A 72,089-nucleotide genomic window follows, 5' to 3' on the forward strand; every position below is an offset into this window, starting at 1 on the left:
AAATGTGCTGCTGAAGCAAGTCCGTTTTTTTTTAATTTATTGTAAGGGTCCCGCCTTACGAAATTTTAGCAACATTTTTTTTTCGTAAGCGATGCATTTTCTTCTATTTTTAGGTTGTGTCGGGACACCTGATGACGTTTTGAGACATTTTTTACAACTACAGCAGCAGAAATGTGCTGCTGAAGCAAGTTCGTTTTTTTGAATTTTTTGTAAGGGTCCCGCCTTACGAAATTTTAGCAAAAATTTTTTTTCGTAAACGATGCATTTTCTTCTATTTTTAGGTTGTGTCGGGATACCTGATGACGTTTTCAGACATTTTATACAACTACAGCACCAGAAATGTGCTGCTGAAGCAAGTCCGTTTTTTTGAATTTTTTGGAAGGGTCCCGCCTTACGAAATTTTAGCAACATTTTTTTTTCGTAAGCGATGCATTTTCTTCTATTTTTAGGTTGTGTCGGGACACCTGATGACGTTTTGAGACATTTTATACAACTACATTAGCAGAAATGTGCTGCTGAAGCAAGTCCGTTTTTTTGAATTTTTTGTAAGGGTCCTGCCTTACGAAATTTTAGCAAACATTTTTTTCCGTAATTTATGCATTTTCTTCAATTTTTAGGTTGTGTCGGGACACCTGATTATGTTTTGAGACATTTTATACAACTACAGCAGCAGAAATGTGCTGCTGAAGCAAGTCCGTTTTTTTTAATTTATTGTAAGGGTCCCGCCTTACGAAATTTTAGCAAATTTTTTTTTTCGTAAGCGATGCATTTTCTTCTATTTTTAGGTTGTGTCGGGATACCTGATGACGTTTTCAGACATTTTATACAACTACAGCACCAGAAATGTGCTGCTGAAGCAAGTCCGTTTTTTTGAAATTTTTGTAAGGGTCCCGCCTTACGAAATTTTAGCAAACATTTTTTTCCGTAATTTATGCATTTTCTTCTATTTTTAGGTTGTGTCGGGACACCTGATTATGTTTTGAGACATTTTATACAACTACAGCACCAGAAATGTGCTGCTGAAGCAAGTCCGTTTTTTTGAATTTTTTGTAAGGGTCCCGCCTTACGAAATTTTAGCAACATTTTTTTTTCGTAAGCGATGCATTTTCTTCTATTTTTAGGTTGTGTCGGGACACCTGATGACGTTTTGAGACATTTTTTACAACTACAGCAGCAGAAATGTGCTGCTGAAGCAAGTCCGTTTTTTTGAATTTTTTGTAAGGGTCCCGCCTTACGAAATTTTAGCAAAAATTTTTTTCCGTAAACTATGCATTTTCTTCTATTTTTAGGTTGTGTCGGGACAGCTGATGACGTTTTGAGACATTTTATACAACAACAGCACCAGAAATGTGCTGCTGAAGCAAGTCCGTTTTTTTGAATTTTTTGTAAGGGTCCCGCCTTACGAAATTTTAGCAAAATTTTTTTTTCGTAAACGATGCATTTTCTTCTATTTTTAGGTTGTGTCGGGACACCTGATGACGTTTTGAGACATTTTATACAACTACATTAGCAGAAATGTGCTGCTGAAACAAGTCCGTTTTTTTGAATTTTTTGTAAGGGTCCCGCCTTACGAAATTTTAGCAAAAATTTTTTTTCGTAAACGATGCATTTTCTTCTATTTTTAGGTTGTGTCGGGACACCTGATGACGTTTTGAGAAATGTTATACAACTACATTAGCAGAAATGTGCTGCTGAAGCAAGTCCGTTTTTTTGAATTTTTTGTAAGGGTCCCGCCTTACGAAATTTTAGCAAACATTTTTTTCCATAATTTATGCATTTTCTTCTATTTTTAGGTTGTGTCGGGACACCTGATTATGTTTTGAGACATTTTATACAACTACAGCAGCAGAAATGTGCTGCTGAAGCAAGTCCGTTTTTTTGAATTTTTTGTAAGGGTCCCGCCTTACAAAATTTTAGCAAAATTTTTTTTTCGTAAACGATGAGATTTCTTCTATTTTTAGGTTGTGTCGGGACTCCTGATGACATTTTGAGACATTTTATACAACTACAACACCAGAAATGTGCTGCTGAAGCAAGTCCGTTTTTTTGAATTTTTTGTAAGGGTCCCGCCTTACGAAATTTTAGCAAAATTTTTTTTTCGTAAGCAATGCATTTTATTCTATTTTTAGGTTGTGTCGGGACACCTGATGACGTTTTGAGACATTTTTTACAACTACAGCAGCAGAAATGTGCTGCTGAAGCAAGTCCGTTTTTTTGAATTTTTTGTAAGGGTCCCCGCCTTACGAAATTTTAGCAAAAATTTTTTTTCGTAAACGATGCATTTTCTTCTATTTTTAGGTTGTGTCGGGACACCTGATGACGTTTTGAGAAATGTTATACAACTACATTAGCAGAAATGTGCTGCTGAAGCAAGTCCGTTTTTTTGAATTTTTTGTAAGGGTCCCGCCTTACGAAATTTTAGCAAACATTTTTTTCCGTAATTTATGCATTTTCTTCTATTTTTAGGTTGTGTCGGGACTCCTGATGACATTTTGAGACATTTTATACAACTACAGCACCAGAAATGTGCTGCTGAAGCAAGTCCGTTTTTTTGAATTTTTTGTAAGGGTCCCGCCTTACAAAATTTTAGCAAAATTTTTTTTTCGTAAACGATGAGATTTCTTCTATTTTTAGGTTGTGTCGGGACTCCTGATGACATTTTGAGACATTTTATACAACTACAGCACCAGAAATGTGCTGCTGAAGCAAGTCCGTTTTTTTGAATTTTTTGTAAGGGTCCCGCCTTACGAAATTTTAGCAAAAGTTTTTTTCGTAAACGAGGCATTTTATTCTATTTTTAGGTTGTGTCGGGATTCCTGATGACGTTTTGAAACATTTTATACAACTACAGCAGCAGAAATGTGCTGCTGAAGCAAGTCCGTTTTTTTGAATTTTTTGTAAGGGTCCCGCCTTACGAAATTTTAGCAAATTTTTTTTTTCGTAAGCGATGCATTTTCTTCTATTTTTAGGTTGTGTCGGGATACCTGATGACGTTTTCAGACATTTTATACAACTACAGCACCAGAAATGTGCTGCTGAAGCAAGTCCGTTTTTTTGAATTTTTTGTAAGGGTCCCGCCTTACGAAATTTTAGCAACATTTTTTTTTCGTAAGCGATGCATTTTCTTCTATTTTTAGGTTGTGTCGGGACACCTGATGACGTTTTGAGACATTTTTTACAACTACAGCAGCAGAAATGTGCTGCTGAAGCAAGTTCGTTTTTTTGAATTTTTTGTAAGGGTCCCGCCTTCGAAATTTTAGCAAAAATTTTTTTTCGTAAACGATGCATTTTCTTCTATTTTTAGGTTGTGTCGGGATACCTGATGACGTTTTCAGACATTTTATACAACTACAGCACCAGAAATGTGCTGCTGAAGCAAGTCCGTTTTTTTGAATTTTTTGTAAGGGTCCCGCCTTACGAAATTTTAGCAACATTTTTTTTTCGTAAGCGATGCATTTTCTTCTATTTTTAGGTTGTGTCGGGACACCTGATGACTTTTTGAGACATTTTTTACAACTACAGCAGCAGAAATGTGCTGCTGAAGCAAGTTCGTTTTTTTGAATTTTTTGTAAGGGTCCCGCCTTACGAAATTTTAGCAAAAATTTTTTTTCGTAAACGATGCATTTTCTTCTATTCTTAGGTTGTGTCGGGACACCTGATGACGTTTTGAGAAATTTTATACAACTACATTAGCAGAAATGTGCTGCTGAAGCAAGTCCGTTTTTTTGAATTTTTTGTAAGGGTCCTGCCTTACGAAATTTTAGCAAACATTTTTTTCCGTAATTTATGCATTTTCTTCTATTTTTAGGTTGTGTCGGGACACCTGATTATGTTTTGAGACATTTTATACAACTACAGCAGCAGAAATGTGCTGCTGAAGCAAGTCCGTTTTTTTTAATTTATTGTAAGGGTCCCGCCTTACGAAATTTTAGCAAATTTTTTTTTTCGTAAGCGATGCATTTTCTTCTATTTTTAGGTTGTGTCGGGATACCTGATGACGTTTTCAGACATTTTATACAACTACAGCACCAGAAATGTGCTGCTGAAGCAAGTCCGTTTTTTTGAATTTTTTGTAAGGGTCCCGCCTTACGAAATTTTAGCAAAATTTTTTTTTCGTAAGCGATGCATTTTCTTCTATTTTTAGGTTGTGTCGGGACACCTGATGACGTTTTGAGACATTTTTTACAACTACAGCAGCAGAAATGTGCTGCTGAAGCAAGTCCGTTTTTTTAAATTTTTTGTAAGGGTCCTGCCTTACGAAATTTTAGCAAAAATTTTTTTTCGTAAACGATGCATTTTCTTCTATTTTTAGGTTGTGTCGGGACACCTGATAACGTTTTGAGACATTTTATACAACTACATTAGCAGAAATGTGCTGCTGAAGCAAGTCCGTTTTTTTGAATTTTTTGTAAGGGTCCCGCCTTACGAAATTTTAGCAAAAATTTTTTTTCGTAAACGATGCATTTTCTTCTATTTTTAGGTTGTGTCGGGACACCTGATGACGTTTTGAGAAATTTTATACAACTACATTAGCAGAAATGTGCTGCTGAAGCAAGTCCGTTTTTTTTAATTTATTGTAAGGGTCCCGCCTTACGAAATTTTAGCAATTTTTTTTTTTCGTAAGCGATGCATTTTCTTCTATTTTTAGGTTGTGTCGGGATACCTGATGACGTTTTCAGACATTTTATACAACTACAGCACCAGAAATGTGCTGCTGAAGCAAGTCCGTTTTTTTGAAATTTTTGTAAGGGTCCCGCCTTACGAAATTTTAGCAAACATTTTTTTCCGTAATTTATGCATTTTCTTCTATTTTTAGGTTGTGTCGGGACACCTGATTATGTTTTGAGACATTTTATACAACTACAGCACCAGAAATGTGCTGCTGAAGCAAGTGCGTTTTTTTGAATTTTTTGTAAGGGTCCCGCCTTACGAAATTTTAGCAAATTTTTTTTTTCGTAAGCGATGCATTTTCTTCTATTTTTAGGTTGTGTCGGGATACCTGATGACATTTTCAGACATTTTATACAACTACAGCAGCAGAAATGTGCTGCTGAAGCAAGTCCGTTTTTTTGAATTTTTTGTAAGGGTCCCGCCTTACGAAATTTTAGCAACATTTTTTTTTCGTAAGCGATGCATTTTCTTCTATTTTTAGGTTGTGTCGGGACACCTGATGACGTTTTGAGACATTTTTTACAACTACAGCAGCAGAAATGTGCTGCTGAAGCAAGTCCTTTTTTTAAAATTTTTTGTAAGGGTCCCGCCTTACGAAATTTTAGCAAAATTTTTTTTTCGTAAGCGATGCATTTTCTTCTATTTTTAGGTTGTGTCGGGACACCTGATGACATTTTGAGACATTTTTTACAACTACAGCAGCAGAAATGTGCTGCTGAAGCAAGTCCGTTTTTTTAAATTTTTTGTAAGGGTCCCGCCTTACGAAATTTTAGCAAAATTTTTTTTTCGTAAACGATGCATTTTCTTCTATTTTTAGGTTGTGTCGGGACACCTGATGACGTTTTGAGACATTTTATACAACAACATTAGCAGAAATGTGCTGCTGAAGCAAGTCCGTTTTTTTGAATTTTTTGTAAGGGTCCCGCCTTACGAAATTTTAGCAAAATTTTTTTTTCGTAAACGATGCATTTTCTTCTATTTTTAGGTTGTGTCGGGACACCTGATGACGTTTTGAGAAATTTTATACAACTACATTAGCAGAAATGTGCTGCTGAAGCAAGTCCGTTTTTTTTAATTTATTGTAAGGGTCCCGCCTTACGAAATTTTAGCAAATTTTTTTTTTCGTAAGCGATGCATTTTCTTCTATTTTTAGGTTGTGTCGGGACACCTGATGACGTTTTCAGACATTTTATACAACTACAGCACCAGAAATGTGCTGCTGAAGCAAGTCCGTTTTTTTGAATTTTTTGTAAGGGTCCCGCCTTACGAAATTTTAGCAACATTTTTTTTTCGTAAGCGATGCATTTTCTTCTATTTTTAGGTTGTGTCGGGACACCTGATGACGTTTTGAGACATTTTTTACAACTACAGCAGCAGAAATGTGCTGCTGAAGCAAGTCCTTTTTTTTAAATTTTTTGTAAGGGTCCCGCCTTACGAAATTTTAGCAAATTTTTTTTTTCGTAAGCGATGCATTTTCTTCTATTTTTAGGTTGTGTCAGGACACCTGATGACGTTTTGAGACATTTTATACAACTACATTAGCAGAAATGTGCTGCTGAAGCAAGTCCGTTTTTTTGAATTTTTTGTAAGGGTCCCGCCTTACGAAATTTTAGCAAAAATTTTTTTTCGTAAACGATGCATTTTCTTCTATTTTTAGGTTGTGTCGGGACACCTGATGACGTTTTGAGAAATTTTATACAACTACATTAGCAGAAATGTGCTGCTGAAGCAAGTCCGTTTTTTTGAATTTTTTGTAAGGGTCCCGCCTTACGAAATTTTAGCAAAAATTTTTTTCCGTAAACTATGCATTTTCTTCTATTTTTAGGTTGTGTCGGGACACCTGATGACGTTTTGAGACATTTTATACAACTACAGCAGCAGAAATGTGCTGCTGAAGCAAGTCCGTTTTTTTGAGTTTTTTGTAAGGGTCCCGCCTTACGAAATTTTAGCAAAAATTTTTTTCCGTAAACTATGCATTTTCTTCTATTTTTAGGTTGTGTCGGGACAGCTGAGGACGTTTTGAGACATTTTATACAACAACAGCACCAGAAATGTGCTGCTGAAGCAAGTCCGTTTTTTTGAATTTTTTGTAAGGGTCCCGCCTTACGAAATTTTAGCAAAATTTTTTTTTCGTAAACGATGCATTTTCTTCTATTTTTAGGTTGTGTCGGGAACCTGATGACGTTTTGAGACATTTTATACAACTACATTAGCAGAAATGTGCTGCTAAAACAAGTCCGTTTTTTTGAATTTTTTGTAAGGGTCCCGCCTTACGAAATTTTAGCAAAAATTTTTTTTCGTAAACGATGCATTTTCTTCTATTTTTAGGTTGTGTCGGGAACCTGATGACGTTTTGAGACATTTTATACAACTACATTAGCAGAAATGTGCTGCTGAAGCAAGTCCGTTTTTTTGAATTTTTTGTAAGGGTCCCGCCTTACGAAATTTTAGCAAACATTTTTTTCCGTAATTTATGCATTTTCTTCTATTTTTAGGTTGTGTCGGGACACCTGATTATGTTTTGAGACATTTTATACAACTACAGCAGCAGAAATGTGCTGCTGAAGCAAGTCCGTTTTTTTTAATTTATTGTAAGGGTCCCGCCTTACGAAATTTTAGCAACATTTTTTTTTCGTAAGCGATGCATTTTCTTCTATTTTTAGGTTGTGTCGGAACACCTGATGACGTTTTGAGACATTTTTTACAACTACAGCAGCAGAAATGTGCTGCTGAAGCAAGTTCGTTTTTTTGAATTTTTTGTAAGGGTCCCGCCTTACGAAATTTTAGCAAAAATTTTTTTTCGTAAACGATGCATTTTCTTCTATTTTTAGGTTGTGTCGGGACTCCTGATGACGTTTTGAAACATTTTATACAACTACAGCACCAGAAATGTGCTGCTGAAGCAAGTCCGTTTTTTTGAATTTTTTGTAAGGGTCCCGCCTTACGAAATTTTAGCAAAATTTTTTTTCGTAAACGATGCATTTTATTCTATTTTTAGGTTGTGTCGGGACACCTGATGACGTTTTGAGACATTTTATACAACTACAGCAGCAGAAATGTGCTGCTGAAGCAAGTCCGTTTTTTTGAATTTTTTGTAAGGGTCCCGCCTTACGAAATTTTAGCAACATTTTTTTCGTAAACGATGCATTTTATTCTATTTTTAGGTTGTGTCGGGACACCTGATGACGTTTTGAGACATTTTATACAACTACAGCAGCAGAAATGTGCTGCTGAAGCAAGTCCGTTTTTTTGAATTTTTTGTAAGGGTCCGCCTTACGAAATTTTAGCAAAATTTTTTTTTCATAAACGTTGCATTTTCTTCTATTTTTAGGTTGTGTCGGGACTCCTAATGACATTTTGAGACATTTTATACAACTACAGCAGCAGCAATGTGCTGCTGAAGCAAGTCCGTTTTTTTGAATTTTTTGTAAGGGTCCCGCCTTACGAAATTTTAGCAAAAAATGTTTTCCGTAAACTATGAATTTTTTTCTATTTTTAGGTTGTGTCGGGACACCTGATGACGTTTTGAGACATTTTGTACAACTACAGCAGCAGAAATGTGCTGCTGAAGCAAGTCCGTTTTTTTGAATTTTTTGTAAGGGTCCCGCCTTTCGAAATTTTAGGAACATTTTTTTTTCGTAAACGATGCATTTAATTCTATTTTTAGGTTGTGTCGGGACTCCTGATGACGTTTTGAGACATTTTATACAACTACAGCAGCAGAAATGTGCTGCTGAAGCAAGTCCGTTTTTTTGAATTTTTTGTAAGGGTCCCGCCTTATGAAATTTTAGCAAATTTTTTTTTTCGTAAACGATGCATTTTCTTCTATTTTTAGGTTGTGTCAGGACTCCTGATGACATTTTGAGACATTTTATACAACTACAGCACCAGAAATGTGCTGGTGAAGCAAGTCCGTTTTTTTGAATTTTTTGTAAGGGTCCCGCCTTACGAAATTTTAGCAAAAAATGTTTTCCGTAAACTATGCATTTTTTTCTATTTTTAGGTTGTGTCGGGACACCTGATGACGTTTTGAGACATTTTATACAACTACAGCACCAGAAATGTGCTGCTGAAGCAAGTCCGTTTTTTTGAATTTTTTGTAAGGGTCCCGCCTCACGAAATTTTAGCAAAATTTTTTTTTCGTAAACGATGCATTTTCTTCTATTTTTAGGTTGTCGGGACACCTGATGACGTTTTGAGACATTTTATACAACTACAGCAGCAGAAATGTGCTGCTGAAGCAAGTCCGTTTTTTTGAATTTTTTGTAAGGGTCCCGCCTTACGAAATTTTAGCAAATTTTTTTTTTCGTAAACGATGCATTTTCTTCTATTTTTAGGTTGTGTCGGGACTCCTGATGACATTTTGAGACATTTTATACAACTACAGCACCTGAAATGTGCTGCTGAAGCAAGTCCGTTTTTTTGAATTTTTTGTAAGGGTCCCGCCTTACGAAATTTTAGCAAAAAATGTTTTCCGTAAACTATGCATTTTTTCTATTTTTAGGTTGTGTCGGGACACCTGATGACGTTTTGAGACATTTTATACAACTACAGCAGCAGAAATGTGCTGCTGAAGCAAGTCCGTTTTTTTGAATTTTTTGTAAGGGTCCCGCCTTACGAAATTTTAGCAAAATTTTTTTGTCGTAAACGATGCATTTTTTTTCTATTTTTAGGTTGTGTCGGGACACCTGATGACGTTTTGAGACATTTTATACAACTACAGCAGCAGAAATGTGCTGCTGAAGCAAGTCCGTTTTTTTGAATTTTTTGTAAGGGTCCCGCCTTACGAAATTTTAGCAAAATTTTTTTTCGTAAACGATGCATTTTATTCTATTTTTAGGTTGTGTCGGGACTCCTGATGACGTTTTGAAACATTTTATACAACTACAGCATCAGAAATGATCTGCTGAAGCAAGTCCGTTTTTTTGAATTTTTTGTAAGGGTCCCGCCTTACGAAATTTTAGCAAAAATTTTTTTTCGTAAACGATGCATTTTCTTCTATTTTTAGGTTGTGTCGGGACACCTGATGACGTTTTGAGACATTTTATACAACTACAGCAGCAGAAATGTGCTGCTGAAGCAAGTCCGTTTTTTTGAATTTTTTGTAAGGGTCCCGCCTTTCGAAATTTTAGCAACATTTTTTTTTCGTAAACGATGCATTTTATTCTATTTTTAGGTTGTGTCGGGACTCCTGATGACATTTTGAGACATTTTATACAACTACAGCAGCAGAAATGTGCTGCTGAAGCAAGTCCGTTTTTTTGAATTTTTTGTAAGGGTCCCGCCTTACGAAATTTTAGCAACATTTTTTTTTCGTAAACGATGCATTTAATTCTATTTTTAGGTTGTGTCGGGACTCCTGATGACGTTTTGAGACATTTTATACAACTACAGCAGCAGAAATGTGCTGCTGAAGCAAGTCCGTTTTTTTGAATTTTTTGTAAGGGTCCCGCCTTACGAAATTTTAGCAAATTTTTTTTTCGTAAACGATGCATTTTCTTCTATTTTTAGGTTGTGTCGGGACTCCTGATGACATTTTGAGACATTTTATACAACTACAGCACCAGAAATGTGCTGCTGAAGCAAGTCCGTTTTTTTGAATTTTTTGTAAGGGTCCCGCCTTCGAAATTTTAGCAAAAAATGTTTTCCGTAAACTATGCATTTTTTCTATTTTTAGGTTGTGTCGGGACACCTGATGACGTTTTGAGACATTTTATACAACTACAGCACCAGAAATGTGCTGCTGAAGCAAGTCCGTTTTTTTGAATTTTTTGTAAGGGTCCCGCCTTACGAAATTTTAGCAAATTTTTTTTTCGTAAACGATGCATTTTATTCTATTTTTAGGTTGTGTCGGGACTCCTGATGACGTTTTGAAACATTTTATACAACTACAGCATCAGAAATGTGCTGCTGAAGCAAGTCCGTTTTTTTGAATTTTTTGTAAGGGTCCCGCCTTACGAAATTTTAGCAAAATTTTTTTTCGTAAACGATGCATTTTCTTCTATTTTTAGGTTGTGTCGGGACTCCTGATGACATTTTGAGACATTTTATACAACTACAGCACCAGAAATGTGCTGCTGAAGCAAGTCCGTTTTTTTGAATTTTTTGTAAGGGTCCCGCCTTACGAAATTTTAGCAAATTTTTTTTTTCGTAAACGATGCATTTTCTTCTATTTTTAGGTTGTGTCGGGACTCCTGATGACATTTTGAGACATTTTATACAACTACAGCACCTGAAATGTGCTGCTGAAGCAAGTCCGTTTTTTTGAATTTTTTGTAAGGGTCCCGCCTTACGAAATTTTAGCAAAAAATGTTTTCCGTAAACTATGCATTTTTTCTATTTTTAGGTTGTGTCGGGACACCTGATGACGTTTTGAGACATTTTATACAACTACAGCAGCAGAAATGTGCTGCTGAAGCAAGTCCGTTTTTTTGAATTTTTTGTAAGGGTCCCGCCTTACGAAATTTTAGCAAAATTTTTTTGTCGTAAACGATGCATTTTTTTTCTATTTTTAGGTTGTGTCGGGACTCCTGATGACGTTTTGAGACATTTTATACAACTACAGCAGCAGAAATGTGCTGCTGAAGCAAGTCCGTTTTTTTGAATTTTTTGTAAGGGTCCCGCCTTACAAAATTTTAGCAAAATTTTTTTTTCGTAAACGATGCATTTTTTTCTATTTTTAGGTTGTGTCGGGACACCTGATGACGTTTTGAGACATTTTATACAACTACAGCAGCAGAAATGTGCTGCTGAAGCAAGTCCGTTTTTTTGAATTTTTTGTAAGGGTCCCGCCTTACGAAATTTTAGCAAAATTTTTTTTCGTAAACGATGCATTTTATTCTATTTTTAGGTTGTGTCGGGACTCCTGATGACGTTTTGAAACATTTTATACAACTACAGCATCAGAAATGTGCTGCTGAAGCAAGTCCGTTTTTTTGAATTTTTTGTAAGGGTCCCGCCTTACGAAATTTTAGCAAAATTTTTTTTTCGTAAACGATGCATTTAATTCTATTTTTAGGTTGTGTCGGGACTCCTGATGACGTTTTGAGACATTTTATACAACTACAGCAGCAGAAATGTGCTGCTGAAGCAAGTCCGTTTTTTTGAATTTTTTGTAAGGGTCCCGCCTTACGAAATTTTAGCAAAATTTTTTTTCGTAAACGATGCATTTTATTCTATTTTTAGGTTGTGTCGGGACTCCTGATGACGTTTTGAAACATTTTATACAACTACAGCAGCAGAAATGTGCTGCTGAAGCAAGTCCGTTTTTTTGAATTTTTTGTAAGGGTCCCGCCTTACGAAATTTTAGCAAAAAATGTTTTCCGTAAACTATGCATTTTTTTTCTATTTTTAGGTTGTGTCGGGACACCTGATGACGTTTTGAGACATTTTATACAACTACAGCAGCAGAAATGTGCTGCTGAAGCAAGTCCGTTTTTTTGAATTTTTTGTAAGGGTCCCGCCTTACGAAATTTTAGCAAAATTTTTTTTCGTAAACGATGCATTTTATTCTATTTTTAGGTTGTGTCGGGACTCCTGATGACGTTTTGAAACATTTTATACAACTACAGCATCAGAAATGTGCTGCTGAAGCAAGTCCGTTTTTTTGAATTTTTTGTAAGGGTCCCGCCTTACGAAATTTTAGCAAAAATTTTTTTCGTAAACGATGCATTTTATTCTATTTTTAGGTTGTGTCGGGACACCTGATGACGTTTTGAGACATTTTATACAACTACAGCACCAGAAATGTGCTGCTGAAGCAAGTCCGTTTTTTTGAATTTTTTGTAAGGGTCCCGCCTTACGCAATTTTAGCAAAAATTTTTTTCGTAAACGATGCATTTTATTCTATTTTTAGGTTGTGTCGGGACACCTGATGACGTTTTGAGACATTTTATACAACTACAGCAGCAGAAATGTGCTGCTGAAGCAAGTCCGTTTTTTTGAATTTTTTGTAAGGGTCCCGCCTTACGAAATTTTAGCAAAATTTTTTTTTCGTAAACGATGCATTTTCTTCTATTTTTAGGTTGTGTCGGGACTCCTGGTGACATTTTGAGACATTTTATACAACTACAGCAGCAGAAATGTGCTGCTGAAGCAAGTCCGTTTTTTTGAATTTTTTGTAAGGGTCCCGCCTTACGAAATCTTAGCAAAATTTTTTTTTCGTAAACGATGCATTTTCTTCTATTTTTAGGTTGTGTCGGGACACCTGATGACGTTTTGAGACATTTTATACAACTACAGCAGCAGAAATGTGCTGCTGAAGCAAGTCCGTTTTTTTGAATTTTTTGTGAGGGTCCCGCCTTACGAAATTTTAGCAACATTTTTTTTTCATAAACGATGCATTTTATTCTATTTTTAGGTTGTGCCGGGACTCCTGATGACATTTTGAGACATTTTATACAACTACAGCACCAGAAATGTGCTGCTGAAGCAAGTCCGTTTTTTTGAATTTTTTGTAAGGGTCCCGCCTTACAAATTTTTAGCAAAATATTTTTTCCGTAAACTATGCATTTTCTTCTGTTTTTAGGTTGTGTCGGGACACCTGATGACGTTTTGAGACATTTTATACAACTACAGCACCAGAAATGTGCTGCTGAAGCAAGTCCTTTTTTTTGAATTTTTTGTAAGGGTCCCGCCTTACGAAATTTTAGCAAAATTTTTTTTCGTAAACGATGCATTTTATTCTATTTTTAGGTTGTGTCGGGACACCTGATGACGTTTTGAAACATTTTATACAACTACAGCAGCAGAAATGTGCTGCTGAAGCAAGTCCGTTTTTTTGAATTTTTTGTGAGGGTCCCGCCTTACGAAATTTTAGCAACATTTTTTTTTCATAAACGATGCATTTTATTCTATTTTTAGGTTGTGCCGGGACTCCTGATGACATTTTGAGACATTTTATACAACTACAGCACCAGAAATGTGCTGCTGAAGCAAGTCCGTTTTTTTGAATTTTTTGTAAGGGTCCCGCCTTACAAATTTTTAGCAAAATATTTTTTCCGTAAACTATGCATTTTCTTCTGTTTTTAGGTTGTGTCGGGACACCTGATGACGTTTTGAGACATTTTATACAACTACAGCACCAGAAATGTGCTGCTGAAGCAAGTCCTTTTTTTTGAATTTTTTGTAAGGGTCCCGCCTTACGAAATTTTAGCAAAATTTTTTTTCGTAAACGATGCATTTTATTCTATTTTTAGGTTGTGTCGGGACACCTGATGACGTTTTGAAACATTTTATACAACTACAGCATCAGAAATGTGCTGCTGAAGCAAGTCCGTTTTTTTGAATTTTTTGTAAGGGTCCCGCCTTACGAAATTTTAGCAAAATTTTTTTTTCGTAAACGATGCATTTTCTTCTATTTTTAGGTTGTGTCGGGACTCCTGATGACATTTTGAGACATTTTATACAACTACAGCACCAGAAATGTGCTGCTGAAGCAAGTCCGTTTTTTTGAATTTTTTGTAAGGGTCCCGCCTTACGAAATTTTAGCAAAAAATGTTTTCCGTAAACTATGCATTTTTTTCTATTTTTAGGTTGTGTCGGGACACCTGATGACGTTTTGAGACATTTTATACAACTACAGCACCAGAAATGTGCTGCTGAAGCAAGTCCGCTTTTTTGAATTTTTTGTAAGGGTCCCGCCTTACGAAATTTTAGCAAAAAATGTTTTCCGTAAACTATGCATTTTTTTCTATTTTTAGGTTGTGTCGGGACACCTGATGACGTTTTGAGACATTTTATACAACTACAGCACCAGAAATGTGCTGCTGAAGCAAGTCCGTTTTTTTGAATTTTTTGTAAGGGTCCCGCCTTACGAAATTTTAGCAAAAATTTTTTTTCGTAAACGATGCATTTTTTTCTATTTTTAGGTTGTGTCGGGACACCTGATGACGTTTTGAGACATTTTATACAACTACAGCAGCAGAAATGTGCTGCTGAAGCAAGTCCGTTTTTTTGAATTTTTTGTAAGGGTCCCGCCTTAAGAAATTTTAGCAAAAAATGTTTTCCGTAAACTATGCATTTTTTTCTATTTTTAGGTTGTGTCGGGACACCTGATGACGTTTTGAGACATTTTATACAACTACAGCACCAGAAATGTGCTGCTGAAGCAAGTCCGTTTTTTTGAATTTTTTGTAAGGGTCCCGCCTTACGAAATTTTTGCAAAATTTTTTTTTTGTAAACGATGCATTTTCTTCTATTTTTAGGTTGTGTCGGGACACCTGATGACGTTTTGAGACATTTTATACAACTACAGCAGCAGAAATGTGCTGCTGAAGCAAGTCCGTTTTTTTGAATTTTTTGTAAGGGTCCCGCCTTACGAAATTTTAGCAAAAAATGTTTTCCGTAAACTATGCATTTTTTTCTATTTTTAGGTTGTGTCGGGACACCTGATGACGTTTTGAGACATTTTATACAACTACAGCAGCAGAAATGTGCTGCTGAAGCAAGTCCGTTTTTTTGAATTTTTTGTAAGGGTCCCGCCTTACGAAATTTTAGCAAAAAATGTTTTCCGTAAACTATGCATTTTTTCTATTTTTAGGTTGTGTCGGGACACCTGATGACGTTTTGAGACATTTTATACAACTACAGCAGCAGAAATGTGCTGCTGAAGCAAGTCCGTTTTTTTGAATTTTTTGTAAGGGTCCCCGCCTTACGAAATTTTAGCAAAAAATGTTTTCCGTAAACTATGCATTTTTTTCTATTTTTAGGTTGTGTCGGGACACCTGATGACGTTTTGAGACATTTTATACAACTACAGCAGCAGAAATGTGCTGCTGAAGCAAGTCCGTTTTTTTGAATTTTTTGTAAGGGTCCCGCCTTACGAAATTTTAGCAAAAAATGTTTTCCGTAAACTATGCATTTTTTTCTATTTTTAGGTTGTGTCGGGACACCTGATGACGTTTTGAGACATTTTATACAACTACAGCAGCAGAAATGTGCTGCTGAAGCAAGTCCGTTTTTTTGAATTTTTTGTAAGGGTCCCGCCTTACGAAATTTTAGCAAAAAATGTTTTCCGTAAACTATGCATTTTTTTCTATTTTTAGGTTGTGTCGGGACACCTGATGACGTTTTGAGACATTTTATACAACTACAGCAGCAGAAATGTGCTGCTGAAGCAAGTCCGTTTTTTTGAATTTTTTGTAAGGGTCCCGCCTTACGAAATTTTAGCAAAAAATGTTTTCCGTAAACTATGCATTTTTTCTATTTTTAGGTTGTGTCGGGACACCTGATGACGTTTTGAGACATTTTATACAACTACAGCAGCAGAAATGTGCTGCTGAAGCAAGTCCGTTTTTTTGAATTTTTTGTACGGGTCCCACAGTCGGCCAAACAAACAAACCAAGGCCTCCCAGCCAGCCGAACAAACCAAGGCCTCCCAGCCGGCCAAATAAACAATACTTGAATTTCAGTGCAAATTCAAGTATTTCTCTCTATCTATGCACTGAAATTCAAGAATATATATATATATATATATATATATATATATATATATATATATATATGTGTGTGTGTGTGTGTATATATATATACATATATATATATACATACACATAATATATATACATACACATAATATATATACATACACATAATATATATATATATATATATATATATATATATATATATATTATATACATACATACATACATACATACATACATCTGAATTTGCACTGATATTCAAGAATTTCTATATATAAGAAATGTATACACAGAAATACCTGAATTTGCACTGAAATTCAAGAATTTCTATACATAAGAAATGTATATATAGAAATACCTGAATTTGCACTGAAATTCAATATATATATATATATATATATATATATATAGAAATCATTGAATTTGCACCGATATTCAAGAATTTCTATATATAAGAAATGTATACATAAATATAAATAATGATAAATGGGTTGTACTTGTATAGCGCTTTTCTACCTTCAAGGTACTCAAAGCGCTTTGACACTACTTCCACATTTACCCATTCACACACACATTCACACACTGATGGACGGAGCTGCCATGCAAGGCGCTAACCAGCACCCATCAAGAGCAAGGGTGAAGTGTCTTGCTCAGGACACAACGGACATGACGAGGTTGGTACTAGGTGGGGATTGAACCAGGGACCCTCGGGTTGCGCACGGCCATTCTTCCACTGCGCCACGCCGTCCCTAAATATACTTGAATTTGCACTGATATTCAAGAATTTCTAGATATAAGAAATGTATACATAGAAATACTTGAATTTGCACTGAAATTCAAGAATTTCTAGATATATATAAGAAATATCTGAATTTGCACTGAAATTCAAGAATTCTATATATAAGAAATGTATACATAGAAATACCTGAATTTGCACTGAAATTCAAGAATTTCTATATATAAGAAATTTATACATAGAAATACTTGAATTTGCACTGAAATTCATGAATTTCTAGATATATATAAGAAATATCTGAATTTGCACTGAAATTCAAGAATTCTATATATAAGAAATGTATACATAGAAATACCTGAATTTGCACTGAAATTCAAGAATTTCTATATATAAGAAATTTATACATAGAAATACTTGAATTTGCACTGAAATTCAAGAATTTCTAGATATATATAAGAAATGTCTGAATTTGCACTGAAATTCAAGAATTCTACATATAAGAAATGTATACATAGAAATACCTGAATTTGCACTGAAATTCAAGAATTTCTACATATAAGAAATGTATATATAGAAATACCTGAATTTGCACTGAAATTCAAGAATTTCTATACATAAGAAATGTATATATAGAAATACCTGAATTTGCACTGAAATTCAAGAATATATATATATATATATATATATATATATATATATAAGAAATGTATATATAGAAATACTTGAATTTGCACCGATATTCAATAATTTCTATATATAAGAAATGTATACATAAATATACTTGAATTTGCACTGAAATTCAAGAATTTCTAGATATACAAGAAATGTATATATAGAAATACTTGAATTTGCACTGATATTCAAGAATTTCTATAAATAAGAAATTTATACATAGAAATACTTGAATTTGCACTGAAATTCAAGAATTTCTAGATATATATAAGAAATGTCTGAATTTGCACTGAAATTCAAGAATTCTATATATAAGAAATGTATACATAGAAATACCTGAATTTGCACTGAAATTCAAGAATTTCTACATATAAGAAATGTATATATAGAAATACCTGAATTTGCACTGAAATTCAAGAATTTCTATACATAAGAAATGTATATATAGAAATACCTGAATTTGCACTGAAATTCAAGAATATATATATATATATATATATATAAGAAATGTATATATAGAAATACTTGAATTTGCACCGATATTCAAGAATTTCTATATATAAGAAATGTATACATAAATATACTTGAATTTGCACTGAAATTCAAGAATTTCTAGATATACAAGAAATGTATATATAGAAATACTTGAATTTGCACTGATATTCAAGAATTTCTATAAATAAGAAATTTATACATAGAAATACTTGAATTTGCACTGAAATTTATGAATTTCTAGATATATATAAGAAATGTCTGAATTTGCACTGAAATTCAAGAATTCTATATATAAGAAATGTATACATAGAAATACCTGAATTTGCACTGAAATTTAAGAATTTCTACATATAAGAAATGTATATATAGAAATACCTGAATTTGCACTGAAATTCAAGAATTTATATATATATATATATATATATATATATATATATATATATATATATATATAAAATAAATTTATATATAGAAATACTTGAATTTGCACTGATATTCAAGAATTTCTAGATATAAGAAATGTTTACATAGAAATACTTGAATTTGCACTTAAATTCAAGAATTTCTATATATATATATATATATATATATATATATATATATATATATATATATATATATATATATATATATAAGAAATGTATATATAGAAATACCTGAATTTGCACTGAAATTCAAGAATTTCTATATATAAGAAATTTATGCGGATAAGCGGAAGAAGATGGATGGAAGAAATGTATTTATAGAAATACTTGAATTTGCACTGAAATTCAAGTATTTCTTATGTGTACATCTACATACACATATACACATAAGAAATACTTTAATTTCAGTGCTTCTCCCGGAACAACCATTCTCACAAATTTCCAGCCGGACCTGAGTGAGGACAGCCTGTCATGTCCGCTTTTCGTGCCGGCCTCGTCACGTTATAACATCTACGGCTTTTGGAGCTCAGTGCACCAACTGCACACACAAGAAGGAGACTATTATATATGTCTCTGTTATCCATAGGTTTATCTATAACCCATAAAGTAGGAAGGCACGGAGCTATTTCCCAGCGTGTGTTTATTCCAGCCGGCACGTTAACACACTGACACAACATCCAGATTCCCATCATGCATTGCTTCAAAAGTACGGCAAGTAGTGATGTCCAAACAAAGACTGACAGAATAGAATGAGGATGGACAATTCAACCCTGAACTCACTCCTTTCCCGCAAATTAAATGTCACCTATGTTCCTTCAAAGGCTGTGCTACTGGCTGCAAAGCATTGCACTTTCAAATACAACAATGAGTAGAGGAGTGTTGTGTATGTATATATGTATATTATATTAAAAATATTATTATTATTATTATTATTATTATATGTATAAGGAATACTTGAATTTGCATTGAAATTCAAGCATATCTTTTGTGTGTGTATATATATATATATATATATATATATATATATATATATAAATAAAAGAAATACTTGAATTTCAGTGCAAATTCAAGTATTTCTTATATATACATACATATACACACACACAAACACTACTCATTGTTGTATTTGAAAGTGCAATGCTTTGCAGCCAGTAGCACAGCCTTCAAAGGAGCATAGGTGAAATTTAATTTGCGGGAAAGGAGTGAGTTCAGGGTTGAATTGTCCATCCTCATTCTATTCTCTGTCAGTCTTCGTTTGGACATCACTACTTGCCGTACTTTTGAAGCAATGCATGATGGGAATCTGGATGTTGTGTCAGTGTGTTAACGTGCCGGCTGGAATAAACACACGCTGAGAAATAGCTCCGTGCCTTCCTACTTTATGGGTTATAGATAAACCTATGGATAACAGAGACATATATAATAGTCTCCTTCTTGTGTGTGCAGTTAGTGCACTGAGCTCCAAAAGCCGTAGATGTTATAACGTGACTGGGCCGGCACAAAAAGCGGACGTGACGACAGGCTGTCCTCACTCAAGCCCGGCTGGAAATCGAGAGAAATTCGGGAGAATGGTTGTTGCACTGAAATTCGTGATTCTCCTGTAAAATTCGGGAGGGTTGGCAAGTATGGTTCACCTGTATCAAACACTCAGACCCAGGCTCTGCTTTTTATCCATAGATTCATCAGATTTATTGTTTAATTATCTATAGCAGGGGTGTCAAAAGTCTGCCCCGGATGCCATTTGCAGCCCACAGCTAATTCTAAAAATACTATTAAATCAAACCAACTTAACAAAAGTGAAATAAAAGCTTAAAGGTGAAATGTAATTTAGAAAAAGTTGCAATGTTGACTAAAACAAAGCTGGGTTTTTTTTCTTCCTTTCAAACTGTCATTGCTGAAAACATAATATTGAATCAAAATCAATGTTATTATTGACCTATCCAAAGTTCCGATTACTTCACATCAAATATTCCACTTTGAAAATTATTTTTGGTGGAAGATTTTGCATATTTTGTGTGTTTGCAATTAAACAGTTTGGTTTGACAAAAAAGGGCAGAAAACAAACAAAAACACACACACACAAAAAAAAAAAAAACATTTTGAAATGAGGGATAGATCTGAAGTTGATGTAGACTCCAGAGGTTTAAGCGTTAAATATAAAAGCATATGCCCTGGCACACCATTATAATCATTTCATGACCGATGCAAAACACTTTTATACTGAAATAAATACACCTACAACATATTAAATAAAAACATAAAAAAAACTAGCAGCAGCGGTAAAGTTTAGATCCATGAAGGAAAGAAGTGAATGAATGTTTATAACTGAATACATTCACATATGCATACACATTTGTTTTCTTTTTTTCTTAATGAAGTAACGTTTATGACAACCTTTATCCAAAACACAATATAGAAGAGATATACCATAATTCATAAGTTTTTTTTTTGTTTGTTTTTTTAAAAGGCTTACAAAAAAGTCGGACCCCAAAAATGTACTGTGGGACCCCATTTTGAAAATTCCTAGCGCAAACACTGCTGTCAGAGGAGAAAACTGCTGTATTTAAATAAATATTTATAAAGCAAGTTCGAGTATTGGCAAATTTCCACCTAGTCCCGGCCTTGGCACGCATATACGTGTCCTCTTTTTGGGATTTCACAATATGGTCAGCCTAATTAAAGCAGCTAAGCACAAGATAGAAGCAACCCTTGACTAACACCCTCCCCCTTACACCTCCACGGATCCTAAATAACCAAATGTTAATCAAACGGATTTCTAATGTATATAATTGTTGTTCTTATGCTATCTGAACTCACTATGTTCTCCTCATCCCACCCCACGGATTGTAAATCATTCAATGTATATACTCTGATTAACTTGTGCGATGACTGTATTATGATGATAGTACATATATATTTGTGCCATGAATTGATTACGTGGACCCCGACTTAAACAAGTTGAAAAACGTATTGGGGTGTTACCATTTAGTAATGATGGGTTGATGAGGCGTCATGAAGCGTTTCGACACATTGCAAAACTGTATTGATACTGTGTCGATACTGTGTCACTAAATACTGACATCTGCTGGACATTAAAAATCCCTACAGGCAACCTATGGACCGACTCAACTGACACTGATTTGATGCCCTAGTATATACAATAATATAAACCAAGTCATTGTATTTCATTTAAGATTATTTCATATCTTCATTTAAATAAAAATATATTTTTATCTTTTTTAGATACAGTCAATAAAAAATATGAACATGTATAATAACATGGAAATCTAAGAGAATGTGTTGTGGATGAGGATGTTTGTGGACTGGGATTTTTTTTAAATTAATTTTTTACACATTTTTATTTTAAAAAAACAGTTTTTCCAACGTATTCAATTTTAGACGATTTCTTTCATTGATTGATTGAGACTTTTATTAGTAGATTGCACAGTGAAGTACATATTCCCTACAATTGACCACTAAATGGTAACACCCCAATAAGTTTTTACACTTGTTTAAGTCGAGGTCCACTTAAATTGATTCATGATACAGATATATAACATCATAATACAGTCATCACACAAGATAATCATCACAGTATATACATTCAATTATTTACATTATTTACAATCCGGGGTGTGGGATATGGGGGGGGGGGTTAAGTTTGGTTGTTATCAACACTTCAGTCGTCTCTTCTTAGTTATTATTTCTCCGGCTGTAGAAAAGAGCCGCTCACAGGGCACAGAGGAGGCGACACAGTTGGCGTATCGGTCACGTGACCAAAACAGCTCATGATGGGTCACGTGACTTTCTAAAACCGACACAGGGTTTTGCTCTATGAGCTCGACGCATGCGCCGATGCATCGGTGTTGCCGGACCCATCACTACCATTTAGTGGTCAATTGTACGGAATATGTACTTCACTGTACAATCTACTAATAAAAGTTTCAATCAATCAATCAATAGAAAGCATCAACACATACAGTAGAAAGCAAGCGAAAAAGACCAAAGTATGAGTCACTGTGAATAAAAAACCGTCTTTTCAATCAATCATCAATAGAAAGCACATGATAGAAAGCATCAACACAAACAGTAGAACTAGAAAGTAGTGATGGGTCCGGCAACACCGATGCATCGGCGCATGCGTCGAGCTCATAGAGCAAAACCCTGTGTCGGTTTTAGAAAGTCACGTGACCCATCATGAGCTGTTTTGGTCACGTGACCGATACGCCAACTGTGTCGCCTCCTCTGTGCCCTGTGAGCGGCTCTTTTCTACAGCCCGAGAAATAATAACTAAGAGAAATCGTCTAAAATGTAATACGTCGGAAAAACTTTTATTTATTTATTTTTTAATAAAAATGTGTAAAAAAATAAAATTAAAACAATTCCCAGTCCACAATCATCCACAACACGTTCTCTTAGATTTCCATGTTATGATACATGTTCACATTATTTATTGACTGTATCTAAAAAAGATACAAATATATTTTTATTTAAATGAAGATATGAAATAATCCTAAATGAAATACAATAACTTGGTTTATATTATTGTATATACTAGGGCAGGGGTCACCAACGCGGTGCCCGCGGTCACCAGGTAGCCCGTAAGGACCAGATCAGTCGCCCGCTGGCCTGTTCTAAAAATAGCTCAAAGAGCAGCACTTACCAGTGAGCTGCCTCTATTTTTTAAATTGTATTTATTTACTAGCAAGCTGGTCTCGCTTTGCTCGACATTTTTAATTCTAAAAGAGACAAAACTCAAATAGAATTTGAAAATCCAAGAAAATATTTTAAAGACTTGGTCTTCACTTGGAATAAGCGGTAGAAAATGGATGGATGGATGGGTCTTCACTTGTTTAAATAAATTCATTTATTTTTTACTTTGCTTCTTATTACTTTTAGAAATACAATTTTAGAGAAAAAATACAACCTTAAATATGATTTTAGGATTTTTAAACAAATATACCTTTTTACCTTTTAAATTTCTTCCTCTTCTTTCCTGACAATTTAAATCAATGTTCAAGTAATTTTTTAATTTTTTATTGTAAAGAATAATAAATATTTTAGCTTCTGTTTTTTCGACGAAGAATATTTGTGAAATAATTCTTCAAACTTACTATGATTAAAATAAAAAACAAAATGTTCTGGCAAATCTAGAAAATCTGTAGAATCAAATTTAAATCTTATTTCAAAGTATTTTGAATTTCTTTTGAAATTTTTGTTCTGGAAAATCTAGAAGAAATACTGATTTGTCTTTGTTAGAAATATAGCTTGGTCCAATTTGTTATATATTGTAACAAAGTGCAGATTGGATTTTAACCAATTTAAAACATGTCATCAAAATTCTAAAATGTATCTTAATCAGGAAAAATGACTAATGATGTTCCATACATTTTTTTTTTTTAATTTTCAAAAAGCTAGTTTTTCTCTTCTTTTTGTCGGTTGAATTTTGAATTTTAAAGAGTCGAAATTGAAGATAAACTATGTTTCAAAATGTTATTTTAATTTTTTTCGTGTTTTCTCCTCTTTTAAACCGTTCAATTAAGTGTTTTTTTCATCATTTATTCTCTACAAAAAACCTTCCGTAAAAGGAAAAAAAAAATGTATGACGGAATGACAGACAGAAATACCCATTTTTTTATATATATAAATGTATTTATTTAGGTATTCTTGTTTAAATCACACTTACGTGTAACTTACAAAGGACAATATATTTATTTATTGAAGTGTGTATCAAACTGGTAGCCCTTGGCATTAATCAGTACCCAAGAAGTAGTTTTTGGTTTGAAAAAGGTTGGTGACCCCTGTACTAGGGCATCAAATCAGTGTCAGTTGAGTCGGTCCATAGGTTGCCTGTAGGGATTTTTAATGTCCAGCAGATGTCAGTATTTAGTGACACAGTATCGACACAGTATCAATACAGTCTTGCAATGTGTCGAAACGCTTCATGACGCCTCATCAACCCATCACTACTAGAAAGCATCAACACAAACAGTAGAAAGCAAGTGAAAAAGAGCAAAGTATAACTCACTGTGAACAAAACCCGTCCGATCCACATCCGTCACAAAAGAATAATGATGAAGCGCCGAAGGAGGAACTCGGGTGGAACTAAATAGAACTAATTAAACGAGCAACAGGTGTGCTCACAGCTGTAGACACGGAGCAGATAGTAAAAGTGCCGTAAAAGACAGAGAGCAAACAGGAAACAGTAACAAAACAAGAGCACCAGGACAGGAAGTGATTTCAAACACAGGAAAAGCAAATATAACCAAAGTGTCAGTAGCACTTCAGACACATCTATATATATATATATATATATATATATATATATATATATATATATATATATATATATATATATATATATATATATATATATATATATATATATATATATACATATATTAGACCAGGGGTCTCAGACACGCGAGACGTTATTTTGCGGCCCCACCTTAATATGAAAGTTTAATGTTAGTGCGAGTTTTATATGAATGGCGCTTGACAGTGTTGTGTGCGGAGATGAAGGAATCTACCAATCACAGCTACGTGCATTGTATCATGTCACATTGATATTAAATATAATCATTCATGTGCATTGTATCATGTCACATTGATATTAAATATAATCATTCATGTGCATTGTATCATGTCACATTGATATTAAATATAATCATTCATGTGCATTGTATCATGTCACATTGATATTAAATATAATCATTCATGTGCATTGTATCATGTCACATTGATATTAAATATAATCATTCATGTGCATTGTATCATGTCACATTGATATTAAATATAATCATTCATGTGCATTGTATCATGTCACATTGATATTAAATATAATCATTCATGTGCATTGTATCATGTCACATTGATATTAAATATGTTCATTCATGTGCATTGTATCATGTCACATTGATATTAAATATAATCATTCATGTACATTGTATCATGTCACATTGATATTAAATATAATCATGTGCATTGTATCATGTCACATTGATATTAAATATATTCATGTGCATTGTATCATGTCACATTGATATTAAATATAATCATTCATGTGCATTGTATCATGTCACATTGATATTAAATATAATCATTCATGTACATTGTATCATGTCACATTGATATTAAATATAATCATTCATGTACATTGTATCATGTCACATTGATATTAAATATATTCATTCATGTGCATTGTATCATGTCACATTGATATTAAATATAATCATTCATGTGCATTGTATCATGTCACATTGATATTAAATATAATCATTCATGTACATTGTATCATGTCACATTGATATTAAATATAATCATTCATGTGCATTGTATCATGTCACATTGATATTAAATATGTTCATTCATGTGCATTGTATCATGTCACATTGATATTAAATATAATCATTCATGTGCATTGTATCATGTCACATTGATATTAAATATAATCATTCATGTACATTGTATCATGTCACATTGATATTAAATATATTCATTCATGTGCATTGTATCATGTCACATTGATATTAAATATAATCATTCATGTGCATTGTATCATGTCACATTGATATTAAATATAATCATTCATGTGCATTGTATCATGTCACATTGATATTAAATATAATCATTCATGTGCATTGTATCATGTCACATTGATATTAAATATAATCATTCATGTACATTGTATCATGTCACTTGACATACACTCCATCATCTTCCTCTGTGACCAGTACATTAGTACATTAGTACATTAGTACATTAGTACATTAGTACATTAGTACATTAGTACATTAGTACATTAGTACATTAGTACATTAGTACATAGCTAGCATGTATCTGTTACCACTTTGCCTAAGAAGTATAATGTTGCCCTCAGTCCAGTGTGTCCTAACCTACGTGGAGTATATACTCTCTCCTACACTTTCCTCTATAGTCTTAGAGTATATACTCTCTCCTACACTTTCCTCTATAGTCTTAGAGTATATACTCTCTCCTACACTTTCCTCTATAGTCTTAGAGTATATACTCTCTCCTACACTTTCCTCTATAGTCTTAGAGTATATACTCTCTCCTACACTTTCCTCTATAGTCTTAGAGTATATACTCTCTCCTACACTTTCCTCTATAGTCTTAGAGTATATACTCTCTCCTACACTTTCCTCTATAGTCTTAGAGTATATGCTCTCTCCTACACTTTCCTCTATAGTCTTAGAGTATATGCTCTCTCCTACACTTTCCTCTATAGTCTTAGAGTATATGCTCTCTCCTACACTTTCCTCTATAGTCTTAGAGTATATACTCTCTCCTACACTTTCCTCTATAGTCTTAGAGTATATGCTCTCTCCTACACTTTCCTCTATAGTCTTAGAGTATATGCTCTCTCCTACACTTTCCTCTATAGTCTTAGAGTATATGCTCTCTCCTACACTTTCCTCTATAGTCTTAGAGTATATACTCTCTCCTACACTTTCCTCTATAGTCTTAGAGTATATACTCTCTCCTACACTTTCCTCTATAGTCTTAGAGTATATACTCTCTCCTACACTTTCCTCTATAGTCTTAGAGTATATGCTCTCTCCTACACTTTCCTCTATAGTCTTAGAGTATATACTCTCTCCTACACTTTCCTCTATAGTCTTAGAGTATATACTCTCTCCTACACTTTCCTCTATAGTCTTAGAGTATATACTCTCTCCTACACTTTCCTCTATAGTCTTAGAGTATATACTCTCTCCTACACTTTCCTCTATAGTCTACCCCTTTAATAGATTGTTAGATGTTGTCTGTCTTTCCTCCCAGACTCCCCCAGTTTTTGCCAGGATTCCCAAATTGCTGCATTAATCAGTGATTTAATTGCTGCATTAATCAGTGATTTAATTGCTGCATTAATCAGTGATTTAATTGCTGCATTAATCAGTGATTTAATTGCTGCATTAATCAGTGATTTAATTGCTGCATTAATCAGTGATTTGGCCTCTTCTTTTCCAACTGGATTTTAATGAACTCATTGACCGCCATTTTGAGTGCTCTTTTGGCTTGCGTCTTCTTCGCTGGGCAGTAGGTAGTTATCACGTGCAGACTTATAGCGCCCCCTGTAGACAACGGCAGTACAGTACATTAGTTACATTTTAGCTGTATTTTATTCAACGCTGATGACCAAATAACGTCAAGTACTTAACTAACACAAATACATCTAATTGTTTTTTTTTATGTGTTTTGAAAACATTACTATTATCAGCAGTTTGATATATATATATATATATATATATATATATATATATATATATATATATATATATATATATATATATATATATATATATATATATATATATATGTCTTAATAAGGTTATCCAAAAAATAGTGCTCGATACCGTAGTAGAGTGCAATATATGTATGTGTGGGAAAGAAAAAAAAAATCACAAGACTATTTCATCTCTACAGGCCTGTTTCATGAGGGGTTCCCTCAATCATCAGGAGATTTTAATGGGAGCATTCACATACCATGGTTTATATAGGGCACAGAGTGGGTGGGTACAGGCTGGCGTGGGGGCGTGGTGATTGGCTCATGTGTTACCTAGGAGGTGTTTCCGTCTGTGGCGGCATGCTGATACAATTTCGCTGCGCTTGTTGAGGGATGACAGGTCTGGACGGTAAATAATAAACAGTTTCTCCTTCAAGCATAGGTTGCATCTTTTATTACCACTATTGTAAGGTGTGCTGGATGCAAGAATTTGCCATGTTATTGAATATTCAACATTATTGTCTTTGAGGTCCCAAATGTGTTTGCTGAGTTCTGTGGTATTCCGCAGGTTTTGGTTCCTGAAAGAAGCCTTGTGATTGTTCCATCTGGTTTTAAACTCTCCCTCGGTTAATCCTACATATGTGTCGGATGTGTTAATGTCCTTGCGTGTTACCTTAGATTGGTAAACAACTGATGTTTGTAAGCAGCCCCCGTTGAGAGGGCAATCAGGTTTCTTGCGGCAGTTGCAGCCTTTGTTGGTTTTGGAGTCGCTCTGTCGGGGGGCCGACGGCTCATTTGCAATTGTTTTGTTGTGGTTTGAGATAATTTGTCGTATATTGTTCATACAGCTGTAGCTCAATTTAATGTTGTTCTTGTTGAATACTTTTCTTAGGGTGTTGCCTTTGGGGAAGTGTTTGTCAATCAGAGTGAGGAACTTGTGGCCAATGTTAGTCTTTTAAGACTATGATACCCATGATGTAATATTGTATAATCATGAACATCTTTCACCAATCTCCTTTACTTTACGCCCTAATGCAAGTAGGACATGTTTGATGTCCTTCATGCTAATATGACATCACATGACATGCATAAGCTATAAGGAAGGGAGTTGTCCTTCACTCCATGGAACAGAACTACAGGAATGAAAGTGTAAAGCGAGAAGGACACAGGTATGTCATTTCTAGATCTGGGAAACTTCTATGTAAATATGATATGTATATTTGTTGTTGTTGTTTCCTACGCATTCATGTCTAGTGCAAGTACAATAAGCCATTCTTTGGTTCAATGTTATTAGCAAGCTATCCTGCAAAGATCCTGTAATAGATGTGCTGTGAAATAACACCAGGACAAGCTACTGGACTTCATTTGATAGTGTCCTCTACCGTCTTCTCAGACATTTCAAGTGCAGGCGGACAAAAGTCCAGAAAGTAGTGGACAGTAAAAGAAAAGTCCCAAATAAGCGGACTGTAAGACAAGGCCTTCTGCAGTGTACAGGACACATGGCATAAGAAGATTGATTGACAATGGTCTACAGTCCCTTTGCCAATCAGGATGCAGAACACAATGCGCAATCATGTGCTGTAAAAACAAAGGAAAAAAGCCTACAAAAATACACACACAAAAAAGATGGGTGTAACAGCGAGGCCGTGTAAAGTGAAGCGTGTTGTAGCGAGAGAACACTATTAGTTTCACCTTGTAAATATCATTGCTGGAATAAAAACCACTTCACTATGTCCAGGTATATTCTTCCAAATTCAGAACATTACAAAATGGTCAAAGTCTGCACATGTGACAATAAATGTGGAGATGTAAAGTGCAAGTCATTGAATGGACTGGAAAACAACTAAAGAGCAAGTCAGGAATGCTCTCACTATTTGCCTACTAAGCAAATTCTCCGGAGATAGCTTCCCCCGTAGCTTAGCTACATTTCATGGAGACTAACTTGCAGCTTACATGTTCCAGGTATCTTGCCCATCACTTGGAGCCCACACAATTTTGCTGAGCGTCTGAGGACAGCAGAGGAGGACAAGCAAAAATGAAGGTGGAGATGTGGAAGGTGCACGCCACGCTACAGTCGGCGCTGGATGGCAACGTGGCCATTTCCACACCTCCAAATGTGGTAATGAAATGTACAATGCACATGTACAATGACAAGTGAGTACATCCTATCTACAACACATGACAAGTGAGTACATCCTATCTACAAACCTCCTTTCCATATGAGTTGGGAAATTGTGTTAGATGTAAAAATGTGTGGCGCATTATGAAGCCTAAAATAGCACAACGGAGACCCCCGGACTGTTGAACAACTTAAGCTGTACATCAAGCAAGAATGGGAAAGAATTCCACCTGAGAAGCTTCAAAAATGTGTCTCCTCAGTTCCCAAACATTTGTGCCCCCCCTCCTTGTGGGGGGGGGGGCACAGGTCCGGTGGCCATGGATGAAGTGCTGGCTGTCCAGAGTCGGGACCCGGGGTGGACCGCTCGCCTGTGCATCGGCTGGGAACATCTCTGCGCTGCTGACCCGTCTCCGCTCGGGATGGTGTCCTGCTGGCCCCACTATGGACTGGACTCTTACTATTATGTTGGATCCACTATGGACTGGACTCTCACAATATTATGTCAGACCCACTCGACATCCATTGCTTTCGGTCTCCCCTAGAGGGGGGGGGTTACCCACATATGCGGTCCTCTCCAAGGTTTCTCATAGTCATTCACATCGACGTCCCACTGGGGTGAGTTTTTCCTTGCCCTTATGTGGGCTTTGTACCGAGGATGTCGTTGTGGCTTGTGCAGCCCTTTGAGACACTTGTGATTTAGGGCTATATAAATAAACATTGATTGATTGATTGAGTGTTGTTCAAAGGAAAGGCCATGTAACACAGTGGTAAACATGCCCTTTCCCAACTACTTTGGCACGTGTTGCAGCCATGAAATTCTAAGTTAATTATTAGTTGCAAAAAGTTATGAGTTTGAACATCAAATATGTTGTCTTTGTAGTGCATTCAACTGACTATGGGTTGAAAAGGATTTGCATATATTTACATCTAACATCATTTCCCAACTCATATGGAAACGGGGTTTGTATATATGTCTCCGTCATCCATAGTTTTATCTATAAGCCATAAAGTAGGCAGGCACGGAGCTATTTCTCAGCGTGTGTTTATTCCAGCCGGCACATTAATACACTGACACACAACATCCCGATTCCAATCATGCATTGCTTCAAAACTACGGCAAGTAGTAATGTCCAAAAAAAGATAGTGACAGAGAATTCAAGCCTAAAATCACTTCTTTCCTGCAAATGAAATGTCACAGATGCTGCCCATACCTATGCTCCTTCAAAGACTGCTACTGGCTGCAAAGCATTGCACTTCAAATACAACAATGAGTAGAGACGAGTGTTATGTGTGTGCATATATACGTATGTGGAAATAAATGAACACAGAAATTCAAGTATTTCTTTATATATATATATATATATGAAAGATATATAAAAGAAATACTTGAATTTCAGTGTATTGTAGCTATAAATATTCCCCCCACCAATCTCCCGAATTCGGAGGTGTCCAGGGTGGCAAGTGTGTTTCAAATCCTAAAGTTGTTGTGGTTGTTTTACACTTACATGCTGTGGTTAATAGTATTCTATCTTTATTTGTCGTTATTTACACTTTCTGAATAAATGGTGTGATAAAGATCATCAGTCAACTCATTGGTGTTCATTGAGAAGCTCTGCCATCCGGGAGGAGCTCAAAGTGAAGCCGCTGCTCCTCCACATGGAGAGGAGCCAGATGAGGTGGTTCGGGCATCTGGTCAGGATGCCACCCGAACGTCTCCTGAGGTAGGTGTTTACGGCACGTCCGACCGGTAGGAGGCCACGAGGAAGACCCAGGACACGTTGGGAAGACTATGTCTCCCGGCTGGCCTGGGAACGCCTCGGGATCCCCCGGGAGGAGCTGGACCAAGTGGCTGGGGAGAGGGAAGTCTGGGCTTCCCTGCTTAGGCTGCTGCCCCCGCGACCCGACCTCGGATAAGTGGAAGAAGATGGATGGATGGATGGATGGAAATAATAAAAATGTTAAAAAAAAATCGATTTAAAAAAAAAAAAGAAAATCAAATCTGAATCGCACAACGGGAGAATCGTGATTCGAATTCAAATTTATTTTTTTCCCACACCCCTACTATATATATATACATATATATAGATAAATGAATAAATGATAAATGGGTTATACTTGTATAGTGCTTTTCTACCTTCAAGGTACTCAAAGGGCTTTGACAGTATTTCCACATTCCCCCATTCACACACACATTCACACACTGATGGCGGGAGCTGCCATGCAAGGCGCTAACCAGCAGCCATCAGGAGCAATATATATATATATATATATATATATATATATATAAAGAAAAACCCAGAAACCATCTTTGTAGTCATTTTTCTCCTGCGTGGACTTCCGTCTTCCTTTACAATGAGTGAAGCTGCACGAAACCCTGTGTCTGCAAGTGTAAATAAATTAGGTTTTAAGTTTTGTTTCTTGTAGAATCTATATAAAGTAATATACATTAGCCTATTGATAAAATAATGAAAAAAACTCATTTATATATTTGTTTTATTGTATTGTTACATTAATAGCTGTTGTATTATAGGATGGCTTGTTAAACATTTCATAGGATTTTCAGAGTTTTTCAGATCAGCTAAGTCGTTCTTATTTACAGTACATATACAGTCAAGAAAATAAGTATTGAACACCCTGCTATTTTGCAAGTTGTCCCACTTAGAAATCATGGAAGGGTCTGAAATGTCCATGGTATAGGTGCATGTCCACTATATGAGAGATGACCTAAAAAGAAAAATCCATAAAACACAATCTATGATTTTTTTAACAATTTATTTGTGTGATAAAGCTGAAAATAAGTGTTTGAACACCAACATTAATATTTGGTAGAGTAGCCTTTGTTTGCAATTGCAGAGGTCAAACGTTTCCTGTAGTTCTTCAGCAGGTTTGCACAGACTGCAGGAGGGATTTTGGCCCACTCCTCCACACAGATCTTCTCTAGATCCGTCAGGTTTCTGGGCTGTCGCTGAGTAACACAGACTTTCAGCTCCCTCCAAAGATTTTCAATTGGATGTAGGTCTGGAGACTGGCTAGGCCACTCCAGAACCTTGATATGGTTCTTACAAAGCCACTTCTTGGTTTTCCTGGCTGTGTGCTTTGGGTCATTGTCATGTTGGAAGATCCATCTTCAATGATCCGACTGAGGGAAGGAGGTTTTTGGCCAAAATCTCACAATACATGGCTGTAACTGATAACGTAAAAACGTTTTAAGTTATCATAATAAATGTTTTGAGTTACAGTATACTTAAAAATGTGTGTTCAGTTGACTTAATTTATATTCAAAGTTCAATATAACATTTTGAATGATCATTAACTTAGTATTTATGTCTTCTTCATACTTAAATGATCTGATTGAATACAAACTAAATGACATGGACTTGAAAAAAATAACTGAATACAATGTATTAATATCAATAGTATCTACTCAAAATATTACACCTTTTTGAACTCAAAATATTTACTTCTTGCCGACTTAATGTGCAAGATGCCCTGTTTTTAGAGAGCTGTGTTTTCTGAGAGGTTCTGTCCCCCAAAGACATGCCAAAAAAAACTAAGTGTGCAAATTCAGTTGTGCATATTGTTGTGTACATGTAACTGTAGAACTATAGTCATGTGCAAGAGAAACCTCATCCTTGCAATAAAAGGTTCTTGACTAAAGTGTTACTGTCAAAATTTATTAGGGTATAAAACAGCACCTTAAAACGTACCTTTTAAAAAGGCAATAACAACTGTTACATTTTAAGTTTTTTATTTTCCCAGAACAGACTTAGTAAAACTGTGAAATGTCGAATAACATTAAAGTGCAACACCTGGAGTCAAACTTTTTTTTTTTACAAATATATTTTAGCAGCCTATTTTGAATGATTGGGGATGAACAAACTTCCCTTTCTCTGCACTGTATTTTCTCAAGGAAGAGAAAAAAACTTATGAAAGCAGCAGCGCAGACATCTAAATTTGTGCAAATGAGGAAAATAAAAAAACATTCCAAATAAAACAGAAGAAAAGAAAAGAAAAGCTAATATAAATAAATAACTGAATCATCATTACAACTGAGGGCTGACTCAGCTCAGTGAGGTCAAGGAGGCAGTACAATAAAATGAACTAAATATTTACCTCTCATTCTAAAGTTATAAAAAGCCCACTGGGCATACGCAAAAGTGCTTTCAACATTTGAACAGACATGTCTATGGAAATCAGACAGGTTAACAGTAGAACAACATGGCTGCAATAATGATGCTGATCTGAAGCACATTTATGCATGGTTAATGAGTGCAGGCATGCACTTCTCAGCTGCTTCGTTACTCAAACTTGAACAAGTCATTTTTCAGGCAGAGTAGGCATGGCTTCAGTGCTTTGTTATCATCCAGACACAGCAGGACTTTCTGGATGAATGTGAATGTGTGAGTGACTTTCTTTGGATAATCCAAGTCAGTGGTTCTTAACCTTGTTGGAGGTACCGAGCCCCGCCAGTTTCACTTTAGTGAAAAATAAAATGGTTTTTTTTTCAAATTCAAGAAAAAGTGCTGTCATTTTACTGGTGCACAAAATGAAGCGTGCATGAACATCACCTTGTTCAAAGAACAAAACCAACACAGTGCATAAACTCACAACAAATAACACACCTCACACACATTACCATGAATTGATTAACGTGGACCCCGACTTAAACAAGTTGAAAAACTTATTGGGGTGTTACCATTTAGTGGTCAATTGTACGGAATATGTACTGTACTGTTTCATATCATGTATTCTCCTCCTTTGCAATCTGCTAGTAAACGTTTCAATCGATCAATCAAACAACCGGCAAATCAGATGGAAAATTAGAGGGAACATTGTTTGGGAGTATCCATAATACGCCGACAGGGAGAAGTTTTTATTTACACGATAAGTCGGATGTGTCTTTACCTCCGTGGCGGAGGCTCCGCCGAACCCCTGAGGCCGACCCCTAGGGTTGGATGGAACCCGGGTTAAGAAGCACTGATCTAAGTGTGATGCATAGATTGAACCACAAATGCATCAGCCAACCTGGGAAGCTCGCTCATAACAACTTCATCCTCTATCACGATGGATATGTTCTCCGGGCTGAAGCTGCTGGAACCAGTGGAGTCAGGGGCCACAGAGAGAAACGCCAGTGGTCTCCATCTCATCTTCACCCTGCAAAACACAAGAAAATCAACTATAACCAATCCAGAAGGATGTCACACAATTCTTGTTTGTAGAGCCAAAACATACAGTATGCATAGTCCCCCTCTCCTCCTCCTCCTCCTCCTCATCTCCTCTGCTCCTTCTTCCTCCCCGTCATTGTTTCCTCTCCTCTCCTTTCCTGTCATTGTTTTCCCTCCCCTCCCCTCCCCTCCTCTCCTCAAATCTCCAAGCATAACTTTGGCTGCAGAGACATACTTACATTACAGGTTTTGTAGAATTCAGTGTCATCCTCCCGGAGATACACTGGAAGTCCACGAAGAACCAGAGTGCGTCGCATGTTGATGTCATATTCTTCCTAGATGGAGAAACAAGAGAAAATGCCAGCATACCCAGTCCGTGTCACTGATATAACAGTGTGCATGCTTCAGTTCTGTTAAAAACAGTCATCTATGACTGACTACTATCAAGGCGTCTATAATCTGCAATGACAACACATATGATCAACATTGTCCCCATGAAAAAGGCAAACATAAACTTACCTCCAAGTCATCAATTCTCAGCATCTCTTGCAGTGCCTCTGCTCCCTTTCCAGTCCTTGAGGACTTCTGTCGATACAGTGCAACCAGTTTTGGTGTGTAGCGCTCAAGTTCACAGTAGAACTGGTTGCGTCGATTCACATTTGTAATACGATGAAACTCTGCAAACAGATATAAATATTTCGGTGTAAAAACAATCAGACATGGCAATGATTTTGATGAACTATTACTAATCAAAACATACTACATATTTACCTGTGAGGCCGGCCAGTTCTCCAGGAATTCCCGCACCCCTGGACTTCCTTGAACAATGTGTCGCCGGCGAAGGCCAAAGGTTGTGTGCATGAGTTTCTCTATCAGTATCTGCTCTCTCTCAGTCTCTTGTGTGATTTGTACTCTCTTGTGTGGCGCAGAGACGTCACACAAGATCTGCAGGGAGACAATAAACAAATGTCATTTCTTTCCAAATCATGGTGAATGGCATAACCAAATGGTGTTTTAAAATGAACAAATACTCACAAATGTTGCTCAAAATGACAAACTTTATTTCCAAGCACTCTATGGTACTAGAACATAACAGAGAATGTGACTTAAGATGCAAAATGCATATGATGATGTATAGTGTACTGCATTACGTGGTCAATCCCTTATTGGCGAGGGCGACTCCGTTAGACAGCCCTTCTGAACATATTAGGATTTTGCTTTTTTCTCCAAAGTCTGATCATTTCAAAAAAACTTTCACATATGCAGTAACTGCTTAATTCAAACATTTCACCAATATTTGAAACACGTCGTCCTCTGCATATTTATCAAGGCAAAGAACGTCTGTTTCCACTACGTTACCCTCAACGTTAACGTTACGTTGTTGACAGTAACAAAGTAACGTTAGCGACCTGGGCCTACAAACAACACTGACAATAAAGTCATAGGCTTTGGTTTCAACCACTTGGAAATATGTGGAATATCGTAGCATGTAACCTGCACACATTCACTGCGTCGAACAAAAGATAGCCTAAGTTAACCTTATTGAACTTTTGAAACGTTCATTTTCTACGTTACTCACCGGCTTCACGCGCGGAACTTTCAAATTCTGGAGCCGGAACACAAAACACAGATAAAAGACCATTTTACAATAGCACGGCGAAAAAATGACCGTCGTCGTGTGGGTTTTTTGACGAATAACACTCTTTTTCCACTTTTCTTCGCTCCCGCCTCACCTCCAGCTAGCGTCCAGACATCCCGAATGTTCTGGATACGTGCCCTAAACCGCTAGGGGTAGTGACGTCAGACGTCACGTCCCCTCACGCACGCACGCCCGTTCTTCTTCTTCTTCTTTTGATTTTTTATGGCGGTTGGCAAGCAACCTTGTGGTGTGCATTACCGCCACCTACTGTAATGGAGTGTGAACCGAGATGGATCCCTATTCTATTCATTTGGTGTGAGAGGAGTAGTTTTAGACTGGCTACGAAGTTATTTAGATAATAGACAAGAGGTTGTGGATGTTGTGGGTAATCCATCTGAACACATGAGGATTGAATGTGGACTTCCACAAGGTTTGGTTTTGGGACCAAAATGGTTTATTTTATATATGTGAGGTATCAAAGTTATTGACATTTGTATTCATTGCGAACGACACCAACTTTTCTAGTTCGGGACATGACTTAAAAGCATTATCAAACATTATTGAACAGGAAATGATTCAACTTAAGAGACGGTTTGATGTCAATAAAGTATCATTAAATGTAAAAAAAACCAAAGTTCATGATGTCTTGTAAGAGGAAAAGGGAGGAAAGGATCACACTGTCAATAGATGGAATTGATATTGAAAGGGTTTCTGAACTTAAGATTTTTAGGAGTGATACTGGATGACGGTCTGACATGGAAATCTCATATTGCACATGTACGGAAACAAATGTCTAAGAGTATTTTTATATTAAATAAGGTCAAATATGTGGGCAATGCGTATATTGTATTGTGCACACTTACATTGCCATACATCAGCTACTGTGTGGAAGTGTGGGGGAACACATAAGAGTAACATAAAGGCAGAAAAGAGCTATAAGGATTATTCATAAAGTAGATCACTTAGAACACACTAACATATTAATTATTAATTATGGTTTATTGAAACTACAGGGGCAGCACGGTGGCAGAGGGGTTAGTGCGTCTGCCTCACAATACGAAGGTCCTGAGTAGTCTTGGGTTCAATCCCGGGCTCGGGATCTTTCTGTGTGGAGTTTGCGTGTTCTCCCCGTGACTGCGTGGGTTCCCTCCGGGTACTCCGGCTTCCTCCCACCTCCAAAGACATGCACCTGGGGATAGGTTGATTGGCAACACTAAATGGGCCCTAGTGTGTGAATGTTGTCTGTCTATCTGTGTTGGCCCTGCGATGAGGTGGCGACTTGTCCAGGGTGTACCCCGCCTTCCGCCCATGTGCAGCTGAGATAGGCTCCAGCGCCCCCGCGACCCCAAAGGGAATAAGCGGTAGAAAATGGATGGATGGATGAAACTACAGGAGCTAGTAAAGTTACAGACATCATGTGTCACGTTTAAGGCTACAAGTAAAACATTACCAGCAAATTGACAACAAATGTTTGTCATCACTTGTGAGAATGAAGAGCATAGAAGAAAAGGTCATTTCCAACATGGGTATTCAGGGACAACTTGAAAACAAATGTGCATATCAGTGGTGGGGGTTCAACTATGGAATTCTCTTTACAATGAGATTTAGGCTGAAACGACGCGTCGACGTCATCGATTACGTAAATACGTCGACGCCGTTTTTGTGCGTCGACGCGTCACATACCGTATTTCCTTGAATAGCCGTCGGGGCGCTAATTGATTTAAAACCTCTTCTCACTCCTGCGCTTACCAAAAGGCGTGGGGTAAATTTAGGCCTGCGCTTATAAATTTGAGTGATGTAAGGATACCATCATGAAAAGCACATTTAATTAAAAAAAAAACGTTATTATGGTCTTACCTTTACTTATGAGTCCATGCGCAGCTGCTTCTGATCAAAAGCATGGATAACCTGTTTATAGAAGCCTTCTTTATCTTTCTTCAGTTTTAAAAGTCTCTCTGTCTCGATGGAGATCTTCCTTTAAGTATTACCTCCTGCTTCCATTGAAAGTCCAGTTTAGAAAACGGTTTTATTTGAGATATGTAATCCTCCATGTTAAAAGTGCAAGCAAACGATCGCTGCTCACTCTTGTGGCTTGTTGTCTTCTTCTGCAGCACCGATCCAGGTTTTTGCACTTCCGATCCGATATCGATATTGTTTTTGCACTTCCGATACTGACCTATCCGAGCATGTATTCAAGTTGAAAGTTATTTAGCCTACTTAGTTGTCAGAATCATGTTGAAAAGGGTTTCGGTACTCTTGATAACAACTAGCCAGCTGAATTAGGGGACTTTGAATAATACACAATGGTTGGTAACAAGAAACTGACCTGTTTCTTCAAGGATAAACACAAAATAGACCAAATTATACATGACAAACAGAAATGGCATCATTGAACTAGGGCTGGGCGATATGGCCTTTTTTTAATATTGCCATATTGCGATACACGATATATATCGCGATATTTTGCCTTAGCCTTGAATGAACACTTGATGCATATAATCACAGCAGTATGATGATTCTATGTGTTTGGATTGATTGATTGAGACTTGGGACGGCGTGGCGCAGTGGGAGAGTGGCCGTGCGCAACCTGAGGGTCCCTGGTTCAATCCCCACCTAGTACCAACCTCGTCATGTCCGTTGTGTCCTGAGCAAGACACTTCACCCTTGCTCCTGATGGCTGCTGGTTAGCGCCTTGCATGGCAGCTCCCTCCATCAGTGTGTGAATGTGTGTGTGAATGGGTAAATGTGGAAGTAGTGTCAAAGCGCTTTGAGTACCTTGAAGGTAGAAAAGCGCTATACAAGTACAACCCATTTATCATTTATCATTTACTTGTATTAGTAGATTGCACAGTGAAGTACATATTCCGTATAATTGACCACTAAATGGTAACACCCCAATACGTTTTTACACTTGTTTAAGTCGGGGTCCACTTAAATTGATTCATGATACAGACATATACTATCAGATATATACTATCATCATAATACAGTCATCACATTGAATTATTGACATTATTTATAATCCAGGGTGTGGATGTAAGTGTCAAAAAGACAGCCAAAAGAGTTTGATATGAGAATAAATCTAAAGTTAAAATATAGGCTAGAAATGCACCCATTTGCAAGAAATGTAGTCTTGGTTTTCAACATTTTCTTTCAAGGCTTGCATGTCTACATTAAAACATTCTTCTTCATACTGCATTCATATATGCTGCTTTCATGCAGAGAAGGAAATCACAACTAAAAAAATCACACATTTTTTCATACGGTGTTGATGTGGAAATGTTTGCCTCGGCATTTTGATGGTGTGGACGTGTGGCACCGAACGGAGATAAGCGTCTCGACAGACGTCACAATATTTGAACAATGATGACGAAAACTGTTTTCTCTGTCGTGTCCGTGTGTCGAACATTGTTATGCGCTTATTTTTTTATTTGATTTTGTGCGTGGCATAGATTTGCCGTGCGCAGAGGACGCTTGAGCAGTGCGTAATTGCGCAGGCGCGCACCTTAGATGGAGCGTTGCTCGCACGGCTGCGCTAGCATCACAGCTAACGTTAGCCATGCTGCTACCTCTCTGCTGGTAGAGGGCGTATACGTATGTGACGTATGACGTGACAGTATGTGACGTGTGTCGTGACAGCATGTGACGTATGACGTGACAGTATGTGACGTGTGTAAGAAGGTGCGCTTGCTGTCTGTGAGAGGGAGACACAGGAAAGAGTGAGAAGAGCCTGTCGTGTTATGCCAGCAGCTAAAAGCAACTGCGTGAGAATCCACAGACCTGTGGATGTGTTGAAGGTGTGCTGGAAAATGCGGAACGGAAATTAGGGAGCAGCAGAAAAGTGGAATGTATTATTTAAATCGGTGCGTTGGAAAACACGGACCAGAGGTTTTTTTTAAACTGGATCTGGATCGGCATTTTCCCATGCTTTGCCGATGCGCATTTTTTGGCAAATATCGGCGGCCGATCCGATCCAAATATCGGATCGGGACATCCCTAGTACCGGTAGTCGCAAGAAGGATCACTAGCGCCCTCTACCACCAGGAGGCGGGAGTCATTTAATGACTCATATTTGACACACGCAGCTACGGTATATTAATAAAACATAGCTGCTTACTGTTCTTTTTAGCAGATTCAATAGCTTGGACCTTAAATCCTACTGAATAGCTCTTAATCTTCTTCCCTTTATGTGATTTCAAATGATTGAAATCGGCCTCCTCCATTTTGAAAATGATGACAGGTGAAGTGTCACTCATGACGTGACGAGTTTGACCCGGCGGAAGTCCGAGACATATGCTAATTATTTTGCAAAACGAGTTTGACCCGGCAAAAATTCCAGACATGCACTAATAAAATGAATATTTTGCGAACTGAGTTTGATCCGGCGTTAATCCTGAGCCGGCGGCAAGGCCAAGCATGCGCTAATTATTTTGCGAAACGAGTTTGACCCGGCAGTAATTGGAGGCATGCGAATACTATACACCCGGCGCCAATTCAAGGAAATACGCACTTTTTTGTATTGGATGTTTATCTTTATTTTTGCACATTTTAAAGCAAAATAAGCAATACTTTTACCTTTGGAATGCTTATACTATTGCAGAATATTAAGATTTGCACTGTATGTTTATTTTATATTTGCACATTAAAAAGCAAATAAGCTACTTTTAGTTTTGTTAAATGTTAAAAGTTTTAAATGTTTACATTGTTACAGAATATGTTGTCATGTTGTTGTCAATGTTGACTGAGTGGCCACACTTTTTTTTTTGTAAATAAAAGCCATGCCTTCTGAAAAAACTGGCCTAAATTTATTTTTTCGTCTTCATTTTAAATTAAAAAAAAATAAAAAAATCGGTAAAAGGAAAAATAATCTATAGATTCATCGAAAAAAATAATCTATAGATTAACCGATTCATCGAAAAAATAATAGAAAAATAATCGTTAGCTGCAGCCTTAAATGAGATGAAAGACTGTAAAATATATTCCAATTGAAAAAATGTATAAAGACAGAACAATAATATCATACGGACAGCCATAAGTGTTTGCATGTTGCTTTATATTTATGATTTTACTTATTTGAATTTTTTGCCTGGTTTTGTATCATCCCGTGAGGTGTATATTACTTTTTTTGTACTTCATGAAGTTTTGCACTTGTTGTGGTTTTTTTGTGTTTGTTTTCATTATATTTGGATGTAATTGTTGGTTGATATGATATCTATTAGGTAAGACTGCGTGCTATGTTGAAAGGGGCAATAAGATTAGTCTTCATCCTACTCCTTCTCAGGCATTGCTGTGTAGATGTGTAGTTGAATGGTTGAGGTGTGATTGTCTGTTGATCGAGGATGCACATCAATGAAGGAGATCAATAAAAATGAAATATTCTTTTATTGAACCCAGTGTTTTTAAAATATGTGTATATTGCTCTATATCCTATATGTTCTGAATTCAATCCTAATATATCTTCCACTGCTAACCTTATATTTTCTTTCGCTAACTTACTTTCTCTATTATATTTCCTACAATGTATTAAAACATGTACGCACGCCCGTTAACTTCGACTTTTCAAGTTGAGGGACAGTGTTCAATGAATGAATGAATGAAATAAGTTGATTTCGGTCATGTAATCAACCATCAACCTTTAATCATTTTGTGTGAGCAGTTTAAAAGAGTACAGATAATACATATATACAATCATACAGATTTACACACAAAAGAAAAGAAAAAAGAGAAAGCATGACCGAAAAAGGAGTAGGCTGAAGCCAAGGCTTATATTTGCCTGTCCTATACCTTTACTGAAAATAAGATTGCCTGGAACATCAACGTTAGAAAAAAAAAATCAAAGTAATTGTTACTATATTTGATCATTTTCAATTATTTCGCCTTTCAATGTTTTCTTAAACCTTAACAAAGAAGTACATGTCTTCAGCTCATCACCACCATTTAACTCCTAAAACTGAAATACATTTGTACTTTATATTTGTTCTTGCTTTACCTATTTCAAAAATCAATATCCCACGTACATTATAGTTTTCTCCTCCTAATTGAAATAACATAAGAATACAAGCTGGAAGGCTGTTGTTCTTTACTCCAAACATCATTTCCATTGTTTTTAAAAACACAATATCCGAACATTTTAACACATTAGAACTTATAAATAATGGATTGCTATGTTCATAGTATTATTCTAATGACCCTTTTTTGAAGTTGAATTATTGGGTCTACGTTTGTTCTATAAACATTCCCCCAAACTTCAACACAATATGTTAAATGTGGAAAAATAAAAGAATAATATAACATATGCAGACATTTCTTATTCAGCATGTGTTTTACTTTCTAAAGAATAGCAATGGATTTGGATATTTTTCCCTTTATATATTCAATATGCGGTTTCCAACATAATTCATGATCAATTATTATTCCCAAGAATTTAGTTTCATGTACTCCATCGATTTGCACTAGATTTAATTTGAATTGTGCTTCACAATTTGCCCTTGCACCACTAAACACCATACATTTACTTTTCTTATCATTTAATGATAACTTATTAATATCAAACCATTTTTTTAGCTGAATCAACTCAACCTCAACACTTCCTTCAAGTCTTCTCCTGAACATTATCCATTTGTATCATCTGCAAACATAATACATTTCCATTTATTAGACACTGAACAAATATCATTTAAATATAGTAGAAATAACTTAGGTCCCAATACCCAGCCTTGTGGAACCCCACAAGTTACTCTTCTTGGCTGTGATTTAGTCTTAGTCATTTCCACATATTGAGATCTATTACTTAAATAACTACTTTACCCCTGTTGTGAAACACCTCTTATGCCATAGTTTTCCCATTTTTGCAGAAGTAAGGAATGTGTCAAAAGCTTTACATAAGTCAATAACTACTCCAACGGTGTGTTGCTTTTTTTCTATTGCTGTGGCTACGTTTTCTACAAAGTCCATCACTGCTATAGGGATGTAGATGGATTACTCCTGAAGCCATACTGATGATCATTCAGTAGCTCATGTTTGTCAATCAACTTATCAAGTCTATTTACAAATCATTTCTCAAGAATTTTTGCAAACTGAGGTAGTAGAGGCCCGTGTCTATAATTTGAGACCATATGTTTATCATCATTTTTATAAATCGGAATAACTTTAGCAATTTTCATTTTGTCAGGAAAAGTTCCAGATGATAAAGATTTATTACATGTGTGAGTAAACGGCTTCAGGACACAATCCTCCACCACTTTAACAAGTGACATATCCACGTTGTTATCATCGACAGATGTTTTGTTTTTCAATCAATCAATCAATCAATCTTTATTTATATAGCCCTAAATCACAAGTGTCTCAAAGGGCTGCACAAGCCACAACGACATCCTCGGTACAAAGCCCACATACGGGCAAGGAAAAACTCACCCCAGTGGGACGTCGATGTGAATGACTATGAGAAACCTTGGAGAGGACCGCATATGTGGGTAACCCCCCCCCTCTAGGGGAGACCGAAAGCAATGGATGTCGAGTGGGTCTGACATAATATTATGAGAATCCAGTCCATAGTGGATCCAACATAATAGTAAGAGTCCAGTCCATAGTGGGGTCAGCAGGACACCATCCCGAGCGGAGACGGGTCAGCAGCGTAGAGATGTTCCCAGCCGATGCACAGGCGAGCGGTCCACCCCGGGTCCCGACTCTGGACAGCCAGCACTTCATCCATGGCCACCGGACCTGTGCCCCCCCCCCCCCCTCAAGGAAAAGGGGAGCAGAGGAGAAAAGAAAAGAAACGGCAGATCAACTGGTCTAACAGGGGGGCTATTTAAAGGCTAGAGTATACAAATGAGTTTTAAGATGGGACTTAAATGCTTCTACTGAGGTAGCATCTCTAATTGTTACCGGGAGGGCATTCCATAGTACTGGAGCCCCAATAGAAAACGCTCTATAGCCCGCAGACTTTTTTTGGGCTCTGGGAATCACTAATAAGCCGGAGTTCTTTGAACGCAGATTTCTTGCCGGGACATATGGTACAATGCAATCGACAAGATAGGCTGGAGCTAGACCGTGTAGTATTTTATACGTAAGTAGTAAAACCTTAAAGTCACATCTTAAGTGCACAGGAAGCCAGTGCAGGTGAGCCAGTATAGGTATATATATATATATGTATATAAAGGTATATACAGTATAGGCGTAATATGATCAAACTTTCTTGTTCTTGTCAAAAGTCTAGCAGCCGCATTTTGTACCAACTGTAATTTTTTAATGCTAGACATAGGGAGACCCGAAAATAATACGTTACAGTAGTCGAGACGAGACGTAACGAACGCATGAATAATGATCTCAGCGTCGCTAGTGGATAAAATAGAACGAATTTTAGCGATATTACGGAGATGAAAGAAGGCCGTTTTAGTAACACTCTTAATGTGTGACTCAAAGGAGAGAGTTGGGTGGAAGATAATACCCAGATTCTTTACTGATTCGCCTTGTGTAATTGTTTGGTTGTCAAATGTTAAGGTGGTATTATTAAATAAATGTCGGTGTTTAGCAGGACCGATAATCAGCATTTCCGTTTTCTTGGCGTTGAGTTGCAAGAAGTTAGCGGACATCCATTGTTTAATTTCATTAAGACACGCCTCCAGCTGACTACAATCCGGCGTGTTGGTCAGCTTTAGGGGCATGTAGAGTTGGCTGTCATCAGCATAACAATGAAAGCTAACACCGTATTTGCGTATGATGTCGCCTAGCGGCAGCATGTAAATACTAAAGAGTTTTTAAACTTTCTGACCACTTCTAACACATCACTTTGACAAACTCCACCAAGAAACATTGCATTTTTAATGTCAGATACACGTTTGAACTTTTTCTCATCATTCATCCATCCATCTTCTTCCGCTTATCCGAGGTCGGGTCGCGGGGGCAGCAGCCTAAGCAGGGAAGCCCAGACTTCTCTCTTCCTGTGGGACCCCGAGGCGTTCCCAGGCCAGCCGGGAGACATCGTCTTCCCAACGTGTCCTGGGTCTTCCCCGTGGCCTCCTACCGGTGGGACGTGCCCTAAACACCTCCCTAGGGAGGCGTTCGGGTGGCATCCTGACCAGATGCCCGAACCACCTCATCTGGCTCCTCTCCATGTGGAGGAGCAGCGGCTTTACTTTGAGCTCCCCCCGGATGGCAGAGCTTCTCACCCTATCTCTAAGGGAGAGATCACTCCCATCAGTCACTAAGAGTCCACTTTTTCTATTCCCATCAAATACATTTATAAAAATATTGTCAATCAGTGCTAAGCTGTCCTTTGTTATTCTGCTAGGTTTTACAATTAGTGGAGAGAAACTCAAGCTAAACAAAATCAGTGGTTTTCATGTGATCATTGAAGGCCTACTGAAAGCCACTACTACCGACCACGCAGTCTGATAGTTTATATATCAATGATACGGCCGGGTTAGCTTACTAAAGTGCAATTTTAAGTTTCACGCCGAAATATCCTGCTGAAAACGTTTCGGTATGATGACGCCTGCGCGTGACGTCACGGATTGTAGAGGACATTTTGGGACAGCATGGTGGCCAGCTATTAAGTCGTCTGTTTTCATGGCAAAATTCCACAGTGTTCTGGACATCTGTGTTGGTGAATCTTTTGCAATTTGTTCAATGAACAATGGAGACAGCAAAGAAGAAAGCTGTAGGTGGGAAGCGGTGTATTGCGGCCGGCTGCAGCAACACAAACACAGCCGGTGTTTCGTTGTTTACATTATCGGGACAGCTACTATTTGGACAGGACTTTGTTAAAAAATACACATATTTGAACCGAAATTTGACCGAAACGACGCACACTTTAGCCGAATAAGCAGGCAAGCTCTAAAAGTACAGAAGCGGGCGGAAAAAAAAGAGACAACAATCCAAAATTCACCAATCTATTTCAGTCTTAACAAGCTAACGCTGGTCATTACATCCGTCTGCTGGTTTACACGCTTTTCCCGTGTATTATGTATAGTAAACACATAACATTTAAGGCAACGTTTAAGTGGGTACCTTGGAACATTAATTTGGACAATAACCTTACATGACAAAAATCAATAAAAAATAGCCAATGCTAATGTTTTAGTCGTACAACACGGACGTTGTTGTGGGACATTTTTGGACTGATTTAGAATTCTGACGTTACCTGTCAGTGGTGCTTCTTCGTGCTTGTGTATGTCCGCCTGGGGCTGCCTTCGACGGGGCTGACGGCTGACTGAGGGCCGCAGAGCAATGAGGTGCGAGGCAAGGGGTTCGGCGGCTATAAGCCGCCTACCGGCCCGACCAGAGCAGGTGGAGATCCTTGGCCTCAGGCTCGAGGCCTATCTACAGCTCGCCATCCAAGACTTAGGGACCTGGCCTGCGTAAGTATCAATGTGCGCACATAACATCAACATTAAGTCATCTATCGTTGGACCTTCAATAAATAATACTGCTAACATTAACAATCACATGCATGTATAAAATAAACACGACAGTACACAGTGTTGTCACTATGACGGGAGTAGCATCTGAACAGTAACAGTGACGTCACTACGACGGCTCTAACCAAAGAACAGCTGCAGTGTTCATTCATTGTCTTTACCACAGCATAAAAAGTGCAAATGGCCTTAAAACGCCACAATACTCAGATACCATATGTAAGTTGAAGCAGGAACAGGAAGTAGTTGTAAAAAGATGGCGGCGCTCCCGTAAGTTGCGACAACATTTAGTAATTATTATCAAATCCACTCTGTCAAAATACAAAGAAAAGGCGTCGACGTAATTTTTGTCATGCCTCCTCCAAAGAAGAGCGCACAGATGGAGAATGACATAGAGGAAATACGCAAGTCGCTAAACTTCATGTCAGGGGACCTGGCTAGCGTCTCCCAACAGCTAAGCAAGCTAACGGAGCTTGTAGATGAAGTGAGGAAACTCAAAGAAACAATCCGACAAAAAGACAAGACAATAACTGATCTTGAAAGGAGAGTTGAAAACTTGGAGCAGTACACAAGGATGGAAGATGTCATCATCACGGGACTAAACATCAGACCGCGCTCATATGCCCGAGCTGCTACGGCGGGCAGGAATGTTGGAGAGGACGCGGAGACAGACGATCTGCAAACTCTGGAGGACCAAGTCTTGCACTTTTTGAAAGGAAAAGATGCAAACAATATCTCAGCGTGTCATACACTGCCACGCAGAGACAGAGCAAAGCCTGCAGTCCTTGTGCGCTTTGTAAACCGGAGACACAAAACGGAACTACTGAGACAAGGAAGAAAGTTAAAGGGATCAGCGGTGTATATCAACGAGCATCCGACCAAGAAAATATGGGATATAGCACGGGAAGCACGGATCCTCAGGAAAAACAACAAGATTGGAGCCACATGGACAAGAAACTGCAAGGTTTTCATTCAGCTGAATGGATCTACGCCGGAAAAAGCTAAAGTGATACTGGTAAGAGAACTTGAAGACCTCGAACAATTCAGATAATGTCCATTGTTCCATTTTTTGGACAATCACAATTGCACTCTTGTCGAGCTCATTTTTTGATCGTTCCTTTTTTGATGAGGACAGCTACAGTGAGATTTTTGATGAGCTTATTTTTGGAATGCTCAGACTATTTTTGTTGTTTTTTACTTTTTCTTACCTTGGATCATAAAGACATATACTCAACACCACGTATAAACACTAACTTAATACCAAATACAAACTTGTTTTCATTTGGACTGTTTTGGGACGCTCATAATAGAGTAAAAGTATTGTCAGTTGTGTGCGTGTGTTTGTGTGCGTGTTTCAGTGGAGGTGGATACAAATGTGTTATCTGTACAAAGAAAAAGATGTAAATATATACTAAAATATAATGGGGAGTGAATTAAAAAATATCTTTACCAATGTTGGTGATAAGGAATTAGAATGTAGAAATACTGATAATAATCATAGTAGTGAACTGTATAATAATTATAATCCCATCCAACTAGACTTCTACGACAATATCAATTACAACTGCAATTCAAATGAGTTTGGCAGTGACATAGATCCCCATTGTAATCTTTACAATAATATTACCAGAAACTGTGAGTACTACACAGACGAACAATTTAAATGTGTGAATGTGGACAAATCGTTTACTGTAATACATTTTAATAGCCGAAGCTTGTATAAAAATGTTGACAATATTAGAGAATATCTGAGCCAGTTCAATAAATTTAGTATTGTTGCAGTCTCAGAGACTTGGCTTGATGAGAATAAGTGTTGTGAAATAAGATTGGATGGTTATGAATTATTCACCACAAACAGAGTTGGAAAAAGGGGAGGAGGAGTAGCACTTTTTGTAAATCAAGATTTAAAATGTTGGAAGATTGACAGCAAATCAACTGCTATAGCTGGAGTTTTTGAATGTATAACTGTAGAAATTGAAGTAGAAAAATCAAAAAAAATAAATGTCAGTTGTGTTTATAGAACACCTGGATCATGTCTAGATACATTCAATCAAAAATTGGATTATTTGTTTAGTAAATCAAACAAGATCCATATTGTGTGCGGTGATTTTAAAATTAATCTTCTGAACCCCATGGACAGTACCAAAACAACCCATTTTATAACAGGACTGTACAGCAATCATTTCTTTCCCCTTATCACAAAACCAACTAGAATAACAGTAGACTTTGCCACACTGATAGATAACATTTTCACCAATCAACCGGAGAATCAAATAACAGCAGGACTACTACTCAATGACGTAAGTGATCATCTGCCTGTATTCAGCATTTTACACCATTTCTTTGATGAGAGAGGGGCCAAAAAAGCAGTTCAATATAGATTTGTTAGACACCAAACACCAGAAACTATGGCAGCATTCAAGTCTGAGTTATGTGCTCAAGACTGGGGGGAGGTTTATACCTCCACAGACCCGAATGAGGCATATGAAACCTTTCTCAACATTTTCATAACACTGTATGATATAAGCACTGTCCAATGACAAAACATGTCATTAAGGACAGCACTGTCAAGGACAAACCGTGGATCACAAAAGGGTTATTGAAGTCCTGCAAAAAGAAAAATGATCTTTACAGAAGACATTTAAAGCACAGAACCAAAGAAACTGAACACAAATATAAAACGTACAAAAATAAGTTTACACAAATAATAAAGCACAGCAAAAGAACATATTACTGTAACCTATTAGAACAACATAAAAATAGCATCCAGGGTACGTGGAAAGTTTTAAATGGTATCATTAAAAAAAACATGACAAATAATGAACATCCAAGCTATTTCATAGAAAATAATCAAACTATAAATGACCCTAAGGAAATAACGGATGCTTTTAACACCTTCTTTGTGAATGTTGGACCTAATTTAGCAAATGAAATTGCACAACCTGAAAACAGTGTCAAATTTCATGAACAAACCATTGAAAGGAACTTAGAATCGTTTTTTATTCCCCCCGTTTATGAAAGTGAAATCACAGAAATTGTAAATTGTCATAAAAACAAGAAGTCAACAGACTGCTGTGACTTGGACTTTTCTCTGATCAAAGAAATTGTTGATTTTATAGCTGTTCCCTTCACTTATATATGTAATATTTCTTTTATAAAAGGAGTTTTCCCAAAGAAAATGAAAACGGCAAAAGTTATTCCCATCTTCAAAAGTGGAGATAAGCATCAGTTCACCAACTATAGGCCTATTTCTCTACTCTCACAATTTTCAAAAGTCCTTGAAAAATTATTTGTGTCAAGATTAGACAGTTTTATTGACAAGCATCACTTGCTAAGTGAACACCAATACGGTTTTCGAGCAAACAGGTCCACTTCCATGGCAGTGATGGAACTAGTTGAGGAGGTAACCACTGCTATTGATAAGAGGGAGTTTGTTGTTGGCCTTTTTATTGACCTGAGCAAAGCCTTTGACACCATCCATCACACATTACTTTGAAACAAAATGCAGAGGTACGGTTTTAGAGGTCTTGCTCATGATTGGTTGAAAAGTTATCTTGGTGGTAGAGAACAGTATGTGCATATGAACAATGTAGATTCAGATAAAAAGATTATAACACATGGAGTGCCCCAAGGTTCTGTACTGGGACCAAAATTGTTTTTATTGTATATTAATGATATCTGCAAAATCTTTAAAAAACTCAATTGTATTCTCTTTGCTGACGATACAAGTCTGTACTGTTCTGGGCAAGACCTTGGCCAACTCTTAGAGACTGTAGAGAGCGAACTCCATATACTAAAGCAATGGTTTGATGCCAATAAACTGTCAATCAACCTAAATAAAACAAAATATATAATTTTTGGAAATAGGAAAAATAACATACAGTGTCATATAAGAATTGATGATATGGAGATAGAAAGGGTGTATTCAACAAAATTTTTGGGAATCTATATAGATGATAAATTAAATTGGAAACTGTACATAAATATACTTAAGACAAAGATGGCAAAAAATATTGCTATGTTACATAAAATCAAAAACTCCGTAAATCAAAAGGCTCTTATTATGTTATATAATTCTTTCGTACTCCCTTATCTTAATTATTGTGTTGAAATCTGGGGTAACAATTACAAAACAAACATCAACTCTATATTCTTACTTCAAAAGAAAGCGATTAGAATTGTAAATTATGCAGATTATCATGACCATACCAATGCTCTGTTTATTAAATTAAAAACCTTAAAACTGCATGATCTTGTTGACCTCAACACTGCTATTGTGACGTACAAAGCTCATAACCACATGCTGCCTGGGTGTCTACAGGAGAGGTTCAAACCCAGAGAGAATACCTATGACCTCAGAGGTTCAGCTGTCTTCCAGAAAGCTAAGATAAGAAGGATCTTAAAAAGTAGATGTGTTTGTGTCAGGGGGGTTCAACTGTGGAACAGCTTGGATGATTCCTTCAAATGTTCCAGGTCCATTCACACATTTAAAAAAACACTTTAAGACCAATGTCTTGGAAAAATATATCACTCTTGAATCAACACAGTAGTTAATACTATGATCAATGTTAATTAAAATACTAAATGTGGGATATAAATAATAATGGAAGTATAATTGTTTGTATATAGTATATAAATTGGTACAAAGGTTTAACACGCGTATAAGGATATTTTACATGCCTTTACTGTGTATATAATTGAACAGTGTTCATGTTGTGTATAATGTGTATTTATAATATGTTGTACAAAGGACATTTCATCATTTTCGGAAGTTCATCTTGTACTTGACATTGTTTATAGGGTTAGGCGCTATAAGTGTTCAACTTCAGCCTAAACCCTTTCGGTCTGCAACATTTTCATTTTCATTTTCAATCTATGAATGTGCAACTGTTTGTTTATTTTGTTGACCATTGACCGAAGAATAATAAACTAAAAAAAAACAAAAAAAAAAACCCAAAATAAAGACTCGACATAAATATAAATTCAATCAGATCAGAAACATTGGAGGCAACGGGATTCAAAGACGATGCTAATCGCCTATAGGAAATACATGGGTACGGCTAGTCGCTACTATTAGCAAACAGATTCACTTACCAACTCGGCTTAATATCTTATCATCGACACACTCTCTCGTCGCAACACGTCCCTGATGTTCGGCACCTACAAGTTTACAATTAGTTGTAAAATGTTGGACGGTTGTTTTTACAATATGCAAGCAAACGACAACTTTAAAACATAGCGGCTTCATCCAGGCCTGGCAGCCATCTTGGAATGCTAGATTTTATAGAGCGTGATTGGCTGCAGCGGGTCACGTGAGCACCGTGCGGGGGGGAGGAGGGGCCCTCTTGTCACGTGTCACGTACATCAGTAGCGCACTTCTTGCATCCTTTAAGTGTCTTTAATGTCATACACACACTTGCCGGCGCCACGCAGCAGACCAGACGCTTTTTTGGAAAATCCACATTTTGTCTTTGAGAATGGAACACCCGCAGGTACTTTGCAATTCTCTCTTTCTTTCTTTCGAACAACACACTTAAGTGTGTAGGTAACACGCGAACGTTAGGAGAACGTCCATTTTGTCTTTGAGAATGGAACACCCGCAGGTACTTTGCAATTCTCTCTTTCTTTCTTTCGAACAACACACTTAAGTTCTCATAAGTGAACGCGAACGTTATGAGAACGTTAGGAGAACGTAGGGCATTGTTATGGGAACGTTAGTTTGTAACGTTCAAAGAACGTTAGGTTGTGGAGTTCTTGCTTGGTTAGCAGAACGTTAGCCAAGAACGTTTGGCAAGAACGTTTAGGGAACTGTTTAGGAACATGCTATTTTCGTCTGTTTTTGCTCTATATTGTCAGGACTAACACTCAAACAGAAAATTCAACAATAATTCTTTATTAGTGATAATTATAATACAATAGAAATGGAATGCAGTGGTTTTTTCGTCTGTTTTTGTGCTATATTGTCAGGACTAACACTCAAACACAAAATTCAACAATAATTCTTTATTAGTGATAATTATAATACAATAGAAATGGAATGCAGTGGTGTTTACGTCTGTTTTTGTGCTATATTGTCAGGACTAACACTCAAACACAAAATTCAACAATAATTCTTTATTAGTGATAATTATAATACAATAGAAATGGAATGCAGTGGTATTTACGTCTGTTTTTGTGCTATATTGTCAGGACTAATTACATCATAATACATCACACAATTTCAAATCATTTCATTTTACAGTAGGAAGAAGCAAAGCGTATGTACGGTAATCCTATCCAGGGACGTGCACATGATTAAAGAGGGGCAGGGGCTCAAAGTCAGAAAAGGGCAGGACATTTTTTTTTGGTCCTTTACACAATATGGAAATGAATGTAAAATTAAAATTGCTAATAGGAAGCTAACTACTTGTAAAAGTGATTGCCATTTCTTTTGTGTCAACAAATTATTGTTATAATGAGTTAATTCACATTATCATAGTCTTGGAAGACATGAAAAGCAACAAAACACTGGTTTATTATTAGACACAGTGCATTTTATTTTGAAAATTAACCCGGTGTTTTATTTTGTATTTTGTACACTACTTCCTGTCCCGCACGATCCGCTCTGCTCTGTGCGGACTTGATGTGCGGTGCTCAATGGGGCAGGGCCGACATCCGGGCAACTGAGCTACATACGGGTTCTTCGAGCCATAGCAACCTGACTGGCGTTGAAAACAAACCGTCGCCATTACTCTTTAACCTGTCGACCTGCGCTGATTAAACCCGGCATTCTGCCTCCAAAATGCCCAAAAACTGTGTTGTTTTTGGTTGTGCAAACCACAACTGGAAACAGGGAAAACAAAGGTGGTATTTTGTTCTGCCAAAGCGTGCTAAAAGCCCACAGAGACGAGACAAATGGCTCGCAGCTTTACACCGGGAAAACCAGGACGGTTCTCACTGGAGTCCCCCAAAATCCCGGGTCGTGTGTTCGGATCACTTCGTTTCTGGTAAATATAAGGAACAAAAATCCACCTTCTTAACCACAACTTGGTCCATGCTAATGTTGAACCCGTTGAATTTTTACTGAATAACGTTGGACAGCTGAAGTTGTTGTTGTTGCACAACAATAACATACGCTATAAAGGCTATTTCCAGTCATTCAGCAAATAATAAATCATAATACTGAACTGAATTTGAATGAGCTCTCTACAGATATAATCAATGTACAGATACTGGTAGCCACCGTGTCATCCTTATTATCATTTATCAACATACCTTGGGTGATTGAACCATTTTTATGTGATTTATTCGTTATATAACAACCGAAGCGAACAACCGACCTGGTGCGCTTGTGACTCAGTGGCCTAGTGGTTAGAGTGTCCGCCCTGAGATCGGTAGGTTGTGAGTTCAAACCCCGGCCGAGTCATACCAAAGACTATAAAAATGGGACCCATTACCTCCCTGCTTGGCACTCAGCATCAAGGGTTGGAATTGGGGGTTAAATCACCAAAATGATTCCCGGGCGCGGCCACCGCTGCTGCCCACTGCTCCCCTCACCTCCCAGGGGGTGATCAAGGGTGATGGGTCAAATGCAGAGAATAATCTCGCCACACCTAGTGTGTGTGTGACAATCATTGGTACTTTAACTTTAACTTTAACTTTTAGACATAAAGATTTCCAAATTCCATGTCCGGCCATTGTGTAGGATTATCATCTGCTGGAAGGCGGTAAGGGCAGTCGTTTAATCCAACTACAGAACATTTTAACTCGTATCTTAACCTAGCCTCACTGGAAAGACTATTTACATAATCATACGCCATTTAGAACAGTTTAAAATGCCGTGAAACCTCGTTAAATGCCTTTTCTGTCAATGCTGTGTTCGCTGTGAGCTGGTTTGTTTTCAACGAATTCAATATGGCGACCGCGTTGCTAGGGGATTGGAGGGCGGAAGTGACGTAGGTCCGCCCTCGCCCATTGATGCGCCGTGCTCCGACGTCCGGCAAAAACAGAAGCTGGCACACTGAATACTAGAATAATACAGCGTGTTTCTGAAATATGACCCATATTAGATGCTGAATAAGTGGACAGCGACTAGACCATAACTCACAGGTTCAAGTTGCTCCACTGTCACGTCTCCTCACGGGCGCAGTTGGCTCTCTCTCCTCTTACTTACTCACTCACTCGCCCTCTCTCTCTCTTTCTGGCGGAAGTGGCAGGCTTAAACAACCCGGTAGTACAAGAAAACGTGGAGTTTTTGTACCGCTGGTTTTTTTGTTTGTTTTTTTTACATCCTTGACAGGAATTTATTACTGTTGTTTAAAGAAGAAGAAAAAAAGAGAAAAAGCACACACAGGCAGAGGGCACTTTTTAAGACGAGGCAAAAAAGGGCAGGGGCTCAAGCACCCATAGGGCCCTATGTGTGCACGTGCCTGATCCTATCCCTTTCCCACTTCAAAGCGTTTACAAATATATAGAATCATTTACTGACCTTTTTATATAACAAAATAACATATATGAATTAGTGTACAACAGTTTTGTAATATGTAATTAATTCATGAACGGGGCTTTATATTAAGCCCGGTCAGAATAACGTCATTTATTCTTGTGTACTGTTCCAGTTCGTCCACTCGGTCCGTTATTTGTTCTATTTGTACATTTTTTGCGTCATTCTCGACTCGTAGAATTTTGACCTCCTCCACCAGCTGCATAATTGTCTGTTGGTACTGCTTAATGGCTGATACCTCTGCTGTTCAAAATTCAAGCCATCTCCTTATCTCCTCACCTTCATCAGGAGAGAGCACCTTCTTTGGCCCCATGTTGATCTTGGCTGTCGCAGGTGTTCACTGCCTTCGGCCTAGGCTGTCCCCGGTCCCGATAGATGTCGTCTAATGCCCAAGATCTTTGATGGGATCCCGTCTGGCCTGGCAAGCCTCGCTCTAGCCTCTCTCGCGCTAGCCTCGCCGTTGTCACCGCGATGTGGTCCCGCTGCTGCCAGCCGCCAGCTGGGCCTCTCCAAGATCTTTGATGGGATCCCGTCTGGCCTGGCAAGCCTCGCTCTAGCCTCTCTCGCGCTAGCCTCGCCGTTGTCACCGCGATGTGGTCCCGCTGCTGCCAGCCGCCAGCTGGGCCTCTCCCTCGTCGCTCTGCTGCCGTCACACGCCGCCGCCGCCAACTGCCGGTCCCGTTTTGATTGATTGGTGAAGGTGAAGGTGGTTGACGCAAGGGGCGGGGCGGTGGTGCGGCGGTGACCTTAGAGATGTATCGGGCCCTTCACAAAACATCCACATCCGCCCTGCAGCTGAGCTTTGAACCGGGGGTGTGAGGGCCTGGATAACGAGAGAAGGCAGCGATGCGGCTGCTTCCCCATCAACGACACCGTACAGCACTGGTAGCGCGTTATTACCAACCTCTGTTTATAAAGCAAGTTTGAGTATCACTGGCAAATGTTCACCTAGTCGCATATATGTGTCCTCTTTTTGGGATTTCACAATATGGTCAGCCTAATGTAACCGAGGGTTTATATAAGTCGCCTATACTGTGTGTGTGTGTGTGTGTGTGTGTGTGTGTGTGTGTGTGTGTGTGTGTGTGTGTGTGTTGAACAGGACATTCAGCAATTGTTGGAAAACTTGCCGCCAGACCAGCGGGAACGACTGGAGGAGTACTACTGTGAAAAGGAAAGGGCCATACTCCTCGAACGTCAAGTTGCCGCAAAGGCCCTTCAGGATGCCAGAAAGGCCCGTCAAGAGGCCGCAAAGGCCCTTCAGGATGCCGGAAAGGCGCGATATGAGCTTGCCCAGAACCAATGTAAGGAAGGTAGATTCTACAAACCCCGTTTCCATATGAGTTGGGAAATTGTGTTAGATGTAAATATAAACGGAATACAATGATTTGCAAATCCTTTTCAAGCCATATTCAGTTGAATGCACTACAAAGACAACATATTTGATGTTCAAACTCATAAACTTTTTTTTTTTTTTTTTGCAAATGATAATTAACTTAGAATTTCATGGCTGCAACACATGCCAAAGTAGTTGGGAAAGGGCATGTTCACCACTGTGTTACATGGCCTTTCCTTTTAACAACACTCAGTAAACGTGAGGAGACACATTTGTGAAGCTTCTCAGGTGGAATTCTTTCCCATTCTTGCTTGATGTACAGCTTAAGTTGTTCAACAGTCCGGGGGTCTCCCTTCTGCTATTTTAGGCTCCATAATGCGCCACACATTTTCAATGGGAGACAGGTCTGGACTACAGGCAGGCCAGTCTAGTACCCGCACTCTTTTACTATGAAGCCACATTGATGTAACACGTGGCTTGGCATTGTCTTGCTGAAATAAGCAGGGGCGTCCATGATAACGTTGCTTGAGTGGCAACATATGTTGCTCCAAAAGCTGTATGTACCTTTCAGCATTAATGGCGCCTTCACAGATGTGTAAGTTACCCATGTCTTGGGCACTAATACACCCCCATACCATCACACATGCTGCCTTTTACACTTTGCGCCTATAACAATCCGGATGGTTCTTTTCCTCTTTGGTCCGGAGGACACGACGTCCACAGTTTTTAAAAACAATTTGAAATGTGGACTCGTCAGACCACAGAACACGTTTCCACTTTAATCAGTTCATCTTAGATGAGCTCAGGCCCAGCGAAGCCGACGGAGTTTCTGGGTGTTGTTGATAAACGGTTTTCGCCTTGCATAGGAGAGTTTTAACTTGCACTTACAGATGTAGCGACCAACTGTAGTTACTGACAGTGGGTTTCTGAAGTGTTCCTGAGCCCATGTGGTGATATCCCTTACACACTGATGTCGCTTGTTGATGCAGTACAGCCTGAGGGATGGAAGGTCACGGGCTTAGCTGCTTACGTGCGGTGATTTCTCCAGATCCTCTGAACCCTTTGATGATATTACGGAGCGTAGATGGTGAAATCCCTAAATTCCTTGCAATAGCTGCTTGAGAAAGGTTTTTCTTAAACTGTTCAACAATTTGCTCACGCATTTGTTGACAAAGTGGTGACCCTCGCCCCATCCTTGTTTGTGAATGACTGAGCATTTCAAGGAATCTACTTTTATACCCAATCATGGCACCCACCTGTTCCCAATTAGCCTGCACACCTGTGGGATGTTCCAAATAAGTGTTTGATGAGCATTCCTCAACGTTTTCAGTATTTATTGCCACCTTTCCCAACTTCTTTGTCACGTGTTGCTGCCATCAAATTCTAAAGTTAATGATTATTTGCAAAAAAAAAAAGGTTGATCAGTTTGAACATCAAATATGTTGTCTTTGTAGCATATTCAACTGAATATGGCTTGAAAATGATTTGCAAATCATTGTATTACGTTGATATTTACATCTAACACAATTTCCCACCTCGTATGGAAACGGGGTTTGTACCATCTGACATTATAATATTGTTTTTTTAATTTAAGCCCTCTCTTGCAGTGAAGTCCCTGAACACAATCCAAGCCCTTCAAGTTGAGAACAGAGCTCTCAAGAGAAGAGGTATGAAAAGTCAACATCAGCTCCTTGAGTAGCCTGACAATGAACTGTTTCATTTGTAACCTGTATCTTACCTTCACTGTAACTTGTATTTCTGTGTCTTACCAAACACAACTTGGAAAATGCCGACAGTCGCCCGCGATGTCGGTGAAGGGATCGTGGCCCGCGATGTCGGTGAAGGGATCGTGGCCCCCGATGTCGGTGAAGGGATCGTGGCCCCCGATGTCGGTGAAGGGATCGTGGCCCCCGATGTTGGCGAAGGGATCGTGGCCCCCGATGTTGGCGAAGGGATCGTGGCCCGTGATGGCGGTGAAGGGATCGTGGCCCCCGATGGCGGTGAAGGGATCGTGGCCCGTGATGGCGGTGAAGGGATCGTAGAGGATCCCGGTGATGAGGCACCGGCGGCCAAAAGGGCCAGACGAAGCCCCTCCATATAAGGTAGCAGGATTAACACACACAACTCTACTGACACATACACATTTTTTTGTACATCTCACTCCTTCTGATAGTCATCTTTTTTCCAGGCGGTACCATGGGCTCAGCGCTGCGGAGTGGTACCATGTGGCACCATGTGGTACCATGGGTTGAGTGCTGCTGCTGTCCCACTTCAATAAAAAATTGATTGACAAATGCTTGGTTGCTTTTTATCAATTTTATGCTTTTATGGGGATTGGCCCCTCCCACCTGCGAAGACATGCACCTGTCTTGCCCAAGGACACGACGGCAGTGACTAGGATGGTGGAAGTGGGGATTGAACCTGGAGCCCTCAAGTTGCTGGCACGGCCGCTCTACCACCCGAGCTATACCGCTGTTTTCACTGCTGGACTCTAGAAAGAGGTTCCGCAGCCTCCGAAGCACAACCTCCAGGTTGTGTAACAGCTTCTTCCCTCAGGCCGTAAGACTCTTGAACGCATCATAATTAAATGATCCCCTCAACTCCCCCCAAAATGGATTAACTCGCTGCACACTGTAAGAATTTTCACCGTTTAAATACAGTAACCTACTGGCAGCTAATGGTTCCAGTATTTCTACAGCACACATACTGTGATTTATCACTACAGTTTATTACTGTAAAAGGTATCACAGTACTATGCTGTATCAAATATACGCTTCACAGCATAATACTGTCATCTGTTTAGCGGCATTACACTGTTATTTTAGTGTAATATCCATGAACAGTTAATTACAGTCAAATAATTGTAAGCACTTTAGACTGAGCTTTACAGTATAATGCCACTAGAAGTTCATGAGTTGAACTTTTAATTTTTCAAAATCAAAACCCCTGTAATCTGCTGGCATAAAAATGACTGGAGAAATGGCCTTGCAAGTTTAAGCTTTTATTAACCAATTATTTTAATTATCTACATTCAGCTCGCTACTCGCTACTCATTTTTATCGATCTGTTAATGCACGCTTTGTTTGTTTTGGTCTGTCAGACAGACCTTCAAAGTGCCTGCCTTACTGGTGACGTTTCACTTCGTTCCACCAATCAGATGCAGTCACTGGTGACGTTGGACCAATCAAACAGAGCCAGGTGGTCACATGACCTGACTTAAACAAGTTGGAAAACTTATTGGGGTGTTACCATTTAGTGGTCAATTGTACGGAATATGTACTGTACTGTGCAATCTACTAATAAAAGTTCCAATCAATCAATCAAAAGTGTGAGGGAAACAAGATACTTGTTTTATTTCAACCGTACATCCCGTCAAAAGCCTCAAGACTGACCGCACATGAGGATGTTCCTGTCTTCACAATAAAAGTGCCGCGCCATCGCACCTGCGCGAGTCTCCGAAAGCCAGCGCAAACAAGCTAGCAAGCTACGGAGTTTGACGCCAATATATTTCTTGCAAAGTGTATAAAAACGAATATGGAAGCTGGACAGATAAGATACCAAAAACCAACCACTTTCATGTGGTATTAGACAGAAAGGAGGAACTTTTTTTCTCCTCCATTTGAAAACGTGGACGTTATCATCACTACTGTCTGATTACAATCAATGCAAGTCATCAGAATCAGGTAATACACCAACTTATATTCTAGTCTTCATTAAAGAAAGGAATCTATATGTTAAACATGCATGTATATTCATTAAAACACCTTTAACATGTAAACAAAAACAGCAAAATAACTACTTATATATTATATACTGTATATATCAATGTATATGTATGTATGTATGTATATATATATATATATATATATATATATATATATATGATATGAGTGTGTATGTTACTCATCAGTTACTCAGTACTTGAGTAGTTTTTTCACAACATACTTTTTACTTTTACTCAAGTAAATATTTGGGTGACTACTCCTTACTTTTACTTGAGTAATAAATCTCTAAAGTAACAGTACTCTTAAGAGTACCATTTCTGGCTACTCTACCCACCTCTGTCTAAAACCCATGAAGACAAATTGAGAGAGGAAGACAATGCTAAAGCCTCCCCAATCCCTCTCTCTATTTATGTGTTTTCTCTCCATCTACGGGACCGTGTATTTACGCTGATGTTTCCTGCTTTCACCCATTTAACATATCGTTACCTGCTCATTACCTATCTTCTCTGCATCCTGGGGTCACACTGGTGCTTCCTGCCTTTACCCATTCAACATATCTTTACCTGCATGTTACCTACCTTCTCTGCATAGTGTGGTCACGCTGGTGCTTTCTGCCTTTACCTATTCAACATATCTTTACCTGCACATTACCTACCTTCTCTGTATCCTGGAGTCTAGCTGGTGTTTCCTGCCTTTACCCATTCAGCATATCTTTACCTGCACATTACCTACCTTCCCTGCATCCTGGGGTCACACTGCTGCTTCTTTCTTTCACCATACAACATACACATTACCTACCTTGTCTGCATTGCCTCGACCACACCTGCGCTTCCTTCTTTCACCCATTCAACATACCTTCACCCGCACATAACCTACCTTCTCCGTTACCTGCTCATTACCTACCTTGTCTGCATTGCCTCGACCACACCTGCGCTTCCTTCTTTCACCCATTCAACATACCTTTACCCGCACATGACCTACCTTCTCCGTTACCTGCTCATTACCTATCTTCTCTGCATCCTGGGGTCACACTGGTGCTTCCTGCCTTTACCCATTCAACATATCTTTACCTGCACATTACCTACCTTCTCTGCACAGTGTGGTCACGCTGGTGCTTTCTGCCTTTACCCATTCAACATATCTTTGCCTGCACATTACCTACCTTCTCTGTATCCTGAAGTCTAGCTGGTGTTTCCTGCCTTTACCCATTCGACATATCTTTGCCTGCACATTACCTACCGTCTCTGTATCCTGGAGTCTAGCTGGTGTTTCCTGCCTTTACCCATTCAACATATCTTTGCCTGCACATTACCTACCGTCTCTGTATCCTGGAGTCTAGCTGGTGTTTCCTGCCTTTACCCATTCGACATATCTTTACCTGCACATTACCTACCTTCTCTGTATCCTGGAGTCTAACTGGTGTTTCCTGCCTTTACCCATTCAGCATATATTTACCTGCACATTACCTACCTTCCCTGCATCCTGGGGTCACACTGGTGCTTCTTTCTTTCACCATACAACATACACATTACCTACCTTGTCTGCATTGCCTCGACCACACCTGCGCTTCCTTCTTTCACCCATTCAACATACCTTCACCCGCACATTACCTACCTTCTCTACATAGTGGGGTCACGCTGGTGCTTCCTGCCTTTACCCATTCAACACATCTTCACCCGCACATTACCTACTTGCTCTGCATCCTCGGGTCACGCTGGTGCTTCCTGCCATCACCCAGTCAACATATCTTTACCTGCAAATGACCTACTTTTCCTGCATCCTGGGGTCAAACAGGTGCTTCCTTCTTTGACCCAGTCAACATACCTTTACCTGCACATTACCTACCTTCTCTGTATCCTAGAGTCAAACTGGTGCTTCGGTCCACAAAGGAACAGAAGAGTCATTGATTTAAGGCACAAACTTGGGGAAATGACAAGTCAAATTCCTGAACAGAGGTGAGAAAAGGGACAAAATATCCCAACAGTATCAAGGGGATTTACCTTTGAACAAATTCCAATGTCCGAGCACCTTCCTCTTGGTATTCCAAGTTGAACACATAGTAGGTGGCAAGAAGGGCAGCAAGCCCTGAGATGAAGCTAGGTTGGACGCCTTCGCAGATGACATCACCTTCCATGCTGATCATCCAACGTTTTATTGTGACTTTGTCACCAGCAACTGGTACAGTCAAGAAATGCACTTTATGTTCCTAAACAGTATCCAATATGGGTAGCATTTTAAAGGTACCGTATTTGGAATGGCCACCTCACTCGCTCTCTCTTTACTCTGTTTACATGTAGTCTCCTAAGGCAGTGGTTCTCAAATGGGGGTACGCGTACCCCTGGGGGTACTTGAAGGTATGCCAAGGGGTACGTTAGATTTTTTTTAAATATTCTAAAAATAGCAACTATTCAAAAATCCTTTATAAATACATTTATTGAATAATACTTGGACAAAATATGAATGTAAGTTCATAAAGTGAACATCAAATCAAGTAGGCTATTCTATTCATTACCACAAAGCCAGAGTTTCCCCCATGCCATGATGGTTTGACCCTACCTGGCGGTGCCACACGGCACCAACTGCCAATCAACTATCCATGTAGAAAACAATGGAGGCTTGGTTCAAACGTAGCAGTAATGCAGCTGAGACATGTGGACATGTTCCATAAATATTGATGTTAAACATTTCTTTTTTTGTGCAGAAATGTTGAGAATGAAGTTGATGAATCCAGATGGATCTCTAATACAATCCCCAAAGAGGGCACTTTAAGTTGATTACTTCTATGTGTAGAAATATTTATTTATAATTGAATCACTTGTTTATTTTTCAACAAGTGTTTAGTTATTTTTATATCTTTTTTTCCAAATAGTTCAAGAAAGACCACTACAAATGAGCAATATTTTGCACTGTTATACAATTTAATAAATCAGAAACTGATGACATAGTGCTGTATTTGACTTCTTTATCTCTTTTTTTCAACCAAAAATGCTTTGCTCTGATTACGGGGTACTTGAATTCAAAAAAATGTTGACAGGGGGTACATCACTGAAAAAAGGTTGAGAACCGCTGCCTTAGGACAGTGGTTCTCAACCTTTTTTCAGTGCTGTGAACATTTTTTTTGAATTCAAGTACCACGTAATCAGAGCAAAGCATTGTGACTTGGATTTGCTATTGAGCAAGTCAAACTTGGTTCAGTGTAGCCGTAGCGCTTCCTTGACACGTGCGATGTGAAAGTAGACTTGACTGTAAATCTTTTTTCACATTGACTGAAGGGGCACGTAACTGTCCTACCTTCGGTAATATGACTTTTCAAATGCAGGAGAAGGCCCCGTATATCATCGCACTTGGCGCTACATGAGACAATATTACAAGGTAAACCTTCTGCGCTATACAGATCAGTCCTACTCTTGCCATATTTATGACGACGGCTGTGAGTTTTGAAGGCTGAGAAGTTGGAAAAAACTCTTGTGCATTTAGGGAAAGCACAAATAAACCATGCATTAGGCATACAACTATGACTTCGCATGTGTCTAACATACGCAAATACATTGCTGCAAGTCGTAGCACATATGTTGCAAGTTATCTTCTTTTTTTTTTTTTTTTTCTTTTTTTTTTTTTTTTTTTTAATGTCCTGTCCAGCTTCTCAGGCAAATCATATAGTTGATGTAGATGCCCATGTCGGCTGTTCAGATTTACTTTACAAAAGAGAAGTGTAGGATACTTCTCTTGTTGCCTTATTTGTATTTGACTTTATTAAATGTATTTATATTATCATTTAGTGCAGCCGGGCCGGAGCAGGAGGGGATAGAAAGAGAAAAAAAAAAGAAGACAGAGGGGGAAATTGTGGGGACAAGAGGGGGATTAGACAGAGAGACAAAAACAACAACAGCAAACAACAACAACAACAACAACAATAGAGCAACATCAGCAAATATGACATGTACAAATATGATGGTAAAAGTAATAGCAAATAAGCAGTTAGCGAAAAAAAAAAAATAATACAGAAATGACAATGAGCATTATTACACTACAAATGGATCAATACAAATACCAATAGAAATAGCGCTATTGATAATGAACAATACCAATAATTTACCTTTATTATCAACAATACAGTTGTTTAAATGCAACAATACATATACGTAATGAAAACTTGAGATACGAAAGAATGCAGAAAAATGGAGGGGGAGAAAGAGAAGCAACCTACATTAACCTTGTAGATTGTTATAGTCACAATAGGTTAAGCTTTGTCAGTGTGCCATGTGTTACACCCAGTTTACCCTAGGGCAACAACGTTAATATATGTTTGATGAAACGTGATTATGTGCATGAGTGTAAGTATGCATATGTACTTGTATATGTACAGAATGTGTATATGTGTTTGTACAGTGAATGTATATGTACAGTATGTGTATGTGTATGTTTGTATATTGAATGTGCGTGTGGATGTACGAACATTAGGTAGATAAATATGTACTGTATTTGTGTATGTATGTGGGAGCGTAGGTACCTATGTACGTATGTGAGCATATGTGAATTTGCATGTACAATACATTCGACTCCCAGAGTGCGTGGGAGCCAGAGCACGGCCCCATCACCCCCGAGAGCCCAACCCACAAACAGGAGGCGTGGTGCCCAGGGAACCAGGGACCACCGCCCCCACGCAGCCAAGCCGGCCAGCGACAGGAACCCCAGAGCCCGACCCACCGTACCGCCCACAAGGGCCAGCAGCAGGCCGCAGACAGACGCACCCGGCAGAGGACAGGGCACGAGAAAAGCAGGGGACAGCCAGACCCCAAGCCAGCGAGAGACCACACCCCACACGGGCAGAAAGGCGAGACGCCCCGCCCGAGGGACCCAGAGACTCCCCGCAACCGGACGGGAAGACCGCCCCCGCCCCACCGGCAACCGGGCCCCCACGAGCCCACCCCCCACCCCCGGAGAGCGCGGCGAGGCCAGCCCCCGGCCACCCCACCCAAACCGGCCGCCGCAGGACCACCCAGGCACAGGGCCACGGGAACCACCCACCCCACCCGCAGGGACCCCAACGATGGAGATGGAACAACCAGCAACCGCCCCGCCGAGCCCCCCCCCTGAGGGAGGGGAAAAATTAAAAAATAATATTAATAAAATATATTTAAAAAAATAAATAAATAAATAAATTAATTAATTAATTAATTAAAATAAAAAAAAGAATTAAAAGAAGATCACAGACATGCTGACAAACAAGGTCACTACCCCAGCAACTGGCCGACTCGCAGCACCTTGGAATACCTTGCAGCACCAAGCTACCACAATAGACGCAGGGACTAGGCCCAACAGGCCCCAACCAAGACGGGCACCCGGAAGGGATGGACAGCGGGACCCAGGAGCTCCAGACACGCAGTTCGGATGCAGTAGCCTGAGGCGTCGACCCCCGTCTGACAGGCAGGCCCAGAGCGTACCCCCAGAAATATACATACATACATACATACACACATACACATACACATACACACATACACGTATACATACCCACACATACACATATATACATATACATACACATATGTACACATACACATATATAAACATACATACATACACACACATATACATACATATACACAGTTCGTCAGCCCTGACAGCCATCACGCGCGCGCGCTGCCACCAGTCACAACATCAGCCACACCCCTGCACCAGACCCAGCAGCCACGGGCGCCCACACCACAAACAAACGGCAGCAGAAACAGCAGCCGCAATAACCCCAGACAGCCAGCACCAGCCAATCAAATCAAAGCGATCAAAGAAAAACTGCGACCAGCAACCACACGCCACCAGGGCCACGGAGACCAGCCGGCGCCAGCCCGCCGGTCAGCCCGAACGCCAACACGCAAACAAGAGACACCAACAACCCCCCCAACCAAAAGGCCCCCCACCCCAACCCAAACCCGCACAAACACACCACCGCCCAAACAACCGGGACACAGCATCCAGACCAGACACGGGGGCTGCGCCGCCACCACACCAAGTCACCGACAGAGACCCCACAGCGCAAGGTCGGGCCACACGGGCACGGACCCCATCCAACAGGAAGCGAGACCCGCGCGACGCCACACACAAATAAATAATAAGATTTTAAAAAAAATGAAATAAAATAAAATAAAAAAATAAAATAAAAAATAAAATTTAAAAAATAAAATAAAATAAAAATGAGTAATAATAAAAATAAAAATAATAAATACATTAAAAATAAAAAATATATATATAACAATAATAAATGAATAAAAGCCTGGCAGGCCACCAGACCGCAGTCCCCGCCGGCCGACGAGGCAATGAGGGGTGCGCCGAACCCCAAACCCCCCATGCATGTGTACAAGGCCCCCAGAGTGTCTACTGTGTAGTTAAAATTAGGAGGTCAGCCGTTACAGCCGACCTCCAGTCCCTATTGATGTGTGTACTGTAGCGTGAGTGAGATATGTATGCTTGTGGGAACTAATAATGCGATTAAAATTGGGGGACATCAAGGTCATGGTGGGTCCCAACCAAACCAAGCCCCCCAAATCCTAAGTGTCTAATATGCAGCTAAGATTGAGGGATGGACGAGCAGGGGACAAGAAAGGAGGACTGGAGCCCCATTGGAGGCATCCTCAACCCCCCGCCATGCCTCCCCGCAGGACAATCCCCAAAGTCCTATATATGTGTGACTGTGTGCGCTATAAGTAGGAGGAGTAGAGGGCCCGGACATCCCCCCAGTCCACGCGGCCGACAACCGTTATCTTCTTTTTGAGATGACTATGACATTATGATCACTATGACAAAAATGAAGAAAACTTAGCTCGCTAGCATGCGGCGGTACATGTGGTCAACGATAGTGTCTGTGATGCTGACTGTGACGCTATGTCATTTCGGACTTTATAAATATATATATATAAAGCAATTGGGCTTCACGGTGGCAGAGGGGTTAGTGCATCTGCCTCACAATACAAAGGTCCTGAGAAGTCTTGGGTTCAATTCCGGGCTCGGGATCTTTCTGTGTGGAGTTTGCATGTCCTCCCCGTGACTGCGTGGGTTCCCTCCGGGTACTCCGGCTTCCTCCCACCTCCAAAGACATGCACCTGGGGATAGGCCCCTCCCACCTCCAAAGACATGCACCTGGGGATAAGTTGATTGGCAACACTAAATGGTCCCTAGTGTGTGAATGTGAGTGTGAATGTTGTCTGTCTATCTGTGTTGGCCCTGTGATGAGGTGGCGACTTGTCCAGGGTGTACCCCGCCTTCCGCCCGATTGTAACTGAGATAGGCTCCAGCGCCCCCCGCGACCCCAAAGGGAATAAGCGGTAGAAAATGGATGGATGGATGGATATAAAGCAATTCAAAGAGAAAATGACACATCAAGGTACAAGTGACTCTTACCTCGTTATCAAAAACACACCATGCAGTAGGATGGATTTAGCTGCGGCGGCCAGGTGAAATGAAGCTCGGTTGGACGAATTGTGGGCGGACCCAAGAAACAAGTCTGAAAAATACTGAATTATACTGTAGTTTTACAGTAACTTACTGCTGGTCGATATTTTTTGTAAAATGCAACACAATTTACAGTACTTAACTGCATTTAAGAAGAACAGTATATAACTGTCATTTTTTTTGTATTTTTACAGTAATTTTTTACAGTGTGGAATAAAAAAGACAATATAACATACATCCATAAACGTGGACGCATGTGAAAAAGTGCAATATATTTATCTGTACAGTAATCTATTTATTTATATATATTTAAGTCGAAGTCGAAGTCTAAGACTCGCCAGTAGAAGGCAGCAGATCTCTGTCCCAAAGACTTGCTTCAAAGCACGGATCACTTGCAGGAGTCACCGCGTGTCCACGCAAAAAAACACCAGCTTCTTGCGTGGCTTCATTCCACGGAGGACCACAAAAGCACTTAGTTGCCATGACGACACCTCTGTCCACTAACAGATGTTGTCTTTTCTCCAGGCTTTTTATAGCAGCTGCTGCTACTTAAAAGAATCCACTTGGGAAAGTCATTAGTGTGCAGACCTGACCAGGGACTGGACCTGGACCTGGATTGTACACATATTGTGTGTGTGTGTGTGTGTGTGTGTGTGTGTGTGTGTGTGTGTGTGTGTGTGTGTGTGTGTGTGTGTGTGTGTGTGTGTGCGTGTGTGTGAGTGTGTGTGTGTGTGTGTGTGTGTGTGTGTGTGTGTGTGTGTGTGTGTGTGTGTGTGTGTGTGCGTGCGCTGCAGGCTTATGTCAACATGTTGGTGGAGAAAACGTCAGTAAAGAAGAATTGAAGCACCAGCAGCTTTGCAGCTCATGAATATGAAGCGAGACACTTTGGTGGCATTAGCTGCCATTTATGCACAGGTGCATGCTTCTTTCATTTGCTTCTGCACCTGCCAGAGACCAAGAAAAGGAAACAACAAGAGGTGGATTTGCCAGTTGACAGCAGGGTTGCACGGTATACCGGTACTAATATAGTACCACAGTACTAATGAATCATATTCAGTACTATACCGCCTCTAAAAAGTACTGCCCCCCCCTTTAATGGGCATGACGGCACGTCGTGACATTGCTGGCTTTACTAGCAGAGGAGCATGTTCGGCAGCGCACACACACAGAGTACTTACAAGCAGACACAGTGTGTAGACAGAAAAGGGAGAATGGGCGCATTTTGGTGTAAAAAGTAAAGATAAAGGTGAAGTTATAACACTGAAACACCCTCAGGAAGAGCTGCTTTAAGACATGCAGCTAACATCCATCCACAGTGTTTTATCTGCTTCTAAATCACTAATCCTGGCCTCCATGGTGACAAATAAAGTAAGTTTCTTACAAGTATCATTATCACTGGAGGACGAGGAATAGCTAAACATGCTTCACTACACACCGTAGGAGGATACAATAGCTCATCGGCGTCACAATGTAAACAAATGCCATGGGTGGATCCACACCTGACATCCACTGTAACGATACCAAGTACAGGAGCGTAGCTAGCCGATACTACTATGATTACATCGATATCTTTTATCATCACAAAGTCTTTCTTCCTTTTTTGAAAATGTTTTTATGTTTATACAGTCAGTAAATATGTCCCTGGACACACGAGGACTTTGAATATGACCAATGTATGATCCTGTAACTACTTGGTATCACATCCATACCTAAATGTGTGGTATCATCCTAAACTAATGTCAAGTATCAAAGAAGAGAAGACTAAGTGATTATTACATTTGAACAGAAGTGTAGATAGAACATGTTCAAAGAGAAAATAAGCAGATATTAAGAGTAAATGAACAAGTGGATTAATAATCCATTTTTACAGTTTGTCCCTCATAATGTGTATAAAATAATAAATGACACAATATGTTACTGCATACGTCAGCAGCAGTGACGTGCGGTGAGGTTGACTGTTGTGTTTAGACTAAAGAGGTGACGGCTCAGACACCAGGGGGCAGTATATACAATCATTTATTATATATAATAAATATAAACAATACAACTAAACTATAGAAATAGAGTGTGTGACTAAAATACAAGAGTGTGTGTGTGGTAAGACTATGTGTGTAGATATCAGAAGTGTGTTACCAAGTGTTGATGAGAAAAAAGGCAGACAAGTCCAAAGAGGGCAAGGCAAAAGGGGTCCAAGATCAGCGAGGGGTCCGTGGGGCAGAGAGAGACGTCAGAGTCCAGGGGCGAGTGAGGAGTCGGGAAACGAAGAAGGCAGTCCAAAAACACCGGGGAAACAACGGGAGATCTCGAGGAGGGAAGACTCGGGAAGGCACTGCGGAAGAGCAACAGACGTCAGAATCACGGAGGGAAAAACAACACAGTAAGAGCGCATAAGGCTTACGGTACACCATGAGAAAACTAAGTTCCCGCGCTGATCCTTGGGTCCACTGGTCCTTTATTGAGCTTGCCCTCATCAGACCCAGGAGTGTAGATTGCCGGTGAGTGATTGCAGCTGGTGGCTGCTGCAGGGCGTGGATGTGCGCACCCATGGGCGTGTCCCGAGGTGCGCACAGACGGATGAGCGGCGTTGGCAGGAGCCTGAGCCGTAACACTGACTTCATCACAGTCAGATTTACAAACATATGAACCCTAAAGAGTATCTTATTCACCATTTGATTGGCAGCAGTTAACGGGTTATGTTTAAAAGCTCATACCAGCATTCTTCCCTGCTTGCCACTCAGCATCAAGGCTTGGAATTGGGGGTTAAATCACCAAAAGTGATTCCCGGGCGCGGCGCCGCTGCTGCCCACTGCTCCCCTCACCTCCCAGGGGGTGATCAAGGAATGGGTCAAAGGCAGAGGACAAATTTCACCACACCTAGTGTGTGTGTGACAATCATTGCTACTTTAACTTAACTTTAACTTTACACATACAAACTGTAGCACACAAAAAAGCACATTTAATTAAAAAAACGTTATTATGGTCTTACCTTTACTTATAAGTACGGGAACAGTGGTGTTGGTGTTGGAGGAGTTGTGAATGAATGAAATATGAAATCCGTGCTGCAGTCTGCAGGTGTACCTAATGTTGTGTCCCTGCAGTCGTTCACGGCTCCTCCGGCGCGAGCATTGTTGTTTTTGCACTTTTTGGCTTCTTGTTAAGTGACTTTTTTTGGGTGGATTCGGTCTTGCACGTGGAGGGTTTGGGTGTGTGCTTTGGTTGGTGTGGCGCTCCCGTCGGGGGGTGCAGTCTGCGGCGGGGGTGCAATAACCGGCGCCAGGAGGCGGGATTACGCGAGCCTCACACAGTGCGTCTTCACAGCAGTTTTATGATTGCTCAGCACAAGAAATAGGTTATAAATGATAAATGGGTTGTACTTGTATAGCGCTTTTCTACCTTCAAGGTACTCAAAGCGCTTTGACACTACTTCCACATTTACCCATTCACACACACATTCACACACTGATGGAGGGAGCTGCCATGCAAGGCGCTAACCAGCACCCATCAGGAGCAAGGGTGACACACATACAGTTGTTGACAAAATACACTGTACATTATATACCTCAGCTAACTAAACTATGGAAATGTATAATATAATTCATATAGCAATACAGTCTCACTGCACAGCAGGCCAGCAGTTAGCCCAGTCCGTCCATGGTGAGGCACTGAGTGACGTGCCTCGACTGGCTGCTGATCACCGCACCGTCTCTTCTCAGTATTTGAACGACAAATGTGAAAATTCAGCGATTTTGAATAAAAATAATCTAAAACTGGTGAAGTTACACGGAAAATAACTTTATAGTATAATCACTGGATACATATAACAATTTAATTCATTTTTTTCTTTTTACATTTTTTTTCTTTCCATGATTCCTCCAGTGACCGCACGTCTAATTAGGAGTCTTGTTTGTTTACTTACTACTAAAAGACAAGTTGTCGAGTATGTTCAACATTTTATTTAAGGACTAAATGACAATAATAAACATATGTTTCATGTACACCAGCGGTCTCAAACACGCGGCCGTTATTTTGCGGCCCGCACCTTTATATGAAAATGTAATGTTAGTGCGGCCCGCAAGTTTTATATGAATGG

The 72,089-nt window shown here is 38.7% G+C and overlaps 1 protein-coding gene across 2 annotated transcripts; it reads left to right on the plus strand.

Annotated features, from left to right (window-relative positions):
• Positions 1 to 28,681: 28,681 nt before the first annotated feature.
• Positions 28,682 to 59,122, plus strand: LOC133572335 (uncharacterized). Of its 2 annotated transcripts, none has more exons than XM_061925266.1 (6): positions 28,682 to 28,841; positions 29,635 to 29,791; positions 56,595 to 56,796; positions 58,436 to 58,495; positions 58,625 to 58,930; positions 59,002 to 59,122. In XM_061925266.1, the coding sequence occupies exons 2-5, from the start codon at positions 29,708 to 29,710 to the stop codon at positions 58,927 to 58,929; spliced, it is 651 nt and encodes a 216-aa protein (XP_061781250.1). In that variant the 5' UTR covers positions 28,682 to 28,841; positions 29,635 to 29,707; the 3' UTR covers position 58,930; positions 59,002 to 59,122. The 2 variants fall into 2 exon arrangements, with proteins under 2 accessions (XP_061781250.1, XP_061781249.1); XM_061925265.1 differs by having other exon boundaries at positions 59,017 to 59,122.
• The last annotated feature ends 12,967 nt before the right edge of the window (positions 59,123 to 72,089 follow it).

Source organism: Nerophis lumbriciformis, linkage group LG29 (assembly GCF_033978685.3).
Source record: "Nerophis lumbriciformis linkage group LG29, RoL_Nlum_v2.1, whole genome shotgun sequence".
Lineage (NCBI taxonomy): Eukaryota > Metazoa > Chordata > Actinopteri > Syngnathiformes > Syngnathidae > Nerophis > Nerophis lumbriciformis.

Excerpts from the sequence above, each read along its gene's own strand:
- LOC133572335 (XM_061925266.1), top strand. The coding sequence starts at position 29,708 with ATGAAGGTGGAGATGTGGAAGGTGCACGCCACGCTACAGTCGGCGCTG. Across the intron at positions 29,792-56,594 it reads TTTCCACACCTCCAAATGTG|GACATTCAGCAATTGTTGGA; the intron begins GTAATGAAATGT and ends TGTGTTGAACAG. Across the intron at positions 58,496-58,624 it reads CAGAGCTCTCAAGAGAAGAG|TCGCCCGCGATGTCGGTGAA; the intron begins GTATGAAAAGTC and ends AAATGCCGACAG.